The sequence below is a fragment of the Astatotilapia calliptera genome, chromosome 5 (assembly GCF_900246225.1).
Source record: "Astatotilapia calliptera chromosome 5, fAstCal1.2, whole genome shotgun sequence".
NCBI classification, from domain to species: domain Eukaryota; kingdom Metazoa; phylum Chordata; class Actinopteri; order Cichliformes; family Cichlidae; genus Astatotilapia; species Astatotilapia calliptera.
In genome coordinates this window covers 27,191,569-27,263,657 of record NC_039306.1, presented here as the reverse complement: position 1 = coordinate 27,263,657, position 72,089 = coordinate 27,191,569, and the positions used below count along the sequence as shown (strand labels likewise).

Sequence of the window (72,089 nt, the reverse complement as noted above, 5' to 3'; positions counted from 1 at the left end):
AATGATTTCAGCTACAGCACTTAATTATTTGTTTTATGTACAACATTTTGCTTGTTACGGCTTCTTGTAAAAGGTGTTACTGCTGCTACTGCTTATGTTGGGACTGGTCCGACTGTAGAAGTCTCTGAGTAATATTTAGATATAAGAGAAGAGTGAAAACAGTCAAGTTAACACTTTCCTGTTTTGTTACTATTTAATGCAAAAGATCTACATCTAATAAAAACTCACTACCTATATTGTAGCTGTCTTGTGTGGTTTTTCAGATCTTTTGGGTTTTGTTGAAAGAAAGTTTTTTTGATCTCACTTTTGGTTTTTAGGCCTAATGAAGGTCTCCCTCACTTGCACTTTCTTGGGCCTTGTATTTCAAATTACAGCGAAAAGCTATAAGACACAAATTCAATACTTTATGCTCCATTTGTCATGAAATAACAAGGGAACAAGCCTCACCTGGCCATGAAACTGCCTGTCAGTCAAGTGTCAAATTATTTTGGAGACCTTGAAAATGAGGGACTATGTAAGGAAAAAAGGAAAGAAAGGATGTCTGGAATATATAAACAGTTAATTCATTTTTGGGGGTAAAAACCTCTTGCATAAAGCTGAAAGTCTGCATGTCAATCACATCCTAATTGTTTCTTTTTCAAATCCATCGTGGGACTAAAGGGACGGGGACTAAACTACAAAGGTTGTGTCTTTTGTTGGGTCCAACAAAAACATGGTGTCCACAGTAAAACTAAACATGTAAAAAATACACATTATATTATTTGATTATTTAGTTTAAATGTATACAATTAGGACAAATAACTAAAATCCAAAAATAGCATGTATATTTTGATCTTATTTAGGAATTTTAGAGATTTAAAAGAAAAATCATTTATGTTTCAGCATAAAATCATCCCTGGAGCTTTTATGATAGCGGTGCACTTTTGCTTTATTTAAGAAACAGTTATCCCTTTGAAAGTGCAAAAAAAAAAATGTTATTACCCCCACACACAAAAAACACAGACACAGATAAGAAATCAGGAGGGGGACAAAGTCACAGTACTGCAAATAATCATTTACTTTCATATAAATGTCATCATTTTGCTGTGGACACTGAATTGCAAAAGAGACTGTATGAAAAGTGTCATTCCCTTCCAGTTTTATACATTCAATGTTTAGAAGAGTTTAAAATATTAAATGTGCTATAATTTATGGAGGGAAACAGATATTTCGTGTAAATCTGTAATTTATATAGGTATATCAGAGGACGCTCCAACTAAGCTATAAAATGCTTTAATAAGAACAAATAAATGTCTGTGGGCTTTCGAGGGTGTCTGAAAATGAAACTTCACTTCTTTGAGGGCAAAACTGTAAAATAGATTTTTCAGCTGTTTACATTCCTGGTAGTTCTGGTGAAGCCATCTCTGGTACAAGATTTTAAAAGAGAGGTATGTGTCAAAGGAATTCCTCTATTGTAAGTTTTTCATGATACAGAAAACATTAAACAAAATTCATTTCTTAACCATGCTCACCAGACACTTTACTAGGTACACGTGGCTAGATTCAGGCTGAACTCCCCTTTGTTTTTAGAACTGCTTTAGTTCTTCATGACATTGATTCAATAAGATGGTAGAAACGTGGATCAGAGACTTTGGTCCATATTGACATGACAGCATGATATACAGCCATATATCCAGCACCTGTCTTGCTATCTGATACCAACAAGCATATCACATTTACCTAGATCACCTTTGTAATTTGGAGACGTCTTGGCCATATCTCCATGGATAAATACAATGGCTTGCTGCCAAACCAATGTATTGGTTAATTAGATATTTCTGTTAACGGGCAAATGAAAAGGCATACCTAACAAAGTGGCTGGTGAGTGTATACCCTAAAACACTTTAAAGAAATACAAGACCTTGGATGATGCCCTCATCTTCTCAAGGGAAAGGACTCAGCACTTCCCGTAACACAGGTCATCCCTGCAGGTTAACTGCACACAAAGGTGATGGTGCAATCTCGCAACGAGACAATGACAAATGGAACAGCACTTGGAGACTTAAAGCACTGATTATCATAAAATCTATTATTCCATAGCAGACCTGTATGAGTCATAGTCTCTTTCTGGTCTGATCTCCTCCTGTGATGATGGGCAGAAGCAGAAGAGTGAAACTTTGTTCCAGCTGCTTTAATTGGACCAAACTGAGTTAGGCTCTGCTGAGAGTGCATTTAAGAAATTATCTCTGTGAGCAGTATGACAGTTTCTGGTGTGATTATATGATTTAGTGCAGTTATTTGTCTTTTGGCTCTAACATGTACTCTAGTTAACAAAGCTCATTTAGCTTCATTCAGTCATGTTACTCCTAGTTTACTTGCTAATGTACACAGTGCCTTTATAACAGCTGTTATACAATTAATTGTATATTTATCATTACCGGTGTTGCAAACAAATATGCTGTAATTTGCTTGTCCTGAAGTATGAGTCAAGCATAAATTCAGACAGGGAATTATTTTTGTTTTCTTTTTCTTTTCATAAATTATGTTAAAAATAACAGCAACAGCAATGTGTGTGTTCATAAATATGGCTACTAAATAAAATTGTAAGGTCTTGAAGATTTATGTCTTAATGAGGTATGTGCATACTGTTATTTGAAATAACAGTCACTGTTGTTAGAGCTTTATATATATATATATATAACATATATAAAGCTCAACACATATATGCGTTGGTATTTTTCAAGTAGTAGTTTGTTTCTGGTAAATAATCTCACAGTGTGAACTATAATCCCTTTGATTTGAGCCCCGTAGTCGCAATAACAAATCACACATTTAGAGTAATTAATTGTAGAGGATAGATTAATACCATAAACCCACCTTTTAATTTGACTGTTTTTTTTTAAACTTATCTGTCATTGTCTTTAAATCTGGTTGACAAATTATTTTTTTTTAAAGTATCATTTGCAAACAGAAGAATATTCTTCACATTGTTATGGATGGGCATGAGTGAAGACCCCACTTTAAACTGCAAAGGACAAGCTCTCTAAGTGCTCTAAAAAACTGAAACCAATGTGACATTTTAGATGAACAAAGAGATACTGTACTTAAGTCTGTTTGTACTCATGAAATCCTCGTAATGCTTAACATTATACCCTTGCAGTTAGCTTTTATATAAGCAGTGCGCTAACAGCTAACAGCACAGGTCAACACATACTTATAGCTATAGGCAGCAAGATATGAAGTTTGTCCTCAACTGTGTTGACATTACAACCTGTAATAACAGAGTAATTACATATAATACCGTTTGAAACCCTTCTGACAATACCTATAATACACGTGATTTAAAATGACAGATTACTTCCTCTTATGCTCTAAACACCATCTCTTTGCTCCTCTCTACATTACTATGCAATGTACTAGTTCAGATTAGGCAAACATCCACTCACTCCACTACTTTATCTACTTCCTAGCTGTAGGGTTTGCTTTGACAGCTCCATGACAACTTTGACCAAAGTTACATGTAATCCTTGGGGCTCAGGGAGTCCTGTGTGAAAGTGGCTAATCCCACCGGTGCCTCTAATAAAGCTTGCCTCGCCAAAATTATTCAACAATGTCAATATTTTCCTCCCACATCACTTCACTATCCTGCTTATTACTCAGTTAAGCTCCAGCAAAGGGCACCTTTTTGTCTGAGAGGGAATTGACTAAAACTCCAAAAATAAAAAATTCATGAACAATTAACCTGATCCGTGATTGAAGTTTACTCATTCTGATTAAACGGTTGCTGCGGCACATTACTGTGATACTTTCAGAGTCAAAACATTTTGCATGCAATGGTGTAGTGTGGCAATACTGATGGAAAGGTAAGAAAAGTATGGTCAGATATAAATCCAACATGCAACACCAGCTGCAAAGCTGCAACATGCAAAGTGTGCTGAAGGATAAACGTGCTCATGCAAAATACTGACTTTCAAGTTCATTAGAACTATACAAACTTTATAAACTACAGTTTCATATATGTTTGCACATGTTTCAATAAATTTTCCAATTTTCCTTTCAAAGTTTAAAGAAATGAAGGCTCAGAAGCTTTCCACACTACTGTATACAAAATGTAAACACATGAGTTTAAAATGAAAGCTGGCTCCACTGTCTAAGCCTTTGTGTCAGTGCGCCCCAGGGTGGCTGTGGCTACAATCTAGCTTGCTATCACCAGTGTGTGAATGGGTGGATGACTGGATATGTAAAGCGCTTTGGGGTCCTTAGGGACTAGTAAAGCGCTATATAAATACAGACCATTTGTTTCAGCAGATTGCAGTGAATAAACATGCACCTTAGTTTGATTTCAGCAGTTTCCTGCAATATTTCCATCTGTTTGCATATAAAGTTATTTTATTCATGAAGCAAACAATTGTTTTTTTGGATTAATGCTCTCTACAGAAACAGGATACTGTGATTGCCTCTACATGCAGGGAGAGAGAGAGAGAGAGAGAGAGAGCGAGTATGTCAACAACCTTCAATTCAATTCCCATTAGACACTAATTGTTTAGATTAGTGATCTCAGCTTCTTAGTCTGCAGCTTATGCTGACCGAATCCATGCATTTGCAATCTGAAATAGTTTCCTGCTTGTTACTAATTGCTATTCAGTCCCCACAAGACCACAACTCATGACGCCATTGATGCGTCAGGTACGTACTGTACTGTATCCTGTTTCCTCTGGTCCCCACAGTGATCAGGTAATTACTATCAAAATCGGATCCACTGACAAACAACAAAACATTTACTGGTGGAATTACATTGGATTTGGTAATAACTGAATATATCATTAGTCTTGAACAGTGAGGTGAAAATGTGATATTATCGACCAGGCGAACAAACCACCCCGGGTCAAGTAGTTTTATAATGTGAAACGTCATGAAATGCAGAATATAATCATCACACATGAGTCTTGTGTGTTGATCATGCCTGCATGGTAACACAAAAAAGTCTTTGTATTTTGTTGAACACACTCAGAACATTTTATAGTTTTGTTTGTTTGTTTTATTTTGTTTTTGTTTTGGTTCACTTGTTTGCTTTCTATGGTGACATCTGTTGATCTTGGAACCACGGCATTCCTATTTTTATATTAGTACAGAATAATAGCATTATTCTACTTACCTCTGAAGAAACATGCATCTAGATGAAGAAAGTAATAAACCACAAGCAATTACGTCAACATAATTTTTTACAACACTTCAAAGAGAATGCCAAAGATAGCAGGTAAAAAAAATTCTTTTATACGTAGTGCTGAGTATAAATAATTCAATTGGTTCTGTAGCTAGGGAGCAAATTAAATGTCTGATAAGGAATAATTTCTGGAGAATCCACTCGCAATCTAAGCAGAGGCCTACTTCTCACACTGTGTCATCATTGAAGTGGCTGGGTGAAGGTGACAGAGAGCAGAGGTGGTGCTGCCTCTCTGAGTGTTGACCTGTGATGACTGAGGAATCGGTGGCAGGTTAGTGGATGCTGGCTCGGGCTTTGATGACCTCTAATACTAAGGAATCAGGTTGCAAGCCTTTTCTGGTAGCACGGTAGCAGATAATTATGCACCTGTGTGTGGGGCTAAAGAAATTAATAAGTAAATAGATAAATAAATAACTTAGCAAATATGTAAACAACCCAGCCTCACCCTCTACACCCTGCCTCACCCGCCCCACCTTCTTAATGAACAGCTAGCAAAACATTTCCAGTAATTTTGACCTTGTTGGATTATTATGTATTTAATATATTGAGCTGTTTGAATGTATTTAACTTGTTTTCTTCCAGTTTTGACTGCTGTGAAACAATAATTTTTCCAAGTTTTGGGATAAATACATTATATCTGACTTAATTTGATGCACAGTCTTTATATGAGGCAAAATGGGTGCAAACCATAACCTGAAATTTAACACTTGCATATGGGAGTGATGCTGGCATATCTTCCTCTCCAAGCAGGAGCAATCTTAAAAGTTCTTTTAGCACTAGATCCATGAATTCATTCTTCATCTATAATGACTTCAAAGGCAGCTGCCTAATATCTACTGTTATGTATCTCTTAGTCATTGATGGATGTGTTATTTTATCCATAACAACCTTAGTTTCGGGGTGGCTGGAGAGAAGAATTATTCTTAATCAACCGAAGAGTGAAAAAAAAAAAGCAGGAAAATCTACGACCTGACTGCAAGAAGCATTTCATGGTTTCAATAAATAATAAATACGTTCAGTGCTTCTCATTTCTGACACTATAAAGATCGTATGATCAGCAGTGCAAAACATTTCCTTGACAAATAGAGCTTGATATTACTCCACCATGGTGCAGTTCCCATGGAGCTGTCAAATTATTCTGTGTAAACTACTGCTATACAATAATTAAATAATAAATATAAAAAATACAAAAAATAAATTTCTAGTGAATAGAAACAAAAAAAGAGGATGCTATTAGTCTTTAAAGAACACAACACTCAACTATTTATCAAACTAAACCCAGTCAGGAGCTTAAGTTAATATTTTTAATGCACTTGCTATTGAACAAATAAACAAATGGAAATATAATAAATGGAAGAGAGTGCAGGTTTGGCATTTATATGGACTTATGATTTCCAGAGACAGATGTCTCATGACAGCTTGGAACTGGGAGGGAAGTCTTTGTCCCCCACATTTTAAATAAACATTACAAATACATTTAAATTGCTGTTTAGAAAGATATAAAAAGAAAGAAATTCATTCCCTTATCACTTTGCTGCAACTCAGTTGCTTAAAGTTTTCAGTCATGACATTAATACAGAGGATTTACTTCACTAGTTTGATCAAATAGATAATTTGGAGAAATCCTTTTTACTGTGACAGCTGCATGCTTGTTGTACAAGCAGCACACAAAAAGCATTAAATACTGAATGTAACAAGCACGACGTGTTGTGTGGGATCTGGCTGTGGGTGCTATTAATGTTAGCAGTAATAAAGTTAGCAGACATGCCCATTCTTCTTCTTTTCTTTTCTTTTCTTTTCTCTTTTCTTTTCTTTTCTTTTCCAAAACTAAACACACCATTTAAGTGAGTATTAAATACATGACAAAGACTCAACAGACTTTTTTCTTACTACAAACCTGCTGTATATGTAGCTGGAAATGCAGGCTGAAGAATAACTAAAATAGCTGCCTATATGGTGATAATTCATTTGTCCACTGAAACACAAGGTCTAAATTTAAGGGTCTTTTTGTGTTGCCTTACTTTTTGAGTCCTTAAATGGCCTGTGGCTCAGTAAAGAGGAGTGTGAAACTAGAAACCTCAGCTGTGTAAACCTTTGTAGGGCTAGGAAAGTTAATACACTTTCCTCCCTTTAGGATTTCAAATGCTATGTGGACAAATAATCTAGAAACTGTAACATAGAGTTTCCCAGTATTTAGTTTTTCTCAGGAACTAAATACAAACATAAACTGACATTTTATTAGCAAGTCATCCTTATTGTCTTCTTATCAATTGAACCAATTACTTAAACTGGATGCATCATCAACCACCGAGTACTGGTGGGATTGAATTACGTAGTGAAACAAAGTACTATTTTCAGTGCAATCCTGGGTTTGCCAGGGATTGTTGCTGAATGACTGCTTCATCTTATGTTTTTTTGTGTACAAGGGCACATTATGTGTTGACACTGATGTCCTAAGTGGGCCCCAGGGAGAGCTTCTGTGTCTTTCTTAAATATACTAGGGCAACATGTAATATGACCATTAATGTGGTTGAACCCACGACTGCTGACCAGAGAACAAAGATCTTCAAGAACTTCATTCAACCAGTCAGCTCAGTCAGCTAGAATACAATGCTAAAACTATAATAATAACATATAGAAACCCACTTTTAAAGTTGAGACAGTCTTTTAAATGTAAATAAAAAACAAAATGCAATGATTTTAAAAACTGACTTAATTCCAATAAAGTAAGGAAAACAAATGTTAGAACTAAGAAAATAAGACAAATATTAGCTCATTGTGATTTTAAATGCAGTAACACAACTTTTTTTTTTTAGGTTATTTTTAACAAAAGGCTGGAATAGTAAGAGGGACAAAAAAAGTGAGTTTCTCAGACATAAAGATGAGCAGAGATTCACCAATCTTTTGCATGCAAAAGATGTATATAAAATGTGAAATAATGTCAGAATAATGTTCTTCAGTTTAAAATTGTGAAGAACATTTCATTATACTAAGACCCTACGATAATACAAAGAAAACTCCCTCAATCAGTCTCCCAGATGGTGACAACGGGAAGGAAAAACTCCCTTTAACAAGATGAAACCAGCAGAACCAGGCTCAGGGAGGGACGGCCATCTGGCATGAACCTGAACCTAGACACACCACAGCTTTATCACAATAGTATAATCAAAAGCAGTGCAAAGAAGTATTTTCTGTATAAAACTGTATAAAAAGAGAGAGATAATAGGAAGGAATTGAACGTGTTTTATCCGTGTTTAAGGTATTTGGCGGTTAAACTTTGATGTCCTATCACAGCAGAACAGAGTCCCATCGGTGATAGGGAGCCTAGACGATGGTGGTGTAGATGAAGATGGTGGCTTGAATGGAGACCGAGTGAGGAGGGAGAGGTGGTGATGTGAAGGAGCTCGGTAGCACGAAGATGTCTGCAAGCGAGGATGACAGATACACAGTGAATGCTGATTGGCCTGAAGAAAGCTGGGTGAAAAATAATTGGACTAGATCTGTGATGTCACAATCAGCTTGACAGTGTGAGAAAGTGGAAGTGTGGAAAAGCTTTGATTCTTTGTTATCTTCTCATGAGCTTCATTAGATCATGACTGACTGCTGCCTTAGTCAGCATGTACGACAGGTTCACAAATGTGGTTAAACAGCGTGTATTTTCTTCTCTGTTAACATTTAGCTGAAGCCAGGAGGCTCTTCGTGTTGCTGCAGAGCACACAGAGTGAGAGCTCAGTTGAAAAAGTTAAGTTGCTGCAGGGTGTAAGACATTGTATGTCACATTTTGTGAACAAACATCCACCATATGCAATGACTTCATGGTGTCTCATGTCTTCGTGCTATGTAGCACTAAACTATTTGGTCAATTGCTTTCATTACAAATGAATGGACAGATAAGATGATAGGGTCAGTCTTCCTATCAGCTTTCTGACAATAAAAATAATAAATACATTACATGATACAGTAATACTAAATATCTGAAAAATAACTAAAATATAAAAACTAACATATTTGACATATAAATATGTTAAATCTTTAACATTTTTGGTATTAGTATAATTATTTTTAGTATTTATTTTCTTGTGGTCCATTTAATTTATTCAGCTCCAGGCATAGTGGTCACCGATGAACAAAAATATGAAACAGAATTGGCTAATTTCCATCTGATCCCTTGTTAAATGCTTCATTATAAAGTTAAATGTAAGAGTCATGTGTGGCAGGCAGGATTTGGACCCAAATGCATAACAAAAAAAGAAGCTTTAATGGGAACAAAATACGGAAAAAAGGCTGGCCAGGAAGAAGAAACAAAAGCAGAAAGACACAGAATGATGAGGGATGAACAGAGTCAAACTGAGGGAATAAATACAAAAAGGCGATGAGAGCAAACAACAGACATCTGTGAGGACAGATGACAGTGGACAAAATAAAACAGACTGTAACTTAACTCGGGAACAGAAACATGGACTTGACAGAGAACAAAAACAAACTCAGGGACTTAACTATGACTACAAATTACAAAAGGAGACTAAAGCAGGACTGAAAAGAAAATCACAAAAAAGAAACTAAGTGGAAAGATACAAAGGTGAAAATATGAACCACAGGCAAACTAATAAACAACCTGAATATATTTAATCATAACACTTGAATGACCAAAAAGCACAAAACACTGGGCAAAAAACACTCATGACCATGACAGTAAGGTTAAATGCAATTGAAACCTCATAATGTTGTTCTATCTTTTAGCGAATGAGCATATTGTCGTGTAATACTTTGGCATTTATCCCAGTTTCATAATTATACAGCTCAGGCTCAGGTCATTCACTCACTGGAAGATAAAGACACTTGGTCTAGCATCTTTGTTATGTACGTGTATGTGAGATATTGACAATGTGCAATCAATTAGAATGGAAAAGTATTACTTAAAGCAACCCACTTACTATGCGCCGGAGTGTTATCTTAAAGAAAAGCTGTGGCTTCAAGGTGATCCTGCTTTTATTGCTTGTGATTTTGTTGACCCAGGAAAAATAAGAAATTCTTGCAGACAGGCTTTACTTCGGATAAATGTTTCTGCTGCTCAGAGCATTTCTTGCTTTTCAAGTTATATTTTGGTGTCTGAGTTATCCAGGACTTGGTTTCAAAATTGATCCGCTTGTCTATTCATGCCTTTGTAATTTTCTTGTCATTGTGTGACTTGATAATCTTTTCAATCCCTTTTGATTGTTTTGTCTTTGACCTTATGTTTTCAGCTTTTCTTGCTTCTCAGAGCCACTGCCAATACCAAACAATCTGTAAAGCTTCAACAGAGTTTTTGATAATCGTTGATTTGATTGATTGATTCTCTTCTGAAACAAAAACACAAGCCTTCAAACAGCGGCCCTAAACCTTTTCAGTGCAACATTCGCACAACAGTCAAGATAGCGATGTCCAGAAACACAACAAATTGAACTGGACTTGTTGGTCAATTGTGTCTGTTTCTTTGCCTACTTCATTGCCCAGCTATTATTGAATGTGTGACCTGGTACACCAAATCCCCAAGAAACACTATGACTGTCCAGTGACGTAACATGTCCCTCTTTTCATGCTGGTTGCACTTGGGTGAGTGTGTGAGCTGTAGTGTATGTGCAGCAGCTGAGCACATATTCTTTAGTGCATGTACTGTACGTGTAAACACTTAACAGATCCTGTTTCCAGTAACCTGTAATTAGATGAAAACTAACCCACTGCACAAAAGTGACTCATGTTCTGCAGAGCTTCAGTGATAACAGATGCTAAATCAGAATCACAGTCCTCTAAGTACTCAAATATAAATATGAAAGATGAAAAATTTGAACTCTATATATCAATAAATAAAACAAATACGCTCAGAGTACACTGTTAGATTAGATATTAAAAACTGAACAACACTGCATACGATGTAAACAAAATATTACAAGAAATTATAACAAGAAATAGACCAGGTGTTAAGTGGTGGCCACAGGCAAGAAGGATTTCCTGAAGTTCTGTGGTGCATCGTGGTCGAATCTGTCACTGAGTGAGCTCCTGTAGCTGTCCAGCAGGAGATGGAAAGGGTGGGAAATATTGTCCAGTGTTGGCTGCAATTATAAAACACTGTTAGAAAGTTAAGAGAAAGAGTCAGAAAGTTAAGCTTCACGCCCACAGTGTTGCTGGTCTTGCTGATCAGTTTATTGAGCCTGTCAGTGTCAACCACCCTCAGTCTGCCGTCCGAGCACACCACAGGATAAATTATTAAAACCACCTTATTGCCCTGGTCCATGCTTCAGTTATAAAAAAAAAAAGATAGTTCCTTTTTTAAAAAGAGCATTTATAGAGTATTTCATAAGAGTAGGGTATAATGATTAGTTAAAATAACATTTTACAAGCACTGCATGTTGTAACTTTGGCCAGAAATTGAGACTTCCAGGAATTTTACCCCAGAATCCAGCTCTGTTATCATTTTATTGGACTTCTTTTATTGCTGATGCAGTTTTTCCTCCATGTACCTTCTCTTGTCTATTGTTTGCTGCTGTTTTTGTCACGCGGGTATTTTGATGAACACCCATCTTTGAGAACAGGCTCAATGTGATGATTCAGCGCTAAGGACAACAAGGAGCATTGCTCTTATCAGCAGCATGGAGTTTGCTTAAAATATGTGCATATTTGATTAAACACTAATTAAAAACAGAGAAACAAGAAGCTCTCCGCATAATAATTCTTCTGGCATTCGTGTTATAGAGGATAATTGTGATGTAATGGACCAAACAAAATAAGTGTATTCAGAAAAATCACATAAATTCATATTTGTATTCCCAATATTTGAACCACTCTGAACATACTGTTACCTGACTTTGATTTCCCTCTAACGTGTTGAGCGTCCTCTGACTTGTGTAAACAAGATTAGGCTTAAAACTTTCCTTTTTGCTAAAGCATATAGTTAGGGCTGGACCAGGTGACCCTGAATCCTCCCTTAGTTAAGCTGCAATAGACTTAGGCTGCCGAGGATTCCCATGATGCATTACGTTTTTCCTTTCCAGTCACCTTTCTCACTCACTATGTGTTACTAGACCTCTCTGCATTGAATCATATCTGTTATTAACCTCTGGCTCTCTTCCACAGCATGTCTTTATCCTGTCTTCCTTCTCTCACCCCAACCGGTCGCAGCAGATGGCCGCCCCTCCCTCAGCCTGGTTCTGCCAGAGGTTTCTTCCTGTTAAAAGGGAGTTTTTCCTTCCCACTGTTGCCAAAGTGCTTGCTCATAGGGGGTCATATGATTGTTGGGTTTTTCTCTGTATCTATGAAGCGCCTTGAGGCGACTTTTGTTGTGATTTGGCGCTATATAAATAAAATTGAATTGAATTGAACCACAGAGGGAGCATTCTTTTCTCATTGAAAGTAGGCCACAGGTTAAAGGAGAGCAGGAGGATCCTGGGTACTCTGGCTGCGGTTGTCATTTCATCTCTGCATCCTACAGTCTTACAGGATTACTGGTAACAGGCTATGGGGGTTGCTAGACTCAAATTACTCTTGCAGAAGCATAATATTTTCCCCAAGTCCACTGTAAAGATCGGATGGCGCTCAAGGCAGCCAAACAGCTCGTTTAAGTAACCCTGACTCACATAGCTGCCCAGGAGTGATAAGTGAACAATGAGGTTGTGCTGCACAAGACAATAAAAAGAGATAAGGATGACGGCCTTTGGCTTAATGGCTGGATCAGTTGTCAAAGTTTAAAAATAGAGGCCAAATTGACATCATGACAGAGGCCTTTCACGTATATTGATACAACGATCAATGCTCTGCTACTCTGAGCAGAAGCTGTCTGATTTCAGAAAGAAAACCCAGAAACATGAGACGTGAGATACGTGAGATACGTGCAAGCATGCATGTGTGGAATCTGGATGACACAGCTTCTACCTCTTTATGTAGCTCTTTATTCAAGTGCTTTATATTTACAAAGTTTAAGTGTCTACAGGGTCAGTGAAGAGCTGGGACAGTCAGACGATGTCACAGTCAAATATCTCCAAACATTGCCACAGTGGGGTGGATAATACAACCCTCCAAATGTGACCCGGGACACACAACATCATTCACACATCAGCTGCTCTAAAACAAACTGAGAGGCTTGTGAACAAACAAGCTGATGTTCAGTCTGCCTTTTTATTGTCCATTTTTATTTCAGTGTTAGTATCTACCCTGTTTTATTTCTGTTATCTTTTTTCAAGTGTTTTCATTAAATAGTTCTCCACATTTTCCAAGGTCTTGGAAATGTGTTTGGACAACAAATGGTTGCTTATTTTCTTATAACAAATATTATTCATGTATTTACATGAAAATCCTTGAATCATGTAACTATGTTTGATTTCAAATGTGAGCCTGTGCAGCGTAATTGTGTATTACAGTTTTTTTGCTTTGAAGGACTGTCAATGTACAAAACCTGCTCTGCATTTTGTAGATTTTTTTCTTCTTGTTTGTTTGTGAGTGCAGGCCTATCCTGAGCTGCCCTCACCACGAGAAGTCCTTGCAATTAAACTGATAAACAGGATGTTTGCATAAGAACGACTATGTTTTCAGTGTGTGAACAACTGCAGTGTGGGTCAAAGTCAGCTTAAAATATTGTCTGAAAATAATAAGTTTGTCTTTAAAAACAGTTAATTTTTTTCTCAGCACATCCTTTAACCTCTGGGGGTTAATGTTATTCATGTTATTTTTAAAAACTGTTCTCTCACATTTTAATTAATTAGAAAATAATAAATGTGACGTTTAAATGTTTGGTTTTTTTTGTATGTTGATTATGTTGTTTTTGCTTTTTCTGATTGCAGCCATGACTTACAACATGAAACAAGTGACATCAAATTGTCCTAGGATAAACTGCAACAGTATATATGTATATATATATATATATATATATATATATATATATATATATATATATATATATATATATATATATATATATAGGTAAAAAGCAACATCTAAGTCTTAATTCATGCTCAATAATCCAGGTAAGGAAATATCCCCAAAATTTATTCTGTTCATCTGGATCAGATAATGATCAGATCAATGGGATTTTTGGATTAACATTTTTATGTTTCTAATTTCATTACTGGAGCCAGCCTAGCTAGTTCTCTTTTTTTCATTTGATCTATAAACACTAACTAGCTGATTGCTTTCTATTTTGGCTATTCATCTCTTCAGTTAGGTCAGTAGCAATGTGGTTTAGCTTAAAAATGTCAAGGTACTTTTGTAAAGATTTGCATTTGTATTTTCATTGTAAGGAATAGTATCATCTAACCTCTTTAATAGTAAGCTCATTTGTGTTTGTGTTTCATAATAAGTTCAGCTTTGATCTTATGAGAGCTGGTCTCCATACTGCTATAAAGGTGCACATTAGTGGTGCATAACTGTTGCTATTTTGGAAACCATAATACCAATATAGCTCCTATTACGGGCGATCGTGGCTCAAGAGTTGGCAGTTCGTCTTGTAATCGGAAGGTTGCCGGTTCGAGCCCCGGCTTGGACAGTCTCGGTCGTTGTGTCCTTGGGCAAGACACTTCACCCGTTGCCTACTGGTGGTGGTCAGAGGGCCTGGGGGCGCCAGCCTCGCATCTGTCAGTGCGCCCCAGGTTGGCTGTGGCTACAATGTAGCTTGCCATCACCAATGTGTGTGTGAATGGGTGGATGACTGGTTGTGTAAAGTGCTTTGGGGTCCTTAGGGACTAGAAAAGTGCTATACAAATACAGACCATTTACCATTTTATTTATTAATTATACCTCCCTCTGTGCATAAACACACTGACTGCAGAGCATGGTATGTAGAAATGCTTTCCCAGAGCTAATCAGTCATTTCATGGTGCAAAATTTCTGTTTTCCAGATGTTAATTTGACATTTGATTAACTGTTGCACCGTTAGACAGTTGTTTTGAATGTCTCACTGCAGTAATTGACTTTGGGCACTTCAGTGAATTTTCGTTACAGCTTTTCTGGCAGCTCAGACATTTCTTTTTGACTTTGCTTCCTGTTTCATTCTCCATGCGGTGCTGAGGGTGAGCTACAAATATACCTTTCTTTAAACTATTTCAAACCTTAGTCTATAAATGTGAATGTGAAGTGGCCACCTGTTCACCTTGAAATTTTGAAACACTTCTCAGTCTGTAATAGATTATTAAAACTCCACCGTGGAGAATATTCAGATCTGTATGGCTGGAAGAACCCATTTTACGCCTGTGCACTAAAAATTTCATTATATCTGCAAGTGGTGAAATCGGGTGGACTGGGCCTTCCAGAAATTATGTCAACAAATTAGATTTTTTTTCACTACATTTGAGTTAAACTGACATCTGGCTTTTACACTGCACAAAGTGTAAAAAGCACAGTGCTGTGAGATGCCCACCACTGGCAGAACAAATGAGTGAAGAGAGAATACAATTTTAATCAGTTTAAGCTGATGGTGGGTGTCCTTGACAGGTGTGCCAGTGGATCCTGTGGTGGAAATTTGCAATGCAAATCCCGGTGTCTAGACTTTTCCCTTAACTATAGAGGTCAGTGTTATGTTCACTGCACAGGTTTGTAAACAATCTCAGGAACCTGAGGACCTAGTGATAAAAAAGAAAGATAAATTATTAGGCTTGGTGAAGGGAAAACCCCACACAAACACACACAATTTTTAAAATCCCTTTCAGCTATAAATTATATCGATAATTATTTTGCATCATGAAGAATTGTCCCTAAGGCTTTACTGTGTTATTGTGACTAGACTAGATTATTACATGTGAGTGCATGAACATGTATGTACATGAACATAAACATTTTGAAAGCAACAGAAGGGGCTTTAAACAATGTCTATTTCATTTGTTGTGGTGCGTTATGCCAACCTAAACACATAAATAATGTCACATAAAATTTTAGCATCTCATCATAAACAGACTGTAATAAGTTAAAGAGTAATTAACCAAAGAAATGTGCAAATGATAAGCAGCAACACCCCAATCTCAACTGCCCCAGTGACAGAGAGCAGAGAAAATCTGTTCATTAGTCACAGAGAGGTCTGCCCATAAGGTTGAGAGTATATAGTTATATATGTTACAAAATGTGAGAACTTGTAGAATAAAATGTGAAAAAGTGGGGAAAAAATTGGACTTGTCAGAGAGGGCTGGTTGAGCGATGAGGGGAAAGGGGAAAAAAGAGTGCACAGGGTGACAGAACAAAACAGAGACTAAGGAAGGTGAGGAGACATAGATTTAATGGCATGCTGCAGTGGTGATATAAACACCTGGTGAGTGAAAAGAAAAGTGAGTGGAGATAAAGTGGCCGGTCCAACAGCAGACTGACCCTCTAGCAGTATAACTGGAGAATGCTTTATAAGCTTTATCAAAAAGAAAAGTTTTAAACCTAAAACTAGAGAGACAGAGTTTGTCTCGCCTCTCCACTGCAGCATTTTGGACTGACTGAAGAATTTTCAGGGAACTTTTAGAACAATCTGATAGTAATGAACTCCAGCAGTCCAGACTAAAAGTAATGAACGCACACATTCGTTTTTCAGCATTTCTCTGAATGGAGGTTTCTAATTTTAACAATAATGCACAGATAAAAGAAAGAAGGCCTACATATTTGTTTAATATTTGCATATCCTAATCAAAGATGACCCTAAGATTTCTCAAAGTGTTGCTCAAGGCCAAGGTAATGCCATCCAAAGTCAGTATCTGTTAAGACACGTGGTGCTGAGTTTGCTTGTTTTTAGAGCCAAATAACCTAAATTCTGTCTGAATTCATGAGAACTATGCTACATAGATAAACATAGCTGGTTATCATCTGCATAGCAATGCAAATGCATGCAGGTGTTTATAATAGATGTTTATAATAGTATGTGTAATATGTAAAACCAGCATGTATTCAACAGAAGGTCAGAAAAGCATTGCCTGGTTTTGATTGTGTAAACATCATAAAACCGTGGATGCATCCTACCTTTTATCAACAGTTCAGGTGGCTGCTAATGGTGGAGTGGTGTAGGAGGCATTTTTATTGGCTTAAACACAACAATCTAAGTCAGTACTGGTGCTGACTATGTCCGTCCCTTTAAGACCACAGTCTAACCATATTTTAGCGGTTTCGCCCACTACTAGCAGGGTGTAACTGATATAGTTTCCAGTGAGTTGAACCTGCACCACACTCATTACCAGAGATGGGCAGTAACGCGTTACTTGTAATCTGATTACTTTTTTCAAGTAACGAGTAAATTAAGGGATTACTATTGCAAAAACGGTAATTAGATTACTGTTACATTCCCGTAGGAACGCTGCGTTACTGCGTTACTAAAACCGTGATTTTTTGCGAGAATGTCTCACGACAGTGATGTAAGCGAGTGCGCCGTTAGTGGCAACAGCTGTGTGCAGATCAACAATGGATCATATATCGATTGTGGGAGAGAGTATGAGCGTGCAGCGTTTAAAGCGTGTAAGTACTGACCTTACTTTGAGTTTGATTCCATAAAAAGTGACAAAAACATTAGTGTCCGTTGTGCGTGGGAAGAAAACTTCTTTTTACAGCGAAAAAAACCCCTAAACAAGCACCGAGTGCGCAACGACGTAATGGGAAATTCACAGAGAAATTCGCGGATTCTTCAACTGACCGCAGCACACCTGCACCAGGGTAAACCTCCACCTACCCCAGTCCTGCTTTACAGGTGAAAATACAGCAACAGGACCGCTGAGTCTTTGACTTTACTTATTTTCTGCTGTGTTTTACTTGCATCTATTTGAAAGACTGAGTGTAAACACAAAAAATATTTTATTTTATGTGCTGGGATGTGCAGAAAATAGGTTTAAATGTTAAACTAATTTATTCAAGTCAGAGAATGTTGCATATAATTAAATTTTTGCTTGATGCATAAAGTTAAAAGATTAAAACTGATGAAACAAGTTAAAAAAAAAGATACTTTTCCATTTGATTACATTTTGTATGATGGATTATGCAGAAAAAGTAGAATTGGGCTGAAAGATCTATCGCTTTATCACCTCTTCAGGCTGTAAATCATGTTTTTAAAAAGTAACTAAGTAACTAAGTAACTAAGTAATTAATTACTTTTGAAAATAAGTAATCAGTAAAGTAACGGGATTACTTTTTGGGGGAAGTAATCAGAAATTAGTTACTGATTACTTTTTTCAAGTAACTTGACCAACACTGCTCATTACATACTATAAATTCCAGATATTCCACTAAATATAGTTGGGTGACGTCTCCCATAGCTCCCTGGTATTCTAGTGGTTAGGATTTGGCTAACCACTACAAGTCAATAAATGAAAAGTATTAAAATGATCATATGTGACGTTAAGAGGTGCAAAATATCATAAGGATTGGTAAACAGACTTCAGACAGAGAGTGTATCTGGCTATGAGTAAAGGCGCTCTCTTTGGACTTCTGCAGATGAGGAGGCTGCACATTCTGGAAAGCAGCAGAGCAGGGACAACTGGCCTGGTAAGTGCGAGGGATTAAGTTGCATGGTCTACCTACAAACATACACAAAAGCACAAAAGCATTACCTTAGCCAAATAATATTAATGACCTGAAATAAAAGGCTTCTTTTCACTGACAGACACAGACAGCAGTTCACCTGTTCGAAGCATAGCAGACTGTCACACACTGTGCTCGCTCTGTTTATGTAAAAATGTTAAAACAAAAAAATGTGAGACCACTTTCAATCATACAGCTGGTTTCTTGATTCTTTAAATTCACCCTGTACATGTGCACAATAAACCATAAACTGCAGGGCCACAGTTGAAACGTCTCCTTTTCGGGTGTAATATTTTGACTGCTGAAGAAGTTATGGGATAATGAGGCATTTTGTGACAACAGCAAGCGCTGAGTTTAGCATTGCTTCTTTAAAACTGTTTTTCTTTAAAAGCAGGCTGAAATACTCTACCCTGCAGTTATCATTATGCTAAAAAATAAAAAGATGGAAGTTAGACTGTCACTTAAACTCTGAAAGTTTGTTGTGAATGAGTCTAAATAACATACTGCCACACAGGCTTTTCATGGGCTAATTTGGCTCTGTGGGATTTTAATGGCTGGTTTTCAACTTGAAAACCAGCCAAGTTTGAAGTGTGTCAGCATTTTTCGCTAAAAGACCTTGGTGAATGTTAAACCTGCATCTCTGAATAACTTAAAGATTTACTCAGGAAAATTAAATGGACAGATGGCAACAGTCAGCAGTGGGCTCTGGCTTTTTATTGCGAGAAAAGTAGGTTATTTTGTTTTTTTTTAGGATGACACAGACGGAAAGAGAGAGAGAAAGAGATTTCCTCTCCAGTCACATGAACACTTATTTTTGTACTAATATTTTAAATCGTCCAACTGTGTTTTAGACAGACAGGTGGCTTTTAGGTATAACCTAGAAATCCATGGCCTAAATCCCTTGCTTATCATCCTCCAGAGATTCACAAACTCATGGACACACACACACACAACTACAAAAACAAACAAAGCAGCACAGGAACACAGCTCACAAGATCAAACGGGCTGCATCTGATGCCTCTGGTAAAATTTTCCACATTACAAAACCTCTTGGTGATTGGTTGCACTTAAAAGTTGTTTTGTGTGTGTGTGTGTGTGTGTGTGTGTGTGTGTGTGTGTGTGTGTGTGTGTGTGTGTGTGTGTGTGTGTGTGTGTGTGTGTGTGTGTGTGTGTGTGTGTGTGTCTTCCACACTACAAACCTTTAGAGGCCGGGGAGTTAGGGAGTTATGTTCTCTGAATGTTTTTATCTGAGTATACTGCAACAATGTGACAGCTTCTTGAGATCCTGGAGGCTACTTTGTGTCCTCTTTCAATTCACTGTAAGCCGTCACCCCACGTGTTTGAATGTAACTTTGTAATTTTGGTTTCTTGTTTGTTCTCACAAGAAAAAGTCACTGCTCTCTAAGGCAAAACAATAATGCCCATATTTCACTACAAAATGATCCACAGGGATCATTCTCTAAATGCTCCTGCTGTGGGTGTGAAAGATGATTCCTCTCTTAAGAATTCACATCCAACCTGCATCCAAGATTGCATTAATGGACTAAAAGATAAACCCTCTGGGTGTGCTTTTTGATATTTAATGGGTCTTCTTTTTTTAATCAGCTGGCTCTCTTTTCCTTGTATGTATTTGGAAAACAAGACATTTAGAAATCTGAAATCTGCTGTATCTTTAGGCTAACTGCATCAGACTACAAACCCAACTGGAGAGTTGTGATGGGTAATGAGGGACAAATTAAAGGAGGAAACAAAAAAACTACAAAAGTAGCTCGAATGTTGCTCAAAGCATTTTCAGTGCTACTAAACATACTACTGCTACTACTTGCTACCATCGCTACTGACTCAACTTGAGCACTAACAGAGCTTTCTTAATTTAATTCACCCATTCATACAAGTGCTTTTTTCTACACTTTTCTATGCTTTGCAGTTCATACACAGGCTGGGGGAAGCAGGGAATCAAACCACCAACCTTCCAATAAGTAGAAGACCCACTCTACCTTTTGATATAGACACTTATGTAATATAGATAAGGCTGCATGTCTCTTGGATTGGAAACAAAATATTCATAGAAGTTTTAGGAGTGTTCCCTGCTGTCATTCTTCTTAACCCAGTTTACCCAGTTAACAACATTCTCAACCCAGTAACAATGTTGTTACATTCTTACTGTCATAGTCCGGGTGTGCGGCTGTAAAATTCCACTGGATGTCTGAGCTTCCCTGGTATCTGCCCAATGGCAGGGCCAACAGCCCCCCTCCCTGGAGCTGATTGAGGCAATTAGGCTGAAGATTTAAGCTCCTCGCTGACACTGCTTCTTCGCCAGTTTGTCAACGATCCTCTGTTGGTAACCAGGTCTCACGCTTCATGCTAGTAATTCTCAACTGCTTGTAGATTGGCCTAGGACCTGCCATCTAATGGTTAAAAATCAAGAACGCTAGGCTAGTTAAAATGAAGCATATGATGCTGGAAATAACAATTGGTTGGCATTCAATCAGCTAATGTCAATCTAGGTTCTTGGCTAGCTTAGCAGCATAATGCTGTTGTTTCTGCATTATGCTGCCAACATAATTAAACCTAACCATGAACAAAATGTTTCATTTTAAGATTATTCTCCTTTGTCATTTTGCAAAACACACATTACCAAACACCACAAGGATAGTACTGGAAGGTTTTCATATCAGCATAAGAGTTTGTTTGAATTGAACTGAAAAGTTTGTGAGATCTTCTTCACCTCAAAACTTGGTGTAATCCCATCTCATTAAAACAGAAGACATTGGGTCATCATGGATTCATAATTTTTATTTAGACATTGATGGAATGTGAAAAATGAGTATTTAACGCATCTTTTCTATTTAGTGCTTGGATTTAAACACTAGGGACTGACTCTGATTATGATTCTGAGATTGAATGGAGACTTGGCTCCCACTTGGTCCAAAAGACCTCGAGGTTTGACTTAAACTTCATTCAAAGGACTTAAGAGTAGCCTTGAAACTGCCTGCAGCTGTTATGTTTCCAATGCCCCACACCAACAGATATCTTTCTTGTCTGCTGGCTAAAAGCCTTCAAGCACTGGACACCAATCTTTTCCCATCACTTCAAATTCTACACGACTGTAACATTTTTCGCAGTCCTCAACAGAATTAATGGAGGTCAAGGTGCACAACTTTTAAATGCAAAACTTCAAACAGCTTCAATTTCAGGTCTTACTCTCTGCCTTGGGCCTGTTCAAGAGGACTGACTTCAGCAAAAGTGTGCTTCACTCAGAATTTAGAAGAACTCAGAAGAAACTTGGTGTTGTATTCAAGACAGGTTGTGATCAACCGTTCTTAAATACCAGCTTTGCCTGCTTATTTATAGGTGCCCTATTTATTCTCTGAGTTGGAAGAAAGTAAGTAACAGAAAAAATCTCGTTTTGCTGAAGGACATTAATTACTGTTCAATCCAAGATAAAGTTCAGTTATTCAGTCATTCCTTTAGTGTGAATCCATTTTAAGCATGGCCTATGAAAAGGGGGCAAAGCTTTAGGCAAAATAAAAAGGATATGTGACAAAAGTGAAGTTATAACCCAGAGGCTGACGTTCATCTAATATGGGGATTATATGATAGTGATGACTGATAGAATTAAAGAAAGACAATGAAAGAAAAAAGAAAGAGAAATCTGATTTATTGCTTGCTGTAATTCTATTCTCTCTGAACCTTATCAGCTCAGAGCTGCTCCTTTATGGGTTGTATATTGCTTCAATTCAGCATTCCCATCTAAAGAAAGAGGTTAATTGCCTTCTTCTTTCATTCACTTTTACATTGTCACCTCCAGAGCTCCAACTAGCTGTCAGTCATCCTTTGCTAAATATGAATTTTGCTGACCTGGCGCAATTTCACACTTTACATTCAGGTTCAGCAAGGCTCTGTTTTTTTTTTCTACAGCAAGTCGACTGCAGGGTTTTGTCTGTCTGCTTGTCGACATGTTTACACAAAAGCTACCAAGTGAAACTTTGGAATTTTATTTCCAGCTTGTACAAAGGAAGAACCCATTGAATTTTAAAGTAGTTCTACATCACATCAATAAAACTGCGAAACAGCCCAACTGGCCTAAACAGAGGGTGCTCTCTCCATGTGTCCAGTTATTTAATAATGAGAGGACATTTCTGCCTTCAAAGAGAAGATCAATAGCTGTGTTAATTTGTTACTCAGCCCATCATTGGGGAATCACTGGTTACTTATGTACTACTGGGATGCTCCTCGAGCATTTAATGAGATAGTTGCAGCGGAAAGATAAGACTGCAAACTGGTGAGGAAAGCTTAAAGCAGTGAAAAACCTGATTCTTTTTCTTTTAAGGCCACGTATAAACATCTGTTTCCTATTCGTGTTCCTACTTTCATTGGGCTCTGCTCTACTTTGCTGCTTCTCTGGAGTCTTAATTTATTACTCAAGCTCAGTATTGCAATAAATAAAGTTCACTTATTTCAAATGATCACCCCCTATTGAAATGTCAGTATGTGACAAGTTGATTCTGTAAAGTTGTTTCGTGTGTGTGTGTGTGTGTGTGCGTGCGTGCGTGCGTGCGTGCGTGCGTGCGTGCGTGTGTGTGTGTGTGTGTGTGTGTGTGTGTCTCATCGACCAAGCTATTCTTAGCCTGGGTTTGCCTTTTCTCTGCCCTCCACTGCAAGGGTTTGTGTTCTTGCTACTATGGCTTCATCAGAAGAGAGGCAGAAGTACAGTTTTCTACCATTATTCATCACAGCTACAGAGCTTCCTTCCTGCAAAACATTCCTCTTCTGTACCTAAACACGAACACTGTGCATCCTGACAGCTCCAGCAAAGACAAAACACGATTTTTGTTTGTTTTCCCTCCCTGTACTCTAGATAAGAAAATTGTTTCTACAGTTTGTTTTTCAAAACAAAATCTACATTATTAAAGTGAGTTTCTCAAAAAAAGGTATATGTGTATATAAGCTTTTCACAGAACATCACAAAGCTGTTTATATACTGACAGTTGAGTTGATGATTACACCCCCTGGTGCCCCTGGACACATCGTCAGTGATGTAACCTGGGGTCATTGGGGGTTTTGGGTCTTTCAACAATCAGACCCCCTCTCCCAGGCGACCCAGCTAGGGTTGATCAAGCCCCAGCTTGTGTCCAGGTAGCTCTACCCTACATGCCACGCCTCTCCTCTTTTGATCCACAGCCACCTCGACGCTGCTTCTGCTGCGTTGTTGACCACCTTGATAGCTCTTCCCTGGTTAGCCCCTACGATGCCTAGCATTTGATTTAGTGAATGGGTGGATGACTGGATATGTAAAGCGCTTTGGGGTCCTTAGGGACTAGTAAAGCGCTATATAAATACAGGCCATTTACCATTTTGTATGCCCTGCAAAGGGATTGACCCGCGAATCCTCGACATCCCACTTCGATGGGTTGGCATCTTGCCCGCCAGTCATTACTCCGGCACTCTTCCACTTTATTGGTATTGGTAAAGTTTGGAGAATATACCTCTTGATTTTTTCCTCAATGGGTGATTTAAAAGACCACTCATCCTAAAGATAAAACGATCCCAAGGAGGCTTGAGAGCAGCTTGTGTCAGCATTTCCCCTGGGGTTGAGAGAAGAGACATTCTCATTATAACTGTGCAGAGACCAGTGGGGCAGAATTAGTTCAAAGAAATCTTCAAATGTTCCATTTATCCCGCAGTACAGTGCATAAAATTATTTTCCAGGGCACTATGCTCTATCCTGATCCCTGGGATATCCACAAAGTTAGGTAGTGGATAATGTTAATGGGGAATGCATCTCCTATAGCTAGTAGTTGCTCTGCCCTATATCAGTAAGCACCCTAAATGTGGTTTAAAGTGAAAGAAGGGGCCTTCACTTTTCATTTACAGTGTTGATATCTACTTGATAAAAATGTATGTGAAATGAAAATGGTTTCCTTTAATCCTTCAGCAGCTGGTGAGAAAGCCCTGAAAGACCTCATCATTTTGTTAAATTGACCATCAAGAAGAAATTGTCTGTAAGGACAACTACAGCACACTCAATCAATACTCTAGGCGGTTTTATAAGACAGCCGCTTTGTAATTGGATATGTCCAAAGGTTAAAATGAGATAGGTCTGTCTAGAGCTGAGCTGCAACATACTGACAATTGACAATTAAAAATTTATAGTGTTACTGATGTTAACATTTGAAACAAGGATAGCGTACCATTATACGCAACTGGGGTTTTTTGTACTGTGCCCCCCAGGCCACCATGCTAAACACCTTCCTTATCTTTTATCTGTCTTAAATATTTTTTTTTAAAAAGTCTTCATTTTAACAAAATGCAATTTAATACAGCAGAGGTCTACTTCAGATAAGCTAGATTTTACACAAAGCTAGCTGTCAAGCCAAATCTCATAACTACTGAGCTGGCTTTGGTCGTTTGAAAATATAAATATAAAATATAAGAGGATCTTAAACAAAAAAAATACTACATAAATTACTTTATAGCTTTAAAATCTATTTATGTGCATGTCTTATCACACCATTTAAAACAATAGTGACTGGATTACCTTTTAATATAATTATCAAAAAGATAGGTCTATACATAACTGTCCATTCATGTGACTATATCTGTTATACAGTTTGGAAGAGAGATTTTCTGATTGCTGAGGATAAATTACTGTAGGTAAAGGAGAACATCTGCACTCATTACCCACAATCAGACAAGAGCAAAAAATGGCAAACTTGGTTATGCTTCTGAAATGACATTGAACATGGGGCTAGATTTAGGCATGCGAGTATGGTGAAGACAACCTGCTGAAGTTCAAACCTAGCATTTGAATAGGAAGGAAAGGTGATTTAAGTAACTCTGAATGTAGCATGTTTGTTGGTGCCAGATGGGCTGGTCTGAGTATGTTAGAAACTGTTGGTATTTTCCCACATAACCATCACTAGGGTTTACAGAGGATGGTCAGAGAAAGAGAAAATATTCAGTGAGCGGTCGGAGGAGAATGCACAGACATCATCGATCTGATAGGATGTTAAGTGTAGTCTAGAGGATAGAATAAATAAGGTTGTAAAGGGATGGATTTAAAATAAAGGCTCATTTGTGGCGAAGTGTATTATATATAACATTTTTAGGCATAATACCTTAAATAAAATGCTAACTATTGAATGAAATGCTATAAAATGCTGGTAAGCTGCAATGCTCTCATGGCCACATGCTGTCTAGACTATTCAGAGAAACTGTATCTGTTTTATTTTGTTTGTTTTCTGCATCTGTTTTCTGAGCATTATGGGCTGAGGGTTGAAAAATGAACTATGCATATGCATATAATATTGCACTGTCAAAATGTATGCCTGAATTCTGGACAAAAACCTGTTGGATGAAAAATAGACTGTTGGGGTGGAATTGCTCATAGAAAAAACAAGCAAAAAAACATTTCCCAAGCTATAAGAGTTTCTGCAAGTGTGTTTGTCGGTGGCAAATGCAGTTCTAAAAAAGCTGTTGCCTTGATCGGGGAAAAATAGAAATGTCTGTTGTGATTTCTGCTAAATGTTCCTGCCACGCTGCCATACCATGTAAGACAGAAAAGCTCTGCTGCAATTCTTTTTTGAGTAATAAAGAAAAATGCAGCAGGTTAGTTCATGTTTACTCCCCTCCTTTCCTATCATGAGTCACTTATTGTTGATATGATATGTGTTAAACCGTCAGTCCAGAAAATTATCTCATAAACCAGACTTTATTATTATAGAAAAGGCTTTTTCAAGGAAACCATGGACATATAAAGCATCAAAATGAAGAATGTGCTGAAATAATGTGATTATAATCTGCAAATAGGTCCATTATTCCAGCTTTTTTTTAATATAATGTATGAAATTTGACTCTGACATGTATGCCAGTGAAACATACAAGCCCAACTCATGCTTTGTTTTTAAAGAATCTACATTTTAGTTGTTGTTGTGCAGCCGAGGTCTATATTTGTTTAAAGGTAAAACAACAGATTTATACCATCTGGTTTCCCTAAACCAGCCACTATCAGTTGTTATCAGTTCTATAAATATTTCCTGTTGGGGACTTCCTCTACCTTCAAGTCGGTTCAGTGGGCTGTTATCATCTATTGTGATTTCTGACAAGCAGAGAGCAATATGGATCAGGTAGACATGCTCTAGTGGTTGTGCAAAGAAGTGCTTTTAAAATTTGCGGTAAGGTAGCAAATGCAGTTATGTAAATGTGAAAGGGTGCATTTTAACCCAAGCTGTGATTTCTTTAAATAATTCTAATAATTTGCTTTTTATTAAATAATAATAATGATAAAATGAAAGATGCTGGCATTTGAAAACTAAAATAAAAAGCAAATCATAAAAAATTGACATGAAAGTGTAAAAGGGAATTTATATTTAAATTGGTATGTAACAGATGTAAGTTGATTGGGTTAAGCCTTCACCAATAAAATTTAATGTTTTTTAAAAAAAACAATAACATGGCATTGTTTTTATGAGAAGAAACACATTCGCCTCATTTTTTAGATTTCAAATGCAGAGTTTACTGCAAGTATACTGCATAAGCTGTATTTTTATTACAGAAATACTGAGCATGACTATATGAAAAATCAACAGGGTGATGTTCAATTAAGAGTTCAGTGACTGTTCTGGATCTTTTAGAGGTATCAGACTATTTATCTTGGCAGACTGAATTCATTAGTTGCTACAACAAAATTCATTTTCTGAGCCAATGTTTTGCATCAGTGCCATAGCATTTACAAAATTAACTGTTGTGAAAACCAGTAACTGACCATGCTTCTGTTGAGTGCACATTTTAACCAAATACTAAACAAAATCATTATCATTTTGGGCAGTTCACATGTTGCAGGGATTTAGTGTGTAGACAAAGGCTAATCCCATGTAATCACTGTGAAAGCTCTCAGTGGGATGATGCTCCAGTAGGCAAATAATCCTCAACTGATACAATTATAGACTTTTCAGATAAGCATGTTTTTGACAATTTATTATCACCGTTCCTTAAATATACTTTAAAATAACAACATCCATCTACAGTCTTAAGATAAACGTCTGTTTGAACAGAAGAGCGTAAACTGTGTGGATCATGATGAGATTAGGCATTTTCAGATTATGGAGGGGGAATGTGACTGAGCAGCAGGTGCTGTATTTATGAACCTGTGAGGAAAGATGTGGCCCAGTTCTACATCACCCATTAAGGTTACTGCACTCATCAGCTGTACAAATGGTGCACTGACATGCTGCCATTTGAAACCTTTTCAAGAGGTGAATAGTGTTGTTCTTTATTAACAGCCAGGAGACCGATGAACATCCATTTGTCTGAATCAGACTGGCGTTAAAACAGGTAAATTTGTGTATGGGGATTATTTAAAAATGTTACATTTTAGCAAATAATTCTTTATATATTCTTTATTAGCTCACCACCTGTCATTAAAAACAAGACAATGAAAATATTTTAGTCAAAAATGAGTTTAAAACTAAAAATGATATTCTGCTTTATTAGGCTTTATTGGCTGCTGTTACAACCAAATTTCCCCTTGTGGGACAATTAAAGGATTATTCTATTCTATTCTATTCTATTCTAAATAACTACATTCACATTAATGAGGAATGCAGCAATGCATGTAAATGACTGCAGCTTGGTCTCTTAATCAAATAATAATAATAATGTGCTTCATTTAAACAGATAACAACAATAGTTATATTTTAGCGATAAATATATCATTTTGATTAAAGATTAAAGGTGGAGGAACCATTACATAAACATAAAGAATAATATTGGTAATGACCAGTATCAGTTTAATGCAGCTGTGGCGTAAAACCTTATGATGGGTGGTGGTCTAATAATTTCCTTTTTAAACTGTAGAAACTGTTTACATGCTAACTTAAAGTTAAGGCAGATTTCATTATCCCAGCTTCTTTTTTTTTCGTTCCCTTTTTTTGTGGCAAGATGTTTATCTCCAGGATTTTACTAAGCTGTACTGATAATGTTTGGCAGCTGAAAACTGATTTTATTTGGATAAAGCATTGCATTGAGTTATTTAAGGTTTGTGAAAGGTGATGGAAAATCTTATTTTCAATCTTTGAGTGAGAATGTAGAAAAAAATGAACACAATCACACTGCAACACATAATCATCTGATGAGATCTGTAGATAAATTTCGTATCTGTGTGTCACAGCCTGCAAATCTGCCTCTAAAAGGCTGAGTAGAGCACACAGTACTCTTGCTTAGATTAATTTGTTGTTGTAGAAGATTTTTGCTCTCCTACACCCTGCACCCACTAATAGCCCATGAGACCGCTGGGTCTAATGACTTTTCTCGGTATGCAGATTTGTCCTGTTTATTGTACTTACGCAGTAACATGGGAAAAATTAATCAGCTAGACCAAAGCATCTTTGTTCATCTTGCTCCTAAATAATTTTGTAAAACTGAAGGCAGATATAGACTAAACTACTGCAGACTACTTTACCTCCTCTAGATAAAGAGTGGCTTCAGTGGAAATGAAGCTGACTGTGAGGTCAAGCACAAAAGCAATCTCAAGCTATTAGACTACTGAGACATTGAGAAGCTTCCCTATATTAAAGGTGATAAACCCATTCAGTGTTTTAAAATGGGTTTGGACTTCTAGAAGAAAATGTGCAGTGTCCTGGAGTGTTTCTTGATGGCTTCGGGTCAAGAGATTTTGCAATAGTTTACAGGGCAGTTGTCTCCATTTCATACTCAATGGCTATACCTGCTTTTTAAAATAAATAAATAAATTCCCAAATCAATTCAAAGTGGCACTAGGAAACCTTAAATAAATCCCACCCCACAATGTGACCAGATCAATTTCCATTTTAAAGCACCCTGTAAAATTAGGTTAATAGTTTTTGCCACTTTCTGATCTAGTGGATCGACCCTCTGGAGTCTCAGAGCTTTTAGTAGACATTAAGAAAATAAGCACGGTGGCACGGTGGTTAGCACTGTTGCCGCACAGCAAGAAGGTCCTGAGTTCAATTCCAACATCAGGCCGGGGTCTTTCTGTGTGGAGTTTGCATGTTCTCCCCGTGTTTGCGTGGGTTCCCTCCGGGTACTCCGGCTTCCTCCCACCGTCCAAAGACATGCAGCTTGTGGGGATAGGTTAATTGATAAATCCAAATTGTCACTAGGTGTGAATGTGCGAGTGAATGTGAGTGTGAATGGTTGTCTGTCCCTGTGTGTTGGCCCTGCGACAGACTGGCGACCTGTCCAGGGTGTACCCTGCCTCTCGCCCTATGACAGCTGGAATAGGCTCCAGCGCCCCCCACGACCCTGAAAAGGATAAGCGGAAGCAAATGGATGGATGGATGGACCTGTTGAGTTAAATGGGATTGTCATAACAATATTCATATACTTGAAAGGTAGTTATTTTCACACTTAAGACATTAATGGCAACAATGGTAATTTACATTACAACAAATAGGGAGGAAGGCTTATGAGGACTGAAAACGAGTCATAAATCAAAAACTTTTACAGGAAAACAAAAGCTTGTGAATCAGTTGGTATCTTGGCACATGTAATTCTGGGACTACAAATTGTGATGGTTTATTTCAGTGCACTGAGCTTTGTATGTATAATCCTCTCCACTTACTCTCCAGCTTCTGACCACATGAACAAGCTTTTCCTGCAGCTACAATCCAGTTGTTTCAAGCGATACTGCACTCTCACTGAAAGAACAGTGATGACACACATTTCCTGAAATCCTTTTCACAGGCTTCAGATATTGAATTTCCTATGTGCTGTCTGACCTGCTGCACTGGGCTCAGACTGCACTTAATTCAAATGAATCTCTGCAACATGTACTTTCTGGTTTTGAATATTATATTTCATTCATTTGAGACTTTTTCCTCAATGGCTAAGTTTTTTTTAAAGGTCGAGTAATGAAACACAGTCGAACTATATTTTCAGCATGAACACATAACTAACAAACAGTAAACTAACAAATACAATAAATCTGTTTTAACCCTTAAAATCAGAGCTGCTGCAGTGTGCTTATCTTTACAATATTCTAGTTTCTTAATGCCGCAAACCATTAAAATGTATTAAAATTTTGGTGATTTGAGCAGTGCTAGAGCAATGTTTAAACCTGAACTGAAATCATCTAAACCCAATATATACAGTTAGGTCTATGAGACTTTGGATAATGACACAGTTTCTGTTATTTTAAATCAAACAATTGTGATGTGAAGTGCAGAATTTGACCTTCAATGAGTTCACAAATTGTATAGCATTATTTCTCTTTAGAAATTACAGCCATGTTTATTCAGTTTTCAGATGTTCAGAAGTAATGGGATAGTAATAATATTTAAACTTAGTAATGAACAGCCTTTATGATTAAAGAATTGTTTTAAATGTTTGATGAAAATTCACTGCAGCCACCGTCAGTCAGTTGCAGCTTGTTTGTGCGTCTTTCTGCCTTTCTAGGATCAGGTGTGACTTGGTTATTAAAGAAAATATCTGATTTCTTTGCTTTGAGAAACCCTTATTAGGTTGTATTTTGCAGCATGCCTTTGGTCATTATCCATTTGCACTGGGAAGTACTGTCTGCAGCATTTGGCTGAATCTGAGCAGAGAGTAAAGCCCTGTACACGCCAGAATCCATCCTGCTACTCAGCAGACACATCCTTAATAAACACTACTGATCTGGCTGCCAGTGAAACCATACCATAATACTGCCTCCACCATGTCTGACAGATAATGTGGTATGCTTCAGGACATGAGACTTTTGTCACCTCCTCCATCTTTGTAGTTTTCTCTTCAAATTCATCTTGGTTTCATGTATCCAAAAAATTCTAGTTTAGGTTTTCTTGGTTGTTATTTAGTCCCAGTCATGTGTTTGTCTTGTCTCTGTCCTTCCCTCAGCTTCCCCCAGTTACGTCATTTTCGTCTTTATGTTTGTCTCGTTACCTGTTCCTCCAGTCACGTCTCTGTGTGTGTCTCGTGCCTCTCACCCTCCCGCCCCTTGCTCTGTCTCTCACTCTCTCTCATCCCTTGATCTGCCTTTCGGCCTCTTTTTGTCCCTCGCTCTCTGTCCCTCTGTTGTCTGTGTTTCGTCTGTATGCGTCCCAGTGTGTGTTTCTCATTCATCCTGTTTTAGTTTGTCAGTCTCTTGTCCTGTGCGTGTTCCATGTTCATCTGTGTTCCCTCCTCTGGTTTGTTTGCCCTTGTGTGTATTTATGTCCCTGTCGCCGTCTGTAATGCGTCGCAATCTCTCTCATTCCCTGGCTGTGTTCTCTGCCTGTCCGTGTAGTTCCTAGTTTCTTCCAGTTTGCTTTCATGTACTTTGCACTCCAGCTATAAAGCTGCATGTTGAGTTCATCCTGTCTCTGAGAGTCTGCTTTATGGGTCCTCAATCCAGCTTGCTTCACACCACCATTTGACAATTTATGGTCATTGAAGTGTCTCTTAATAATGACTTTGATGCACCTACCTCCTCGATGGTGTTCTTGACATGTTTATTGTTTATTGTTTGTTGCAAAGTTATTGTACTTGACCAAATAATGAATTCTGAGATAACCCACTTTGTCTTCTGTGGTCTTTCAAGCCTTTTTTGTGCTGCTGAGCTGCTCATTGTATTCCTTCTTTTTAAGAATAAACCATATTGTTGATTCCCTCCTAAAGTTTCTGCTATCTCTCTGATAGGTTTACTTTGTCTTTTCAGTCTAAGGATGGTACTTGTGTCAGCATAATGAGACACTACAAAAACGCTCACTTGTCAGTTAATTGCCCAACTAATTTTGAGCATCTTAGCTGAATGTCTGTACTTTTCTTGGTGTGTGTGTGTGTGTGTGTGTGTGTGTGTGTGTGTGTGTGTGTGTGTGTGTGTGTGTGTGTGTGTGTGTGTGTGTGTGTGTGTGTGTGTGTGTGTGTGAGCGCGTGAGATCAAATTTCTGTAAGTGCAATTAATGCTACAAGCTAATATACATTTGGATAAGACATGAACACCAAATGTCTTAAAGCTTAAAACTTTCCCCATCCCCTCTACTCTCCTCCTTTTTACTCCCCATATACAACTATTGCATTTAATCAATTTTGATATTTCTTTCACCCACGCTTTGTCCTCTCTCTCTCCTGTCCTCTCACACTCTTTCTTTCAGCAGGTATCTGCTGGAATCTTTTTTCCTCAGTTCTCACCAAATGCTTGTTAGATGGAACTTTGGTGTTTTCCTCTATAATAGTTCATCTGCAGGTGTTAATGTGATTTAGCGCTACATGAATAAAACTGAACTGAGCTGATCTGATCTGTAACTCTGAAGAAGACATCAGATGATCTGCCAAGGTGAGTTCTGAGTGACAACAAGGTTTAGAGTCCTCTTTGGTCCTCTCATTGCTCATGTCTTTTGAGAACTGCCATTAATCGGTGTGTGGTTCTCCAGCTGCACCACAGCACAGAGAAAGGCACTCCAGAGGGTCATCAATATGGCCCAAAAAATCATTGGACATCCTCTTCCCTCCCTGAAGGACCTGTACAGCACTCGCTGTCTCAAGGGGGCACGCAGCATCCTACGGGACTGCACACACCCAGGACACCGGGTGTTTAAGCTGCTGCCGTCTGGCAGGAGATTCAGGCTGCTGAGGTCCCGAACAAATAGACTCAAGGACAGCTTTTACAACAGGGCAATACCCTGATCAATGCAAATAGCTGACCTGACTGGCTACCTACATGGACTTTTTTGGGGGGGTTAACAACGGTAAAAACAGTAATAATAATAATATTTATATTTATAACAAGGTGCAATAATAATTAATGTGCAATAATAACAGTGTGCAATACAAATACAGTTATTCTTCTTTTTTATACTAAGTTAATATACTGTGTTGTGTTGCGTTGTGATGTGTCGTATCGTATCGTGTTGTGTTACATGTAGTGCCGACGTAGGACAGTTTTCCAATTTCATTGTACTATTGTACTATGTATGACTGTGCAATGACAATAAAGAGTTATCTTATCTTAAGGTCAGGAAGAGTCACTGAGTCAATTCACATTTGAAACAACCCATAACTTATCAGCTGCTTCCTTCTTCAGCAGTATACAGAAATACACTTGCTCAAACAGACACACAGCTCCTCTTGACATGTTGCTCAACCATTAAAAAAGTTCAGCCACAGCCATAGAGCCTGTCTTTTTTAATTAGCTCAAGCACTTTGGTCCTGTCAGTTCTGCTGCTTTGGGACAGTTGCTGACTGATTGAGACGATAGAGAAAAGGAAATCAGAATTCATTATTGGAACTGGCAGATGGCACGAAAAAGGAAAATAATAAATGAAATCAGATCAAAGATATGAAGTTGATGGATGAGTCCCACTGGGCATTGGTAAACATGAAGTTTCCCTATGATCAGAAGAAATGAGCCTCGCGACCCTATCATAACACCGACATTGGGACATAAGACGACATCAGGAGTTAGCACAACTTGATGATAAATTATTCTGTGGTGTTTGTAGAGCAAGCAGTTGAAAATCATTTTTAATTACAGAAGTAGTTTGTGATTATAAGTGAAGGATCAAATAAATACAAATAAAATGCACTGCTCAAAAGCTTGTTTTTACACTCGTAAAACTCATGTTAAACACATGATGAACGATCTTTACTTGAAGGGGGAGAGCCATAGTTTGTTATCCACTACAGTACTTACTGTCCTGCTTACTTTGGGTTCAGGAAGCAATTAACATCAAGCTTTCATTATTGTTATCTGAACTTACACTTACTTTTCTCATATTTATGGCAGCCAGTGTAGAAAATTATGTCCCAGGTTGCTCACAAGTTGATAGAAAAACCTCCACCTGGAATGAAATACAAACTTGTGCACAAGCCGACAGTGAAAAACTGACACCTCTATTTGATCAACAAATTACAGGGTCAGTTTAAATCAACAAAAGCTGGTTACCAGCCTCTGTGTCAGGCTCGGTCCTCTAAAGTCTTTATCAATTTGACCTTGAGCTGAAAGTAAATGCTAAGATCTGGATGCTAGAGAAATATTCTTTTCAGTTTGCATTTTGGAATACAAGGCAGAACAGATGGCCTGTCCAATGTATTGCAAAAAACTGACTGTTTGATCGAATCAGCTTTCTGCCTTTGTACAATCAGGTGTTTTCTGAGATGCCGGCCAACTCTGCTGAATACTTTTCCCCTGTAAATCGTGCTATTGAGAGGGGTTTTTTTTTGAGAGAGAAATTGTATCACTGTGACTTGAGTATGTCTTGGCATACTAAGTTGTGCCACATACACAGTTCAGTTCAGTTCAGTTCAAATCACAAAAGGTGCCTCAAGGTGCTTTATACTGCAAGATAAAGACCCTACAATAATGCAGAGAAAACCTCAACAATCTGATGACCTCCAATAAGCAAGCATTTAGCAACATTCGGAAGGAAAACCTCCCTTTTAACAGGAAGACTCTTCCAACAGAACCAGTGCTCAGGGATGGGCAGCCATCTGCCACAGCTGGTTAAGGTTAAGGGGAGGAAGACAGGACAAAAGACACGCAGTGGAAGAGAGCCAGAGATTAATAATAACTTCTGATTAAATGCAGAGTGGTGTATAAACACATGAAGTGAAGGGAGATGAGTGCAGCAGAAGAAAGGCTCACAGCTTCATGGGAAGCCCCCAGAAGCCTAGACCTTTTATACAGTGGGGAGAGGAGGGCATAACACTGACACATGCACTTTATGTCAGTTGATTGGCAGAAACTGTCTTGTAGTCGTTGGATACAGTATTTAGGGAAGCTTGATGCATCCTGTTACTATCACAAGACTTCTCTTTCCCTTTAAGCCACTACCTTTTATTAGCTGTGAAACTCTGGTTCCTCTTGTGATCTTACATATATAAACATAATTCCCAGAGGTGCTGGGCTCAATATCATGCTTCTTAAATTGTGTTTCATTACAAAGCATGTTAGTCAGAAGTTTTGTGAAGCATGAGAGTTTTATCTATGTATAATCAGCGCTAGGCTATGGACCGGACAGGAGTGTCGGTCTGGAGGTTTGAAGTCGATGTAGCAGCAGCGCTAAGAACATTAGCATGATGCTCCCCTCCTTAAACTACAGGGTGATAAGAGGTGCCGCATTGCTGCCTGACTGCGCTGCCATTGCTATACTGTATAAGGTCACTCCCCCATCCCACCCTGCCCAGAATGGTGGTCTGTTGCCATGGTAACTGATGAATATGTCATTTATGTTAGGTCGATGTGATGGCAGGGAACGCAAGCCTCTGGCCCTGAGCTTTCTTTCTGCGAGTACAGGTGGAGCTTTCTCTCCATTCCAGGAGATGTTGACAGCAGGAAAACATTATCCGCGATGGTGTTCCACTTTGGGGAGTGATTCCATTTATAAAGATCCGAGCCTGACAAGCAGATTGCCATTGTTCATCAAGCCAGACAATATATTTACAGTATGTTAACTCATTGCTTCTTTTGCTTTAATTATAACATCTATGTCTCTTACCATCTTGTCAATTCCAGTTGTAATGGAGTTTGGCACTTTTTTTTTCAAGCAGATTTTAAGAGTAGGTGACAACATTTGGCCCATCTGTCACAACTTTGAAATGGAAACACGATGAAAGTTTGCTTTTACGACAATCATTTTTGGACTTTTATGTCAAGCTATTTACAGACAAGGCTCCAATGTGTTAACAGTCTGGGACTCAAATGTGCTGCATTTGAGCAAGGTTTACGACTTTAAGTAATTGAGTAATTTATTTTCACTGGATCACTTTGACTTGCATCACACCATGCAGTGTCCAGCGATAAAAGGGCACAGAGGTTGAAAAAAGCCATCAATTCTCTGAAATAATGAAACCATCTCAAAAGCAAATCAGCTCATTGTCGAAGCCAGTCTAATCAGATTTGGCCTTTCACTGATAGAATCCAAAGACTTGTTGCTTTTTCCTTTTTTCTCCCCATGTAATGTTAGGCTAGCCTAATGATTTGTTCGAATAATAGGCCAGCACACATCTAATTGTTTTCGAATCAATGTTTAAATGCATAACCCAAAACAAATGACTGTGAAATGAAATCAGTAGAGCTGTCTGCTCTCGAATACCAAACATATTCCAACCCTGTTGCAACTTAACTCATTTCAAGGTCTTTGTCATGTTCATGTTTTCCATGTTGTTGTTTTAATGACACCATAATTCAAATTGTTAAGGTTTTCATCCAAAACAGGTGAGAAGACCAACACTTGGGGGATGATTGGCTTGCAGTGAAAGACATGTTTGTAATGTTGCATAAAGTTAGCTTTTATTTAATTAAGCCAGCAGACTTGGTGAACTACAGTGGGGCAAAAAAGTATTTAGTCAGCCACCGATTGTGCAAGTTCCCCCACCTACAATGATGACAGAGGTCAGTAATTTGCACCAGAGGTACACTTCAACTGTGAGAGACAGAATGTGAAAAAAAAATCCATGAATTCACATGGTAGGATTTGTAAAGAATTTATTCGTAAATTAGGGTGGAAAATAAGTATTTGGTCAATAACAAAAATACAACTCAATACTTTGTAACATAACCTTTGTTGGCAATAACAGAGGTCAAACGTTTACTATAGGTCTTTACCAGGTTTGCACACACAGTAGCTGGTATTTTGGCCCATTCCTCCATGCAGATCTTCTCGAGAGCAGTGATGTTTTGGGGCTGTCGCCGAGCAACACGGACTTTCAACTCCCGCCACAGATTTTCTATGGGGTTGAGGTCTGGAGACTGGCTAGGCCACTCCAGGACTTTCAAATGCTTCTTACGGAGCCACTCCTTTGTTGCCCGGGCGGTGTGTTTTGAATCATTGTCATGTTGGAAGACCCAGCCTCGTTTCATCTTCAAAGTTCTCACTGATGGAAGGAGGTTTTGGCTCAAAATCTCACGATACATGGCCCCATTCATTCTTTCCTTAACACGGATCAGTCGTCCTGTCCCCTTGGCAGAAAAACAGCCCCATAGCATGATGTTTCCACCCCCATGCTTCACAGTAGGTATGGTGTTCTTGGGATGCAACTCAGTATTCTTCTTCCTCCAAACACGACGAGTTGAGTTTATACCAAAAAGTTCTACTTTGGTTTCATCTGACCACATGACATTCTCCCAATCCTCTGCTGTACCATCCATGTGCTCTCTGGCAAACTTCAGACGGGCCTGGACATGCACTGGCTTCAGCAGCGGAACACGTCTGGCACTGCGGGATTTGATTCCCTGCCGTTGTAGTGTGTTACTGATGGTGACCTTTGTTACTTTGGTCCCAGCTCTCTGCAGGTCATTCACCAGGTCCCCCCGTGTGGTTCTGGGATCTTTGCTCACCGTTCTCATGATCATTTTGACCCCACGGGATGAGATCTTGCGTGGAGCCCCAGATCAAGGGAGATTATCAGTGGTCTTGTATGTCTTCCATTTTCTGATGATTGCTCCCACAGTTGATTTTTTCACACCAAGCTGCTTGCCTATTGTAGATTCACTCTTCCCAGTCTGGTGCAGGTCTACAATACTTTTCCTGGTGTCCTTCGAAAGCTCTTTGGTCTTGGCCATGGCGGAGTTTGGAGTCTGACTGTTTGAGGCTGTGGACAGGTGTCTTTTATACAGATGATGAGTTCAAACAGGTGCCATTCATACAGGTAACGAGTGGGGGACAGAAAAGCTTCTTACAGAAGACGTTACAGGTCTGTGAGAGCCAGAGATTTTCCATGTTTGAGGTGACCAAATACTTATTTTCCACCCTGATTTACGAATAAATTCTTTACAAATCCTACCATGTGAATTCATGGATTTTTTTTTCACATTCTGTCTCTCACAGTTGAAGTGTACCTCTGGTGCAAATTACTGACCTCTGTCATCATTTTAAGTGGGGGAACTTGCACAATCGGTGGCTGACTAAATACTTTTTGCCCCACTGTACATATGATGGCAACATTACAGATGAAGCATAGTGTGTATGTAAGCACATATACACAGCCATAGAAAGCGAGTGTGTACATATTGAGTCCAGCTCTGTTTGGTGGGTGATGGTATAAAAATATTTTTATTTTATTTTATTGATAAAAATGACTTTATCTAGAGATGTTTATCTTATTTCCATGCTTATGTATCTACATAAACATAAAAATTCAACCTGCAGCGACTTTTGAAAAGTAGTCAGTTAGAGACCTGAGAGGAACTACACCTGTCAGCACTTGGTTAATTATTTTAAATTGTGTAGTTTTTATGGTTGAACTTACTTTCTTTTAAAGACCACGTATCTGCATTCACACACTCCACATTTTGCTAGACTTTGATTGAATTCAATAAAATTAGGTTCTTTCAAACTCCATTATGTGTGGTCTCCCTATTTTGTGAGCTTTGAGCCAGCTCGCACACAGACACACACACACTTAAAGTGACCATCTCGGCCAGTAACAGGAGAATCACTCACCCATTGAGTGTTCTCTCATTGGTTAAGCATAAAGCATCATCCCAGGGTGTCATGCAATGTTGTTCTAACAAAGGCCACCTGCGCCTCCCTGTTGTACACAAGCTTTCTTTTTTTTCATGCTGATCGTTCTGTTTTTCTCTGACTTATTCCCTTCACTGATTACATTTAGACTTTTAAAACTATTTGGTTAGGTTAAGTCACTAAAAAGGACTAGGTGAAAAAAAAACTACTGTGGTTTGTGTAAATGCGCCCGTTCACAAAACAGTAACCCTAAAGTTCAGCGTGACAAACGTGTCTTCCTAACACAATAACCTGGCACGTTAGCTTATGCCAACAAAGGACACTTACAGCTACGATTAAACAGCTTTACCTGGGAATGAGAACAAGCTCATGTTACTGTGTGAATAAAGAATGTTTCAGCTCTACAAATTTTATTCAAATTGAGGATGTTTAGCTGATATTTAGAGGCAGTCCAAGATGCCTTATTTACAGTGATTAGTGTGTTTTTCTTTCTTTGTTTTTGATTAAAACTATACAGTACAAATGAAATGTGTGCTGTAATAAACCAGAGAAAAGAATCCGCTAAACCTAAGTACCCAATGCTTACTAAAAACACACACACTCACATACTTGCTTGAGGGTGTCTGAAGTAATAAAGCTTACTTGTGGTAAACTATCACCACTGAGACTGAAGAGAAAGCAGGTGCTTCAGGGCCACAGTGGCCTTATAAAAGGGCTGCCAGTGGAAGGACCCTATAGCCAAATTGTGTTTTATTAAGTGCAAATGTCAACAAAGGTCTTAAAGCTATAGCCAACACAACAAGATTGAATGGTTCACAGTATCAAGAGTGCCCCCAAACCTTCCTGTTGGGTGGCATGGTTCAACCAATCAACTCTCCAGTCAACAAAAGAGGGTCGGAGGATAAGTACTACAAAAACAAGCCAAAAAATGCCCCAAGACGCAGGTGTGGGAGGCTGGGATGCAACAGGTCAATGTTCCTTTGCAAAACAAGACGTGCCTGTATTATTAAACGCCAGTGAAGTTTTCATCGCAGTGCCAAGGGTCTAATACTGTTGGTGTTGGTTGTGAGGATGGGGAGGCAGCATCCTTGTTATTATCAAGTGACAGGAGAATCCTGGCTATGTTTTTGTTTGTGTGAAAATCGAAATACACTATATGGACAAAAGTACGGGGCCACGTAAATATTACACCCCCAGGAGCTGTTTGGCCATGGAAACTGATGCCATGACGCTCCCAGCACACAGTTTGGTGCTGATGTTAATGATTGAGGTCTGGAACTCCTCAATCATGGAAGGTCTGCAGTAATGGCACTGAAAGCACCTACATTGAAAGATTAAGAAGTGTGACCAAATACTTTAGTCCATACAATGTAGCTTTGATAGTTGCATATCATTTAAAGAAAATACTAGATGTTTTTCCAAAAGGATTTGGGATATAGTGTGCAATATAAAGATGCTTAGTCATAGTGCAGCTGTGTAGACAAAAGATAAAGTCTGACAAATTCCATAATTATGGTTTTCACATCAAAGTAAATTACAGGTTTGACACAGTTAATTTGGTGGATAAACCGATGATTGTTTGTCTCTTTTGTTTTCCATTAGCTGTGACCAGATGGAGAAGACAAATCCAGCAGCGAGTGTTTAATGCAGTGGGCAGGCAGACTCCAAAGTGGGTTAATCCTTCACTGCTGAGGCAACAAACTCCGAGGGTGAGCATGGCAGAGATGTAACGTGCAATAAATGTCTGCTTAGAGTGAAATGATTATAGAGTTGAACAATGTTAGAATTATACGGAGAGATAAATAATCAGGTTATGTTAAATTATATCATATCATCATTAAGTCATTAAAATGCATTTGCTTTGAGACTATTGTGGTAGAAAACATGAAACATGAATGATTTTTGTGATGAATATACTGAAATACAAGCAGGATTCAGCAATATGAACAAAGCAAAGACATCTGGTTGGTTGTCATAATTCAAGTGCTGAGGCAGACTATGTAGAGAGAATACAGTGCACATCTGCAGGGCAGGAAACCTTCTGTCACTGTTCATGTAGATATACTTCAACACACTGTCAGAAACCCAGACTTGGAGAACATTTTTGTCCTCATATTTAACCATAACAGAACTGTGTAAAAAGGAATATACTTATTTTAAACTACAAAGTCCAGGCAGTGTCAGAAAAAAGGGCTCCAATGTACCTGGATAAGAGGCACAGAAACATTGAAGACTGCAGAACTGCTTTCATTGGGTAAAATAGAAAACCACAGAAATTCATATTTTCATTTCTTTCATTGAAAGTTTTCTCATTGTAGAGAAGGGAGACAATCTTGACTTCAACATGAAATGAACTTTAAACTTTAAAAAGTATTTCACACCTGCAATCAAGAGATACAGCGATACATCAGCACTCAGAGTTAGCCAGACCAAGTCTATATCTACCAAACAAAGTGCTTTAAAGATGAAACTGTCTTTTTTTCACAGTGCTAAAAACTAAAACTACATGTTTTAAATGATCAAACACTTTTTAATTTTAGACAAATTATTATTTAGTTTACTACTAAGGGAAAATAGCTATTCAGACCTATCTGGGCCCATGTGAAAAAGGATTTTCCTCCTACACCTAATGACTGGTTTGGCCACCCTTGGCAGCAAGGATGAAAAATAACATGGTTTCCAAACACCAATCAAGTGTTTGGAAAAACTGCCCGTGAGTCTTTCACATCATTGTGGAAGAATTCTGGCCCACTGTCATTTGCAGAATTATAATTCAGCCAAATTGAAGGCTTTTTGAGCACGAACAGCATGCCAAACCATATCAACAGCTGTCAACTTGTTAGAGTTAAGTGATTAGGCCACTCCAAAAATCTTAATTATGTTCTTTTTGAGCCGTTCAGAGGTGGACTTCCTGGTGTGTTTCAGAAAATTGTCCTGCTGCATAACTCAAAACTGAATTCACAGTTCCATCTATTACAGCAAGTCGTCCAGGTCCTGAAACACCAAAGCACTCTACCTCCACCATTTTTGACTGTTGGTATGATAGTCTTTTTAAAAAATGCTGTTATAGTTTTTTTTATTTTTTTTATTTTTATTTTTTATTAAATGACATCAGAAACAGCAGTATGCGACATTACGTGATGGCAGAGCTTCAGTTCATCCTTTGTCATTTTTTTTTTTTTTTTTTAATAAATAGGACAGGGGGAATGAATGAGAGAAAGAGGGGGAGAGAAAGAAAGAAAACCAAAGGGGAGAAGAGACGGTGAGAGGGGGGGGAAGAGAGAGAGAAAAAAAAAAGAACTCCTGGGTCACCTGTATGGAGAAAAAAAAAAACAAACAAACAAAAAAAACAAACAGAGGAGACAGCAAACAACAAAGAGCAACATAATAATAGAGAAAACAAAGCACCATCACAATAAACTAGCTAGTCATAGATATCAATATTTACTAAATAATAAACGATATTGTGCAGCACGCAAGATAGACAGCGCACAGTGTGCTTTGAGGCAGCAGCCAAGAAAGCTTTAGTCCGCGTCTGTGAATACCCATGTGTGCATACCTGTGTGGATCAGCATGCTTGCATTCCAAAGGTTTCTCCATGTAATGATCTGCTAGGGAGTGTGGGGGGGCCACAGCCCCGTCCTCCAGGGTGTGAAGCGGGTATGGAGGAGATCAAAACTCCAGACATCCAGAGGCCCCCAGAACACAAGAGACCATGGAAGACCAACAGAGGGGCAGCCGCGCCACTGTTCCAGTAAGAGCTGAGGAGAGTCCCAGATGAGGGCTCACTCAGCAGCCGCGGAGCAGAAGTCAGGGGGAGTTGCAGTGACGCGCCCGTGAGCTCCGCCGGCCCCCAGCTGTGCCTGAGTGACCGAGCCCCAGGCCGAGAGGCCGGGGGCACCCCACCTCCAAAGGGGCCCGAGCGAGCCCCAGGCCCCAGGCCCCGACAAGCGGCCGCCAAGGAGTGAGCCGGTGTGTACCCGGACGCCCACCCCCAGACACAAAGAACCACCAACACACCGACACCTGAGGGAGTCCGCCACCGGCAGGGGAAGTGGTGGTGGGTGGAGATAGGCCTCCAAACCTTGGAGGGCCTGAGGTGTCCCCAGAGAGGTGGCGTCTGATACCCAACCTGACATATAGACACAGACATACAGGCACACACAGACACAAACATCCATTCCCACCCTCATGCTCTCATATGCACTCACTCCACACTCAACCAACGTGGAGACAGACATAAAGAGACGCTGTACACACAATCACACTCCCCAAGCGTACTCTACAAACCGGGTCTAGGTACCCTTGCTGTTATAGTTTTACACCAGATGTAACAAGACGCAAACCTTCAAAAAGTTCAACTTCTCTGTTGTCAGTCCGCAGACTATTTTTCCAAACATTTATGGCAAATGTGAGACAAGCCTTTGTGTTTCTTTTTTGTCAGTAGTGTCTCGGTCGTTGTGTCCTTGGGCAAGACACTTCACCTACCGCCTACTGGTGTTGGCCAGAGGGGCCGATGGCGCGATATGGCAGCCTTGCTTCTGTCAGTCTACCCCAGGGCAGCTGTGGCTACAACTGTAGCTTGCCTCCACCAGTGTATGAATGTGAGAGTGAATGAATAGTGGAATTGTAAAGCGCTTTGAGGGCCCTGAAAAGCGCTATATAAATGCAATCCATTATTATTATTATTATTATTATTATAGTGGTTTTCTCCTTGGAACATCCCATGGGTTCACTTTTGTCCAGTCTCTGTCTTATTGTTGAAGTCTGACCTTAGCTGAGGCAATTGAAACCTTCAGGTTTTTAGATGTTGCTCTGGGTTCTTTTGTGGCCTTCTAGATGAGTTGCCGATGTACTCTTGGAGTAATTGTGGTAGGCTGTCCACTCCTGGGATTGTTCGCTACTGTTGCACGTTTTTTTCTCTATGTGAATAAAGGCTCTCACTGTGGTTCACTGGAGCCTTAAAAATTTATTTTCAACCCTTTTTAGACTGACAGACGGAAATTACTTTAGATTGTGGCATGATGTGTTGCTTTTGACATCTTTTCACCTACTTCACTTTGTTCTCCCCGTGTTTCGTGGGTTCTCACCGGGTACTGCGGCTTCCTTCCACAATCCAGAGACATCCAGTTAGTGCGGTTAGGTTAATTGGTCATTCTAACCCTGAGCCCACCCACCCCTGAGCAACCCTGACAAGGAAAAGTGGAAGAGATAGGATGGATGGGAGTGGCAGTTACGTTTTCCACCAACAGTGAAATGGTAAATGGCCTGTATTTGTAAAGCGCTTAGGGACTAGGAAAGCGCTATACCACTCCCTCCCGTCCAGTCATCCACCCATATTGACACACTGGTGATGGAAAGCTACGTTGTAGCCGCAGCTGCCCTGGGGCACACTGACAGAGGCGAGGCTGCCGGACACTGGCACCACCGGGCCCTCTGACCATCACCAGTAGGCATAGGGTGAAGTGTCTTGCCCAAGGACACAACGACTGAGACTGTCCAAGCCGGGGCTCAAACCGGCAACCTTACGATTGCAAGGCGATCGCCATAACAAGTGAATTGGAAAAGCACTTAAGAAAATGCATGGATGGTTATTTTCAAGTGGAATCATATCACCCACATTGCAAATTGCTGTCAGCTGTCATTCAGTGTATGATTTGCTGTGCTGCTGCAGAGATCCAGGCCAGACCAGGCAGAAGCTGTTTCATCAGATGAAAAGAGGCTGGTAACATTTTTGTAAAATCAAATGAGCATTACAACCTGGATTTAAGATAAAATGTTAAATATTTACACACAAGGAGCTGTTGAATACTAGAGTGCATCAATTAAATGGAAGGAAAATCCTCGATGGGTTCTGTTTTCAAATGGTTGAAGGAATTGTTTGAAATTTGATTTTCAGTCATTCTCTCTTCATAGGACATGCGAGTGGGATTCACACATGCCTCCTGTTGCACCCACTTCTTATTTTGCATAATCTGAAGTTAATTTGACACCGCTTCCTGACGGGTTGGTTAACCAGCGATTTATCAAGCATACATTACTCTGCAGTGTTCTCTCATTAAACATATACGGCTTTGCAGCAGTGTGGTATCATAATTACTCTCTCAGCACTCACCCAGCAAAGCATCCTGTAAATTGCACAGTAAGTAATGCTTCTGACAATATATTCTCCAATAGTAGCAAGCTGGAACAGAGCTGTAAGGGACAACATTCTCCGTCTTCTTGTATGTTAGGTAAATGTAATCTGAGACACTAACTCACTGGATATTTGCAAAAATTAAAAGGACATGAAGACGCATGTAGGTTCTCCACCACCTTTCTACAATGCTATTTGAAAACGTGGACATCCCATCATAGCATGACACATACACACAGAAACACACTTTGTGTCTGTGTCTATATGAGGGGGTAGAGTGTCAGCCCCCCAGGCAGCGGACTTTCAAATATTGAGTACGCCCTACTGTGGAACAAACTGCGACTGCTATCCAATGCCACGCTTGTCTGCCTCTGTTCAGATCACTTCCTCCGCTGGCTCCAGCCATCTGGTGGGAGGTAGCCTTGGCTCGTTTCAGATTTGGAAAGGATCCAAATAGCTTTCCCTGTCAGCTTTACTGCGCTTTCTGCGTTCTCTCTCCCAGGTTGTGTATATTAAGACGTTAACCAAGACATCAGGATTACAGCTATAATCCTGAAATTTATGTCTCTCCTCAGATGCACGTCTGTCCCACCTCTCATTTATTAGGCTCTTAGGGAAGACTGAGATGAAGAGAGATGGGATGTTGCTATAACTGGTGTTACTAAAGAAGAATGATCATATTTCTGGTGGTTCTGGCACACCTCTGTTTAGTGTCAGGACACAATCATCTGAGATGTGTTTCTTGCAGTGATAAACCCATAAAGCATGTTTTGGTTTTCTCGCCCCCAGCTGTACTGTTTTGGTCCAATGTCAACATGAAGACAACACTGTGCACAACCAGATCAGTATCAAAAAGCCAAGAAACACCTAGCCCATTAAGTTTTTTGTGGACGTTTTGGCAAAGCAAAATACATTTTTTCAGAGACATTGGTAGAGACTTAAAGTGAAAAAAACAGTGACTAACAGACCGAAAAAAAAACTCTGTATGCACTCTAATATTAGACAGAACTGTAAAAGCAATCAGTGGAATCAACATCTAATGTAAGCCCCAAACCACAGTCATTTTTGTGACTGCTGAAGAGCCTCAGAACAGAATAGGAACGATTTGTTTCATCTTATTGAGAGACACAGACAAATACTTGCTTCATTGCTTTATCTAAAAAAAATTGCAGTCATATGAAAAAAACATTGAAAAAAAGCATTGACTTTACTTCATTTTTTATGCTCAGTAAATATGTAAAAACAAGACATATTTTCACACATTTAACATGGCTTCTCGATTATGACTGTGCTTCATTCCTTCATTTACAAGGACGTTTGCATCTTAGTGGCATCTTGGGCTTTTCCATTCGTGTCAGAGTTAATAGACAGAACCAGCTCCATTTCCTGACCAGGCGAGGGGATGGGCATTTTATTAATCTTGGCAAAGCTCTGGCTGATGTCCATAAAGGTTTTATTTTTGGTTTCCGGGAGGACGACATAGAGGTATATGGATCCCAGAATGCAGACTGCCACAAACACAAGGAAGGAAAAGGACTGCAGCGTCTCCTGTGCAAACAGAAAACATACAGACAAGAAACATGAGACATATCAGATTTGTGCATACACTGTGCTGTTTTCAACATCCTTACCCTCAGTTCATCATTCTTCAATCAGATGACATCTAGTAAAGTTTATTAAAAAACAAAAATTTTACAGCAGAATTTTAAACAATTAAATGATTACTGGCGTGTCCACCTCCACACAGCTGGATCGTGACATTTTTCAGTCCATCTCTGCAGAGACATCATCTGTGGCATCTGTTTTGTCATCTGTTTTGTCAAATGTGTGTCATTGATGAGGACAGCATAACATTCCCATGATTTTCCGCTCAAAAGAATCCTACAAGCATATAAACTGAACATTACTCTTCTTGTATATACTTGCATGTAGTCGTGTGTTCAAGTACCAAAAGTATGAAAGGTAACCTTGTCCTGTGGGTTATGCCAATAATAGAGATTAGTGACAGATTTAAAAATACACACTGACTGATTACCCAGAGGGAGATTTAGATGTGGAGAGAGGGTTTTGTGCGTGTGCGTATGTGAGTAAGAGAGAAAGACAGAGAAAGAGTCTGAGAGAGAAAGGTTGGGTGTAGGGCAGAGAAACTTGGCTGACCCTGACCAGTATGTTACCAACTATAATCCCTCGCTTATGAGGAGGCAGACTGCAAATGCAGAACTATGTACCAGGTATTAGAAATGCAGTGTCCAAACAACCACGACCTCAGTAAAGAACTACTTACCACTTTGATTTCAGTTGGTTATATCACCACTGCTGTTAGTCTCTGACACTGTTTTCCTCTGTTGAGAGTATTTCATAATAGCGCCATAAAAAAAAACAAAACCTCAGAGCATCGTGCAAAGGGCCTGACCCAGTTTCCATGCTGCCTCTGTGACGTAACACTCATCTGCAAAGTTAGCAAGTTCTTCAGAAAGAACTGCCTTTCTCTCTCAGTTGTCAGGGTAGATGAGTCATCTTACAAACAGGATATTTATGCGTTCACTCCATTTGTCATTAATCGAATTTTTGCAAGCCCGTGGATTGACAAGGATGAGACAGTCCTGATTTTGACACTGGGATAAGCCTTTGATCTGCTGTGGTGGCTCAGCTGGGTTCAGTGTGGTGCACACGCAGACAGTAAGGCATGAACACAAAGACCCAATTGCTGTACACACACACACACAAACAGACACACTTTTTTCATGCTTAAATGAATGTTGGCTGAATAATGTGCAAACAGAAAAGGCGAGGTGAATGCTCTAAAATGCACTGCAGACGTACTGTAAATCTAATCTGGTCAAATGAGTGTCCATGCTTGGACATATACTGTCAGTCACTGGTTTCTGGTGCAACAATGAGTCATTGCTGGGGGTAGGGGTTTGCCGGTGTTAAAAGGGGGATATTTGCATGGCTGTGGGCTTTCATAGATTGTGTTGCCTGTGGGAGGCACAACGAGGAGATGGAAATGTATACAAGATTTGAAATGTCCACACTGGACTGATTTATGGATTACACTGATCAGCCACAACATTAAAACCCCTGGGAGAGAATAACATTGATCATCTTGTTACAATGCAGTGTTCTGTTGGGAAACCAGGAGTCCTGGCATTGATGTGGATCTTTTGACGTTGTCTTCAGACTCTCCAGATTCCAATATGATCAAGCTTCTGTGACAACCCATAGGACCCAATGGATCTGCTGCCAAAGTCCTGATGCCCGACTCTACAGTTGAGTGTTGTGGCTAATCCTTGGCTATATCATTGTTGTTACAATATGAGCATACAAGACAAAAAAACAACAATACCCATTAAGCATCATGTTTATGGATCACAGCTGCATTAATAAGACAAACACAAAGTCATTCAAAACTCATAGCGTATGAATGGATGTGATTGAATGTGATGGGTCATTAGGTTTTACAGATCTCATGCACAAATAGAGCTTGTTGTTATTGCCCCATTTTATACTTATATATACATTTATATTGGTGTGAAGCATCGCATTGGAACTAGAGCTCCTGCTATCTTAGCATTTCTCCATATGATGACTTCACCAGCTTTGGTAAGGGTTAAAAAAATGGCAAGTGAAAGTTTCTTCTTTTCATAAAATTCACTGTGGCAGAAATTGACGTTATACTGTTTGTTTGTACTGGCTGACTAGAGTTATAGAGCAGCGTGCATAGTTTGTGAAAAGCTTGCCTGAGTCAATAACTGCAGAGTTCCAAACCTCCACCGTTATTAGCATCAGCACACAAAGTGTGCGCTGGGAGCTTCATGGCATCAGTTTCCATGACAGAGAAGCTCTTGCTCTTGCAATTCTTAGGGAATGCTTTAGACTCCAATTGCAGCAGAAAGAAGGTCCTGTAACCCTGTAGTGCATCCTGCTTGGTGCATGAGTTTGTGAGACCTTTACATCATGTTTATTTGTTTTTTCAGAAAAACCTGATGTACACAATTAGACACGTGGTGCTACTGTGAGCAATAAATACACATAAATGCTCGTTGTAGCAAAAAGGATACAAATTAAAACTAATATGCAAATTGATATTTAATTTCTTTCCTCTTAATTTTTCAGAAGGTTCCATAAATCCTCCAGTTAGACTTTTCTGGCAATTATTTCATGGTTCAGGCTTTATGAGGTGAAAGCACGCATTAGATCTGTTAAATTTATATTAAAAAAAGAAAGAAAGAAAAGAGCCAGTTAAACAAAAAATCTCTGTTAAAACTTCAAATGAGGCTGTCAACAGTATCTCAAATGAACACATACAGGATGGCTGGAGCCTTTTCGTGTGGAGTTTGCGTATTATTCCTGTGCCTGTATGGTTTTCCAAATTAGCTAAAGGTGAATTGATTTGGAGAACTGATGATTCAAAATGATGATAGTGTGTGGTTGTCGGTGTTAGCTCTGCGATGAACCTCCAATTTGTCTTGAATATAGACAAATCCAAGATGGCGGTACACATCGAGTTAAGATATCTCACTTATCTTAACTGCACTACTGTATAGTTTTCATTGATCAGGAAATAGCCTTGGTGGAGTTTTCGGGAGTGTTAATTGGTATAATTGCTACTTAATGTGTTCCTTTCCTGCACCATAGGCCTGGGAGCATTTTGCATATCTGTGTTCAGGTGCTGCTGTCCTTTTAGATATCCATGTACGGAATTAAAAAGTGCTAATAATTGATAATATTTCATATTACAAGATTTTAACTGCTATATTTTATAACCCCATTTGAAAACCTAGCTCTGCAGAGCACTAACTGACACCTCAGCAGTGGCCTGCCATGGAAAGATGGGTTGTGACAGTTAAACGGTGTGTTGTCTGGAAAGGGGTCAGAGCTGGTTTCAGGTGCATGTCAGAAACCAGTCAGTCACTGCTGGGATCTGGATGCCAGGCATGTGCCTGGGAGTTCGTGGGGCTAGCAAAACCCAACCAACAAAAGCAACAAGCAACTCTGCAATATTTGTGGAATTGGCTGGCTAAAAATAACCTTCTGTTGCTTTCTGTTTCTCACACGTGTCCAAATCTTCCCTGCCAGGTCAGCCTTATCTCTTGCTCTTCTCTAGGACTTTCTCCTGTGACACACTCTTATTGTATACCTTTATTATCTGTTTAATTACCTATTCAGCTCTATATCTACTTGACCTTCCATTTCCTGACATAAATTACCAGCAATCTCATTGTTCAGCCATCAAAATACCAAAAAAAACCAAAAAAACCACCTGTTTATCATGACATCATACCTCTTTGTCCTGTCTTCCTACTGGTCAGTGGTACATGACAGGTAGAAGTGCAATATATCATCCTTTATTTCTCCAATCCTTATTTTTTACAAGAATGAAGTGACAGTGCAGACACAATGGTGAGGTGTTCAGGCTCCTGTACATCTACTGACAACTCTTCATTTAAGGATTCATAGTCTGGTGTAGCTCTAGCACAGGAGAGTATAGGTGTTTCATTACATATACAGGGTACCTGACATGCTGAAACCGGCAGGGTTCAGCACATTTCTGTAAATGACTTCCACAATGCAAGCTTCCTATTCTTAGCAGTGGGTGTTGCTTACCTAGTTATATTGTGATCGGTAACATGACACAAAGGAAAACAAATGTAGTTTTTTGTCACACTGCCAATGTGAAGATGTGGATGGCATTTTTGTTTTTTAGTCACACTTCATTCGAGACTGAAATATCTTTACAGATGAGTTCCCCCACCAAACTTTGTGTTTCAGAGAGAAGTATCTGGAGAATGGAGCTCTGACGAGTTTTCCAGAGTTATACTTTGGCGTAACACTCTGGTAACCGCTTCTCTCCTAGCGCCATAGCCAGATCTTGATCGTTAGATTTAAACTCTTCTGTGGTGGTGTACCGAGGTAAAACCACAAACATTGTGTCATTTTCCTAGTGCTTATGGGCCTGACTGTATAGCTATGAAATAGTGACTTTGCAAACATTTTAACATCTCCAAAATTAATTACACTTTGAGAACACATCTGTTATTCCTGTGGGAGCTCATGCATCACACAGTCGGTGTGAGAGTGGAAGTGCAGGAACGCATCGCCCAATGGAGTTTTGAGATGTTTGGGCTTTAATTTTTTTTTTTCTTAAATTCAGCAAGACTAAATGAAAAGGAAAAGACAGATCATACAAGAACAACTTCCACCTCTAAGAAAACACCATCTAAGTGTTTGTTACGCCCTTTTCAGCTATTTTAGTTCTTCGTTCACTCTTTGCCTCCAACACATGACACTCCGGTACAGCTGACTGAAAGGACAAAATTAGATTTATCTGGGGGGCCTACTGAGCGAACAGGCAGAAAACATTTGACGGAAGGTCAAAACGGCGTCACTAAAATGTCCACCGTGCCTCAAGCAAACTTTCACTCTGATCTCAAACTTCTACGATGACTTTTGTCGAACTTTTTCTTTCTCACAATGAATGTGCCCTTAAAGCTACGGTCAGAGAACCTCGCTTTGTGGGAAAGTTGCAGAGGCGGAGGGAAGAACATATTGTTTCTGCTAAAAAGGTGAAACTCTGTTTAGTTGTAATTACAATCAGGTTCTGAGTCACTGTTTTCATGGCAAACACATATGCTCAACATCTGCTCTCTAGGCTAAAACCACTTCTGATTGACAAGTCGTTTTGTCAAGCCACTTATCATTTATCTCGTCCATGTCAAAACCATAGAATATAATTCATGGTGCTGTAGCATTTTCTGTCGCATACGTCACATAGGGCTGCTAGAATGTAGAAACTGTAACCAAGATCTACATTTATGGATGAATAAAAATCAAAGAGACAAAAGAAAAAGAGAAATCCCCCTGTGAAGTCACACACACCCGTGTACCGTAAACCGAATTCATTTGCATTTCCAGTGTATTCATTAATTTTCAAAGCCCTGCTCCTGTTTTCAGAACTTATCAAAATCTTATCCCTGAAAAATCCACTGATAATATCATCTGTGCTCATCTTCATCAGTCTGTGAATACACTGTACAACTGATTCCTGTTCACAAAACTCCTGATGAGTGCTAGAGGCTAAATATCACGCACCCAACTGGATCAACTGGAGGTCAGATTCATTCCTGAGTTCCTGCACTCTTATGATGATCATTGGATGCCCGATATTTCAAGGAGCAAAGGAGTGCTTGAGAAAAAACACAAGAACAAAGATGCACGTGAAATCCCAGAAGGAATGTTTAAGATAAGACGGGCAAAGGAATCATGAAATGACACGTCACAGGCTTCTTTATGTAACTCTGTGTAATTAAAACATCATCACACCCAGCTTTAGCTATAAATTCACATGCACTGAATAGTTAATCGTATTTGTAGTCCAGGCACTCAAACACAATTATTCAAAATGTATTTACTTTGCAGAGTCATGCACCTGTGTAGAAGCATCCGTATTAACTACCCTGCTGCTCAGAGCTTTAAAGTATTAAATTCAATGTTTTTCTGCATTAATTCACTTTTTTAAATCAGCCGCATCAGATAGAAAATAGCCCTTTCTATTAAAAAAAATCCTCCAGGTTAACTGGAAATAAAATAATTTATGTAATTATGAATGATTTATTAACTGAAAACTCTGGCTTTACGGTACAATGTATTCATTCACAGATGAATCTATTTAACTAATTCATTAGAAATCAGCGAAGACAAGCAAGAATACAATGAACAAGTTTGTTTAAGGGTGCAGGAACATCAGCGTACATATTTAGATTTTATTTTTTTATCTCACAAAGATTGAAATGTCAAATGCCATTAGGATCTAATGAGGGACAAGTGGGTCATTATAACCAAGGGCAAAGTTCTGTCTAAAAAAAAAGGCAGAACCATGTCCTCTGCACACAGGGCAGATATAATCAGACACTAACACTTTATATTAGGTAATGTAAGAAAAGCAAAGTTAAAAACTCAAATATGCCATGTAAGAAATATAAAGGTCACACTTTCAGTTGAAATGTCATTTTTAAAAATATCTCTGTAACGATGTGTTATATAGATAATGCCGTTTTCCTAACGAGCCAGATAATGATGGTATGGTGTCTTTAGCAACAAAGTTTTCCTACTGTGGAGTAGCTAGAAATTGCTATCACTGTCCACAGTAATAGTTTAACAATTTTAATAATGCTCTAATTAGAAAGCACACAATTCAAGTTGCCAGAGTGCAATCTAAAAGTGGCAGCCACACTGAAAGCTGTTTCGAAATGCCTGAGAAGATGATTTTGCCTCTCTCTTTTTGATTAAGATAACTTAATAACTTCAAGACAAACGCAACGCAAAACCTCCATCTGAGTAAGAAACCAAAAGAGCAACACGTCACACTTCTAAGCCCATTTAAGAGCTCTGTTGGTTTTTAACTCAGGTGGAGAGAATGAGGTGTGTCTGCAGCTGCAGAGCAAGCCTCGCAGTTGTGAAGCAGCACTGGTGAATGTTTGCCCAAAGCTCAGTAGATTTGTCACCAGAGACAACTTGCTGAATAGATACAAAAACTCACTGAATCTATAAAGCAAACAGGTTGCCAATAAAGAAGTCTTCTTAAGTGCGATAATCACTGCTGTGAGTGTCAGGAATGCCAAGCACCCAATCTAATGTGGTATATGTTAGGTTATGTGACAAAGAAAGCTTTCACAGGACTCTATGCAGTCCTATAAAAAACTAAGTATGCCGTTAATGCTTCAATAGGAATAAAGAGCATAAGGAGCAGCCAGCATTTATTGCACCTATTGCACCTATATAAACACAAAGGTTTGTGTAGTTTGCTTGCCCGGAGCATACAGGTTTATTTTAAAACAGAGCAATGAGTTTCCCGTGTATGGACAGAAAAGTCACCCCAAGCTTAGAGTGCTCAGAGAAACAAACAAGCAAAAAAACCCAAGAGCTGCATCTCAGACTCTACAGACCTCATTGAGCATGTTAAATGTTAAAGTTTATCAGAGAATAATTAGACAGAGGTTCAACAAGGATGGCTTGTTTGGAAGGGTTGCAAAGAGAAAGTCTCTCTCTAAAAAGAACATGGCAGCAGGGCTTAGCTTTGGAAAGGTGCATCTGAACAAATGGAACAATGTCCTTCAGAGAGATGAGACCAGAGGGGAGATGTTGGGCCATAATGAACAGCACCATGTTTAAGTACACTGGTAGAGAGGTGATGATTTGGGCTTGTTTTACAGCCACAGGAGCAGGGCACCTTGCAATCATCGAGTCAGACATGAAATCCTGTGTATACCAAAGTATTCTAAAGATGACCAACCGTTTTCAAGAAATGAATACTTCTAGTTTTCCTGCCGAAGATGATTTTACATGCTATTGAATCATGGAGTGCACTCCATTTGTGAAAAATGCTGTTTTTATTATAGACATTGTACCTTGAAATAGGTAAATGCTGATATAGGAAAAAAATCATCTGTCATGAACAACAGACTGCTGTATGTTGTGTAAAGTTTGAAAAATAGAAGACTGACGCAAGCTGTACAGACAGATCCAGAGAGATCAGCAATAGATGCTTTAATTAAAATCATATTCTGTCAGTAGGAATTACCAGATACAACTCACTTAACAGATCATTGGGAGTGATACAGCAAAAACTACTTAAGTACTCAAAGAATAAAACAGCTCGATATAAATTTTTAAAGGGATCGTGCACTAGGAAAACAGCAGGTTGTTGGAGATCTGTGTTATGAATTCTAACCAGAAATGGAAATGTCAAACTGAAGAACACCTTTGCTTGCAATGCTGTAAACAAACTTGTCTTCACTGGTGCAGTACAGAGTACTGAGACACAATTAATACTGAGACACTTGGACAAAATTAAAGCAATGAACTGTGGATGACTCGAAAGCTTCACTGGCTGAAATGAGAAGAATGTTTTAACCACTAAACGACTTCATTTTTTGTGCGCTAACATGAGATTGAAATGAAAAATAGCAGCAGTGAAGGACACAAAGAGACTGATATAGTTATAATTGTTTAAAATGTGAAAGAGGCCGAAGGAATAGCAAATGAGCTTAATTTTAATCCTTTAGTTATAAAATCCTTGGAAGATGAGCACTAACAGCAGAGGGAAAACAGGAGGAGACATATACTGTGTGACGCATGAGGCTGGCAAACAAGTATTCAGTCTGTGGAATGAGGAACCACATTGCTTCGATAGAACTATGTCAGACGGATTTATCCTCTTTTCAGTTCAGTATCTTTTATGCTAGCCTGCATTCAGATCATAAGCAGATGTATACGATAGGTTGAGGCAGCCACAAATTGTCAGATTCAGCGCATATAGCAATGATTCACCGAGTGGTTCATTTTTAAAGGTAGATAACCCGCATTCATCGCCTTTTCATCAGGATTCCCATTTTTGCAATGTTTGATTTAAAAAAACCCTCACACTTCAGTAAAAGTCCCTTTTTTCACTCTAAAACGCTAGATCCCCCACCCACCGTCTTAAAGGAATACTGCTTGTCTTTACAAAGAAGTTGGTCCACCTTAAAACAAAACAAAATGAAAGAATATAAAAGAATTGTTTTCATGCAGTATCAAGAGAAAATAAATCAATGAATGACCTTTAATGTACCTTCAAAGGACACCGCAGCCAGCCAAGTTGGACAGTTATTATACAGAATGTACTCATTAAGGTTGCCTGTCAAGATATTAATGGCTGCTACAAAATATCAAAGACAGAGGGATGAGAAGAAAGAAACAGCGATGGTTCATTTATAATACACACACAGGCTGTGATTTCCCCAGTAAAACTCCAGGGTTTCCTCCAGTGTCTGCAAGCCAGCTGCGCCAGAGCATCAGATTTTAACATGCTTTTTCAGACAGGAGGGGTCAACAGTCCCAACAACTTTACTCGCTGAAACTATAAACTCTTTTGTTCTTCTTTACAGTTCCAGCCTTTCCCAGCTTTCCTTCTGCACCTCTGAATTCAGTGTTATAGTGTTAAAATTACATGTGAGCTTCACTGTAAGTAACTGTGTCACCACTGCCTTTACAGAACGCAACTGAAAATCAAAGTCTGTGTCTTCAGATAACGTTCCTGTAGGGGGACTCCCACCTCTGTGTCCCAGATGAGAGTTTTGCTTTTGTCACAGCAGCAGCTCGCTAAAAACACCTCGTGCAACAGCATTTAATGAACATATATGTGCCGGCGTTGTTAAAAGAAAGTCTGATATGGGACAGAACACCCTCCAAGATAATAATGGGGGTTTTTTTTGTAACTGGAAGAGTACTAAAGGTCTAGAAATAAAGAATTAATAACCTTGGGCCGTCCCCTGTACAGGTATTTAAAAATGCAGTTAAAATGCAGCAGGAAAAAAGAGAATAATAAAAAAGTAGTAATAAAAAGTATTAAATTAGTAAAAAATTATAAATATTAAAAAAGAAAATGAAAAAATGAGCATGTTATGGTTCCACAGTGAAAGTGTTTAATCCAGATTCATATTTTAAGCTTAAAAACAGGTTTTTGATTTTTCTGTTTGTTTTGTTTCATGTTCATCACTGCACATATGTGAGTAAAAAAATATTCCCAGTGACTCTATTGCTTCATAGCTTATTCTATAAATTTCATTTTCCCAATAATGGGAAAAATAAGCATGCACACAGTGTGTACAATAGTACGGAGCTCCATATGTCTTGAACTCCAGGAGCCATAAACCTCCTATCCAGTAAAAAGGCCTCTAAAATCCTCGGGCTTTTTTTTTTGGGGGGGGGGGGGGGGGGGGGGGGATACTACATGTGCAGGGCATTCTGTTATCTCACAAACAAAAGCTCAGCGCCATTCTGTGTGGCAGAAAACTGCCGCTGGAACACCTGCAGTGAATTGTCTGTGTTATCAGCCTGATTTCCCCCTACTACACCCAGAGTGGCAGTACAGTTTATAATTGTGTTGGCACTGGTCCAGCTCCTGTTGGGGAAAACTGCAGCCACTCAAGCTGCACAGGAGGTTATACATGTAGTCCAGTCGCATGGAGGAATTTAACACCCTCGTTCAGAATGGTTAGCCCTCTAAACAGACGCATCAAAATGCTGCCAGTCTTCCCCCACCATGATGGAAACCATTCAAAGTGCCCATCCTTGACGTCTGCTGTTTGAAGTGTAACATATTTGAAATAGCTGTAATAACAGCCAAATTATTTCATATCAGTTTTTCTTTTGTTCTGGTGCGTTGTTCTTCTTGGAGAGCAATCAAAAACGATCCCGTTCCCATATCCCTGCTTTCTGCTGCACTGCTTCAGTGATTCTCTGAATGCCCAGTGCTGATCTTGTCTTTGAGAAAGCGTACACTGCAAGAATGTGCAGTTGTTGAAGACATCCGTCCAGAATCAGAAAAGTGCTAACCATCTGAGTCCACCAGCTTGTCCCAGGGCTGTCTGGGTTGTGTTTGCAAGCTAAGACTCTTTTAATGTTCATAATGATGAGTTTATTCAATCTTTGGACATTAATAGATCTGATGGTGCTTCGCTGATCTCCATTTTCTTCTCATGAGGAATATAAATTGATTTCTCTGTCCAGCGTGCTTGCTTTCCTCTTTGTGATCATGGCCTCATATTACCAAGTCTAGCCTTATTTCTTGTCAGTGACTCACTCGCTGCTTTACAGGAGATAACTGCTATGAATGTAGCTGCACAAGAGTAACTATCCCCATGGGCCACAGATTCTATCCAACCCAGGCATATGCTACATCACAGGCCTTGTTAAAAGGGAAGTCAATTCAAGACATTTGACTTCTCACACTGGGAGCAGATTTCCTGAAGTATCTAATCTCTCTGGATTGTCTATCAGGATGTCAGGTTGACTTTAAAGTAATACAGGCTGGTTTTATCTTTATAAAAAGTTAAAGAACTAATTTCAATGAGCTGAAATCCACTAAGTGATAAGACTATAAGGCTGCAACGGATAAACTAGAAATTGCTTCAGATAAGGCAGTTGGTTCTCAGGAAATGAGGGCAAATCCAAAGGCCCAACACATTTACAATACCTAAAGGTCAATTTTAGTCCCATAGGATCTGCAGTATAGTGAGCTGGCTGATGGCTAAAGACAAAGGCAACCAAATGTTTGTAAGAGACACACACATACACATAAAATGGCTCAGAGTATGAGAGCTGCTGAAAGAAATACCACCAGCACTGCATAGGCACAATAGTTAAAACTCCAGAGGAAGTCAGATGTCCACATTTTGCAGCCCAGTGTCTATGTCTGTTATAGCTGTAAACACCATTAACATTAAAGGATCCGACCACATCAGCCTCGATCTTAAAAAAGCAAAAAATACAAATAAAAAGCTCACACATCGACTTGGGTGGTAGAAATGTCATCCATCACTAAAAACATGCAGTTTAATTTTTCTGTGCGTCTGAGTGAAAAGATGTGGTTGTTGTGGTAGCTCAAATTATTAATTTTTAATGCAACCTAAATTGTGGCACAAAAAGACCAATTTTTTTTCTCCAAACAGTTGCAGTAAAACATGCTGCAGTAAAACAATGAAAAAAAAAAATAGAAAAACAAACAAACAAAAACACAGGGATGCAACAAAAAGAGTTACGATGAGAGGAGGCAGCGACGAACAGTTGCCTGGAGCAACCGGTTGGGTTTCAGGAGATGAAAGAGGACCTGGTGTCTTTTGAGAAAACATTCCAGTTTTACACACTGATAGGCTCTTCTGTCCTCAACTCCTGTATATTTTTTATTATGTCACCCCAAATTTCATTTCTAACAAACAACATTCAAGGATCTTTTTTTTGCAGTTTTTTGAGAAATCATGTGCATTTAAAGCAAAACTCTCAGCCTGCTCTCTATATTAACCTCTGCACAGTACTTTTGGGTGCTCTGTCTATCCTTGTCTATTTGTAGCAGCTCTTTTTAAAAGGCTAAAGTAACGAGTATCGGCTGTGTGCTGGTTAGGAGAAAATACACCTGAACCGCCACCTTGTTCAAATAAAAATCCTTTTCTGTTGGCACCAAACTACACGAGCTCTTATGCAGCGTTGAATGTAAATCTGTTTCTGTGTCTATGCATTCAGCATTGCTGTCACGTCTCACACTGTTACACCTTGTTAAGAAATGTCCAAACAGTGAAACCGGCGCATCAGCGGTACAGCAGGATACATATCAATGCAGGATGCGTTAAGGCGCAGTGTTGCTGGACATTCGAAGACATTTTGACTAAATGGATGAACAACATCAGACATCACAACATCTCTGAAACACGTAAGATTAAATTTTAGCATTACTGCACAGCTCATGAAGGCTGTACAAACTTTTAATCTTTACTGCTGTTAAGCTCCAAATACACTGCAAACATATACCAACATGTTCCAAAATACAACTGAATCTTTAATTAAAGATCCCCAACTCCAGAAATGAAAATGCCCTTTTCTTTTAAACTATAGATCAATCCAAGTATCGATAGTATTGATACCAACTGCCGGTATTGGTATTGGATTGATAATAGCATGACAGGATCGATAACTTGTTTCTACCCTCCAAGTTCACTTTGTTCCCTAATGAATCGTGTTAATTTTTGATTTATTTAAAGTCTGTAGCACATTTAAAACAACAGAAGCAGAAAGACCCAGTTTCAAAATACACGAAAGGCTATAAAAGGTGTGTTTTGCTGGTATGTCTGTGAAGGTTCTCAGTCATCCAGGTCATCGTAGTCAAAGGAGCTTGCAAAGAAAAGCGTCTGGACTTCTTTAAGTTGCTTGAAGACGTTTCACCTCTCATCCGAGAAGCTTCTTCAGTTCTAAGGTCAAATGGTGGAGAGTCCCAGATATAAACCTAGTGGGAGTAACCCCCCACAGAGGGACAAAAGGACCCCCTGATGATCCTCTAATCACCTGAGCCAAGGTGTGAAACTGGGTGTGGGTCACAATCAGCCAGAGTTTCGGGTGTGTTCATTGTGAAACCTGGCCCCACCTTATCATGCGAATTCCTGAGGTCAGATGGCCCAGGATGTGAGTGGGCGTTAAGGCGTCTGGGAAGGGATCTCAAAACTGGATTATAGATGGCAGAGAGTTGGTGTCGTAAACCCCCGCCTCTGTTCAAAGATGGTCGCTCACAGTGGACATAGATGTCCACATAGACATCTATGTCCACACTCTCCACCATTTGACCTTAGAACTGAAGAAGCTTCTCGGATGAGAGGTGAAACGTCTTCAAGCAACTTAAAGAAGTCCAGACGCTTTTCTTTGCAAGCTCCTTTGACTGTTTTGCTGGTAATTATTCCAAAAATTAAAAATCACAGTGATTTAGTGCTTAATAAAATGTATTCAGAATTAACAAATTAATAATGATTCATCTCATAAACCATGATACGCTACTCTTCCTCACATACACTGCCTTAAAATGATCAGTATTGGTATTGGCAATATCAGCCTTGTATTTACTTAGTGTCAGATCTGTACAAAAACTTTCAGTACTACCACCTCTAGTTTGCAGGATTTTTGTTTAAAAATTCAATTCTAAACTAAAACCTCTTTGATATCACTGATGGTAAGTTCTTAATTTTGGAAAATAGCTTACAAGCTAGACGGGACATTATAAAACAGTTTTCAAAAGTAGTGATTCTCATGAAAATATCTAATCTGTAAAGTGGGTTAAGTGCCCCTTAACAGTAACTTTTACTGCCAATATTTTGCTGGTACGGAGTTAAAGCTCACAATATTATCACACTAACCAGGGAAATAAAACCCCAATTCATAATTCCTGTAGAGTATGCCCTGCATGGCTTAACTGCTTTTCCTCAGGGCTGTGCCAGGCGAGGCTTGTAGTAAATGAAGCAGGATCACAGTTTTCATATCTGCGCTTTACATAAAGGTCAGGATTAAGTTTAAAGTCTTCTGTGCTCAATCCAAGTGCCTTGAAGAAAACTACCTTATAAAAGTTAAGTGGTGTGCGTCGGAGCGCCAGTCGAAGCGAGTTCATCTTCCTATCATCATTTTTAAATACATTCAGGCGTACAAGCATGATTTTCAAGAACATTTTCTTCATTAGGTTAAAAATCATGCATTGTTTGGTTAATAACACTACAGCTTTGGCTTCTTTTGTAATATATTTTTTTATTGTAAATTCAATATATGCTCCTGATGTTGTAAACCTGAGTGAGTAAGCTGCAAAATCATACCATAACTAAAATGCAGTGTGAACATTAAGGAGTGTTACAACATTGATATTTAATAATGATGATATCATGGGAACGATACACATATCCACATACAGGGAGTGCAGAATTATTAGGCAAATGAGTATTTTGTCCACATCATCCTCTTCATGCATGTTGTCTTACTCCAAGCTGTATAGGCTTGAAAGCCTACTACCAATTAAGCATATTAGGTGATGTGCATCTCTGTAATGAGAAGGGGTGTGGTCTAATGACATCAACACCCTATATCAGGTGTGCATAATTATTAGGCAACTTCCTTTCCTTTGGCAAAATGGGTCAAAAGAAGGACTTGACAGGCTCAGAAAAGTCAGAAATAGTGAGATATCTTGCAGAGGGATGCAGCAGTCTCAAAATTGCAAAGCTTCTGAAGCGTGATCATCGAACAATCAAGCGTTTCATTCAAAATAGTCAACAGGGTCGCAACAAGCGTGTGGAAAAACCAAGGCGCCAAATAACTGCCCATGAACTGAGAAAAGTCAAGCGTGCAGCTGCCAAGATGCCACTTGCCACCAGTTTGGCCATATTTCAGAGCTGCAACATCACTGGAGTGCCCAAAAGCACAAGGTGTGCAATACTCAGAGACATGGCCAAGGTAAGAAAGGCTGAAAGACGACCACCACTGAACAAGACACACAAGCTGAAACGTCAAGACTGGGCTAAGAAATATCTCAAGACTGGTTTTTCTAAGGTTTTATGGACTGATGAAATGAGAGTGAGTCTTGATGGGCCAGATGGATGGGCCCGTGGCTGGATTGGTAAAGGGCAGAGAGCTCCAGTCCGACTCAGACGCCAGCAAGGTGGAGGTGGAGTACTGGTTTGGGCTGGTACCATCAAAGATGAGCTTGTGGGGCCTTTTCGGGTTGAGGATGGAGTCAAGCTCAACTCCCAGTCCTACTGCCAGTTTCTGGAAGACACCTTCTTCAAGCAGTGGTACAGGAAGAAGTCTGCATCCTTCAAGAAAAACATGATTTTCATGCAGGACAATGCTCCATCACACGCGTCCAAGTACTCCACAGCGTGGCTGGCAAGAAAGGGTATAAAAGAAGAAAAACTAATGACATGGCCTCCTTGTTCACCTGATCTGAACCCCATTGAGAACCTGTGGTCCATCATCAAATGTGAGATTTACAAGGAGGGAAAACAGTACACCTCTCTGAACAGTGTCTGGGAGGCTGTGGTTGCTGCTGCACGCAATGTTGATGGTGAACAGATCAAAACACTGACAGAATCCATGGATGGCAGGCTTTTGAGTGTCCTTCCAAAGAAAGGTGGCTATATTGGCCGCTGATTTGTTTTTGTTTTGTTTTTGAATGTCAGAAATGTATATTTGTGACTGTGGAGATGTTATATTGGTTTCACTGGTAAAAATAAATAATTGAAATGGGTATATATTTGTTTTTTGTTAAGTTGCCTAATAATTATGCACAGTAATAGTCACCTGCACACACAGATATCCCCCTAAAATAGCTAAAACTAAAAACAAACTAAAAACTACTTCCAAAAACATTCAGCTTTGATATTAATGAGTTTTTTGGGTTCATTGAGAACATGGTTGTTGTTCAATAATAAAATTATTCCTCAAAAATACAGCTTGCCTAATAATTCTGCACTCCCTGTATTTAAAAGATGGACATAGCTTTGATATTAAAAAATTAAGCCACTGGTAAACTATGTATAAAAAAATTGGTCCACATTAATGCTAAAAAGAATGATAAAATGCATTTAGTGTGGGCCTTCCTTGTGACTAACAAGTCATTACCCTATGAGATGGTGGTTAAAATACTCAGTCCATATTTGATATGGATCTAAACTAACCAACGACTGGTGTCATGGTGTCTACACTCATCTTTTACATCCAGTGGCCAGTACCCCAGTGTGTGGATACGATTGCTCCACAGAGGTGACCTGTCGAGGGTGTACGCGGTCCAGTAACAGCTGAGAACTGGATAAGCAGTTAAGAAACTTGATTGACAGATGATTGTGGATATGAGTGAGACGTTCACACTTTACAGAAGCTAGCTTTCCTCATTTGCCAGTTTTCTCTAACCCCATTTGGCAGAAAAGATTACATTTTATACGTTTTATAAGTATACTGTGTGTTATTTTTGTCATGATAACCGTGTAATTAAAAACAGATATTGTGGTAGCCTGAGAGTATACATAAATAATGCCACTTACTTGAATAAATGGAAAAAGGAGGCCCACGGCAAAGTTAGATAGCCAGTTTACTGTGCCAGCGATCATGAAGGCAGCAGGTCGATAAGACTGTTCAAACAGTTCCCCGGTCAGGATAAAGGGGATGCCACCTGACAGAGAAAAAGACAGATGCTTAATGATTTATTGATTGATTAATTTTATTCTTTTTTTAAAAAATTCTCCAATCTGCTCTATATTTGTTACAATTGACAAAAAAAATGTGCCAGGTGACTTTAAGTTAGATATTAATAATCCCTCTAACTGTACTGCAACAGAATTTCTTAACATTGCTAAATTATTCATTTAGGGCAATGTGTTACCAGCCCCACACAGGATCTGGCTTTTACGCTTGACATATCTGTTAACTGTCGCCTAATGAAAGCCATTATTCTTACACCAACTCATAAAAAATATGTCTTGTTGTCTTGAGTAACAATAATAAGCACAATCCAAGGTTCAACCCTATCAACTGACTCATTCATCATACTCAGTTTTCTATCTTTGCTATATCTTCTAAGGTCTGTGAAAAATTTCTGTTGTCTGAGTTTTATTTATGAGTTCCACGACACGCCGATGATGTGGAAGTCTCAAAAACTCACAAAAAGTCATTTAAAAATATGATACGTTTGGCTTTAAAGGGTTAAAGAGGTTTTACCTGTCATAAATCCCTGGCACCTCTCTATCACAAACAAATCCCTTTCATCTCGCTGTGATCCAGATTACTTTAAAACAACCAGTTTCTTCCCTCCTCAGACTCCACTGCTTTAAAGAATTACAGACCCATTTCCAAACAGCCATTTATTTCAAACATCTTTGAGAAAATTGTTGCTCATCACTTCCTTCAGCTGGCTGAGGGAAACATCTTTGATTAATTCCAATCTGGTTACTGATCAAACAGCACCACTAAAACATGACCATAACCTAAAATTACTAAAAAATACAACACTAAAGATAAAGGTGACTATTCCACTTTGGTCCTACTAGACTCATCTGCTGTCTTTGACACCACTGATCATGTCATTCTTACTAACAGATTACAGAATTAGGTTGGCATCACTGCCACAGCTCTCAAATAGTTTTCATCACAATTATCTGACAGATACTTCAGTCCTTATCCGCACCTGTCTTATGTGGAGTCAGTCAAGGCTCAGTCATTGGCCCATTTCTGTTCTCTTTACTAATGTTACCCTGGTTGAGCTTCAAAGCCATTTCTTACCATTTATATGCTGATGATACACAGCTGTACTTTTTTTGTCAAGCCTAACAACCTGAACAGCCTCCCCTACATCAGGGGATGCTTCATTGACTGTAAAAAAATGGATGTCCTCAAATTTCCTCCCATTTCAATTCTGGTAAAATTGAAGTTTTTTATGATCAGTCCTGAAAACTTCTCTGTGGAGCTCACATCAAGAAAGTGCATCAGCTCACTCTGGAGTAATATCATATCATCTCCTAAGGACGTTGGTATCACAGCTCTTAAGTTAATCTTGTTTCCTTCATCACAGAAAATAAATCCTGACTGTGATTCAATAATGTGGTATTGTTAATACGCAGTTTAGTTTTCTCCAGCATTGATTATTGGAATCATTAACACAAACACCACAAGTTCTGAAATTATTTAATGGGAATCCTCTACAGTTTCTATTCCAACAATACATGCATATAGGCATAAATCCTGGTATTAAGGTCCAGACCAAACTTTTGTTGAAGTGAAATAAAAGTTGCTTCCCTGTTGTCTTATCAATAAATGACACAACAACACAGCATGCAGTTAGAATATTTTCTTAAGCACACAAAACACATGAAGATGGATTTGCTAAATTCTTTTGGCCCCTCAATTATGGATGTAAACACAGTGCCACAGTTGAAAATGGCTAAAAGAGAAAACCTTCGGGCATTCTTATACAAACCAAAGAAACAGTAAAAGGCAACCATCTCTTGGAGCGCTGAGTCTTGGGTAGATTATGTTGGCAGAGAAGCCAAGAGTACCAACAATTTGTTGCAGTGGGTGCAGTAGATTGAAAAAAAGCATGATTAAGGGCGCATGCAGCATGTTTTGCTTGAATGTAAATGACTGAAAACAAAATGCCTTTCAACATTGCTGTGCATGGTCAAGTGATGGAAGAGAATCACACGCAGGGTCATTGTTTATTTTCACAATGTAGACATTATTATTATAAGTTATGCCTAATTTGGAATCAGCTCCAGCCTGCAGAATACTGATGTGAGGGTATAGATGGTGTTCTGTGTAAACCAAAGCATGCTGTCAATTGGTGTTCGCAGGCAGCTTCGAACGTGGCTCCCTATAACCTCACACATCTCACAGTTTCTCCCACACTGATTCTAAACAAAGATATGCACACATGGATGAGTTTATATCTGCATTGTTACTTGTCTGGTATGATTTAAGATATCACTGCTATTGCCTTGTGCATTGTAAATGTGGTTGAAATATCCAACAAAAACATCGGCTAAGATAAAAATCTTTCAGACCAGTGGCTTTTGCATTTAATCCTCACAGCAGGTTTTTTGTTGTCACATAATTGCTTCTGAGGCGACAGTTAATGAGCTACAAGCCACATGAGCATTTTCGGCGTGTGGTGAATAAAGGGAGGAATGGCTTCCATTAGCCCTTAGCATCCTCTTACATTTAATTGCTTGTAGTAATAAACTATCCCATTGATGGAAAAAGATGCTTTTTAACAAATGTGACCAGCTGATTAAAAGTGATTGCATGTGTTCATGCAAGAACAGAGCTGACCTACCTACCTACCACAGGGATAAAGGACTGGCTCTGTGTGAGCACATTACATCCTCAGATTCTTGAACAAAACAAAACAAACAGCAGCAGCAGGTAGTAGAGAAGATAACCAGCTTCACATCAGGTGCGTTATTTGAAAAATTCACTTACTGTGATAGTTTTCTTTATAATGCTAACACAGAAAACCAGTTATTTATAAAGCCTTACTCTGATTGAGAAATGATCTCTTCCTCTTCCCAAAGTCTAAACTTGACACCAAGCAGTTTTAATGTCGATTAATTAGGGGTATGACAGTCTGAGATGCATACCAGTCACAGTTCTGTCTTTCTGTCTCACCTGGTTTTCTGCAGCAATGAACCCCCCCCCCCCAGCTTTGGCTTTGTGTATCAGAGCCTAATGTTACAGTAGCAGAAAGAAGACAGTGAGCAGCTGTGCATGAATATGAATTCACTAATTCACATAACTAATTTGCATTCACATTCGAAGCCTTAGTTTTAAAGTTTGCAAACACGAATCACATTTACTGATAAATTTCAGACATATTAGGCATTTTGTGCATGATTCCTCCCCAGGATTGCAACTCTGATATAAATGTAACACAAAACTAATCACAGTAGCAGGACAGCACCACACGGGACAGAACAAATGTGCAGACACACAATGCAGAGAGAATGTGTATATATGTATAAGTTGTATAAGAGGCTAGGGTTCGGTGTGTTTACAACTATTAAAAAAATGGATGAAAAGCAAAGTGATATTTAGAGCAATTTAAGCTTAAAAATGTTGGCAATGCCTTACAATTTAACTTCAGTTAATTAAGTGGTTGAGGATTTGCCAAGGACAGCCATTTAATTGGGCTATTCATGTTATACGGCCAGCAGCATAAGTTTGTGGAGGAGACGGCATGCTACCATCTATGTGCTAGTTTTACCTAAATGTCAAAGCCCTTTTCTCTGGAAACATCCGTCTTTATGACCTGTGCGGACACATTTTTACTGTATGGCCTATTTATGTTAACGATTAATATCCAACCGCGTATATACATGATAAAATTGAAAAAAAAAATGTACGGGGGGAGATTCCTGCTAGAGGGAATTGCATTTATCAAAATTATACTGGCAAATGTTTTCTGCATTAAAACATACAATTGTTTGGATTACAACACGTTCACACTGAGGGACTCGCAGCTGGTGGGCAATGCATGCATACATTACAGCATTCTGACACGTTCGTGTTCATGCAAAAATATGACATGTGCATTGTTCCAGTGTTTATTGTAGCGTACATCAAAACCATACAAATGGAAGAAGAAATTTCAAAAGATATACATCCAAATACAAATCTCAGAACCAATGCTGTAGCTTTGCTATTCACTTGCTTACTAATGGATGGCGTGTTTAAGTGTATTATTAAATAATTAGCATTTATCTGCTAGTATGACAGAATGCAATTAAAGCTATTTAATAATTAAGAGATCATTTGTGACAGAAAACAAAAGGTTTAATTAAAAAACATGAATTAAATCAGGCCTGAATGATATAACATCACAGAGCAGATCAGACCAAAAAATGGGTTGGATTTGTGACAGGAACTGTTGCACTGTCCTTCTGTTTAGGGCTGAACGATTATGGAAAATAATCTAATTGCGATTTTTTGCCCCAATATTGCGATTGCGATGCGATATGCGATTATTTTTTAAGGTCTTTGTCTTCTGTATTATTAAACAAAGACAAGCAATACATCATATAGTATGGCCAATACTATATTACATTAATTTTAAACTGTTCTTTCCTGGAAGACAGACCTCTGTTATGATGACATGAGGTGATGCATGAATTGATGACTGACATTTTTATTTAACTTCTTCAATCACAACAGTATATTTGAACATACACAATAGTTTATTTTTAGCTTACAAACATCTGAGCATAAAGTGCTGACAAGGAACCCTGGTGTAAACATTAAAATGAAAGTCAGTACAATGTGCAGATTGCAGAAATATACATAAAAAAAATCACTGGCTTTACCACACTCAGTTTTTCGACATCTGTGAACTACTAGACAGTCATTCAATTAAAAAATAATATTAAATAAATAAAACTAATAAATAAAAAATACACACATCTTACTGATCTCTGCAGTCAGTAACATTACACATAAAGTGCAAACATAATAGCAATTGTATAAACACACACACAAACACGCCTTTAAAGTTTAAAGGCGTGAAATTGGACGGTCTAGCCTTCTGATTAATCAGAAGGCTAGTTCTGATTAGCGTCACCGCTGTCTCGGTGGAGTTTAATAAACTCGGCCGTCTGCTTCTTGCTATCTAAAATATAACCAGACACTGGTGTAAATTCTCGACTGTCTCATACTTCTGTTTAATAAGTTTTCTGTTTGACGTTTAGTCAGCTGTGTGAAAACCAAGGAGGAACCCACCCGGGGGATTAATAAAGTTTTATTTTATCTAATCTAATAACTTTAATCTCAGCCAAACCGATTTACTCACGAACAAACAAAACACTGAAAAAAGCCCAACAATAACATTTTTAGGTTGTCTAAGTGACTTATATATTACGTTTAACCCGAGCAGCGAAACTCCGCGGTGATCTGAAAATGATGTGCCGGGAGTTGTGCCGTTCTCGGCCGCATCAGTAACCCTCGAGCTCCCGGCTAGCTGTCGAGCTGGTGGGTAGCAGACGCCTCTGAAAACGTCGAAGCACTTTTGCAAATATGGGATATCTTGATAAACCGAGCAGATATTTGATGTTTACACAACTACTTTCTCGCCTGAAAATATGTTAAAAGTTTATTTTGTGACCCAGAAAGATTAGTATGAGTAATTTTAAAACTTAGTAGCGGCCGCCATTGCTGGAAACTGGAGTTTGGCTGGGCCGCGCTATGAATTCTGGGATATGGTAGTAATTTGGACAGCCTTCGGCGCATCGCTGTGATGTAATCGGTCTACAAATGCGGCCTCAGGAGGATGCAGCCCATGAATTTGGACATGTCCAGAGTATAATCGCAGCCTTTGCGGTTAGAAAATTGCACTTGATCATGTCGCGATATTATCGCAAATGCGATATATCGTTCAGCCCTACTTCTGTTTCAGCTTGACCTGCTGCGATGTCAGTGGACTGGTTACGCGCTACTAGTGCCAGACCCTTGATCTGTTGTGCCTCAGGCAGACAGAGCTGCAGAGTAAAACAAATACAAGAAGGCCTCACTAGAGGCAAGTGGGTTTCTTTCTCTCTCACCCACAATCAGTTGTGACAGATCTTTTTGTTTTAAATCAACTTAAATATTTATCAATCAGTGTTTTATGCCAATGCTGGAGTTTTCATTTTTCATACATATAGTTTTGTTTCATTTACAAAAGCATAATCAGCATTATTGTTTATGAGATGGTTATAGTTGGTTTTAAATTATGCACAGGTCCCAGAGACACTGCTGTTCCTGGAACAATCTTGGTTATGTGCGTAGTCACCCCTAATGGCAAATTCTGAGCTAAGAAAAATCCTGTGTGACCTTGTCATAACTCATGTGGCTTACTCGATTGCTCTCCGTTTGTTGTATCTATGTTTCTAATATTATCTAACAACAGTTCACACACTAATTACATAATGGGATAATACTGTCACAGTAGCAGAATGGTGCCCAGCAAGGGCACAGCAAGGGTGTCATATTTTGCGGTATATTCAGAAACGTCCAAGTATTTAATGGATTTAGAAGTAAAAGATAATCATGCTCAGAAAATCATCATTAATGCCAGTAGATGCATTTAGAGTTAGACTGTTAAAGTACCAGTTTTTAACATTTCCACTTAATATTTAAGCACATCACTGTGGAGTTTGAAAAGCAGCACCACTACTTAAACTGATGTACTGCTGAGCAGTTCTGAGTTGTTCTGAGGACTAAAGTAAAATGAAGTCTGGTATTCATTTACTAATTGTGACTTTATAAAATCTTGGCTAAAACATTTTAATCCTTGTGAGTTTGTTAAAGGTTATAGCAGAGCATTTATGGAGACCATCTGCAGGGATAACATTTTTTTTTTAAAAAAGCAACTAAAGGGAAAGATTATTTTTCTCGCTGATATGACAAGAAATGTAGACGTCGTCTAAAATGTTACATGACTGAGAAAAAACTGTCAAAGCTCACAAAATTACTAGGATGTTTCTGCTTTTCTTTGCACGCCACAGAAATGCACATATCTATTACCGGCTCAGCTTCACATAATCAGATGAGACTTATAAAGTAAGGCTGTCATGGACCTCAACACATCATTGCAGTTTTGTCAAGCTATTTGCAGGTATGTGACCACAAACAATGCAACACTAATGTGTCCACTGTTTTGGACAATAAGCCCCCAGTCAACTGGGCTTAGAAACATCCACAATCATCTGGCAACCACTGGATGCTAGATGTAACTGGCTGCTGGAGGTTGACAGCAGTTACTGGGAACATGACTGCAAAAGCTCGAGTTACTGGTCGTTACAATCACCTCATATTCTTTCACCCTCTGGTTGATGAATTGAGACAAAATTTGTTGCATTTGCTGTAGTTTCAGGGTGGGCTTTTTCCAAGCAGCCATTTTGACATTTAAACACAGGTGGTAATAAACATTACTTAATACTCTGTAGCTAGATAGAAAATAATCTTTGACTTAAAAAAGATGGAAATGTCCTATTTTAATGGAAAGTAGGACATTAAAAGAGTTTAATATGGTAAATATATTGCACATTTACGTGCTAATCATCAGTAGCATAGAATTATCATACTCATGTTGGGATGCAGGCAACAGCTTTTGACTCAAAACACTGCAGTGCTTGCTAACATACAGCACAGAGTGACTAGCATGTATTTTGTGTGTCATCCAGAAAACATCTTTTAATCATCTCTTACGTTCACTATCCATCTTGGCTCATTCATTAATTTTGGGCAGTTTAAAAATAATTACTAGCTGGCTGACTGTACTGCATTATGCACAATAAAAAGTCATCATAAATATGAGATAATTACTTTGGATTAGTTTCTTAAAGTAATTTCCATCCAGGCGTGGGTCATGACACCATTAAGAGCCTGGTTTGGAGTCAGTAAGTGTGCTCTGGGCATCTGTGACATCTTTCTTTTATCTAACACAAAAGAGTAGCAAGTAAAATGTCACTAAAATAACTTTTCAAAAATGTGGAGGCTGCTTCTGCTATTCAATGAAGATCAAAAGATATTTTTAACTCGGTGTATTCTGGCGAAAAGAAAAAAAACTGGCTGAGCATCAGCATTTGACTAACTCCACAGCTGTTGTATTACCCAGTTCGCTGTGTTTACTCTAAGGCTTTTCTGACACTAAAAGAGAAAGATGTCTGTGAGAGTGAACTGCGGGGAGTTAAGCTCATATTCTGCCCACAGCAGGAAAAAAAAACAGCTGAGAAATTTCCAGGTCAATTGCTCTCTCAGCTTGAATATATTGTAGATGAGTCCAGAGGAGAGAGGCGAGGCCATTTTTGCCCAGGAGCAAGCAGAGTCATGGCACAAACCGGTGGCCCTGACTAGAAACATGCTAACTGGTGAGTTGATGCTTAATCTTTGGGCAGAAACGAGAGGCTTACCAACATGTCAGCGTTAACTTTGGAGTGAAGGGGAAAAGTCAGGATTGCAATTATTATATTATTATTACAGG

At 38.9% G+C, this 72,089-nt stretch overlaps 1 protein-coding gene across 1 annotated transcript; it reads right to left on the bottom strand.

Moving 5' to 3' along the window:
• Positions 1 to 46,441: 46,441 nt before the first annotated feature.
• On the bottom strand, positions 46,442 to 63,769 carry LOC113022798 (solute carrier family 2, facilitated glucose transporter member 9-like). Its single transcript, XM_026168610.1, has 2 exons — positions 63,631 to 63,769; positions 46,442 to 46,801 (listed from the first exon to the last, which is right to left on the bottom strand). Exons 1-2 carry the CDS (start codon positions 63,694 to 63,696, stop codon positions 46,559 to 46,561), a joined length of 309 nt encoding a protein of 102 aa, XP_026024395.1. The 5' UTR covers positions 63,697 to 63,769; the 3' UTR covers positions 46,442 to 46,558.
• Between the last annotated feature and the right edge of the window lie 8,320 nt (positions 63,770 to 72,089).

Bases quoted from the DNA above. Each gene is read 5' to 3' on its own strand.
- LOC113022798 (XM_026168610.1), bottom strand. From the start codon at position 63,696: ATGATCGCTGGCACAGTAAACTGGCTATCTAACTTTGCCGTGGGCCTC. The intron at 46,802-63,630 runs GTAAGTGGCATT...CTGTTTGCACAG, and splicing joins TCCTTTTTCCATTTATTCAA to GAGACGCTGCAGTCCTTTTC.